This window comes from Microcaecilia unicolor, chromosome 3 (genome assembly GCF_901765095.1).
Source record: "Microcaecilia unicolor chromosome 3, aMicUni1.1, whole genome shotgun sequence".
Classification (NCBI taxonomy): domain Eukaryota; kingdom Metazoa; phylum Chordata; class Amphibia; order Gymnophiona; family Siphonopidae; genus Microcaecilia; species Microcaecilia unicolor.
Genome location: NC_044033.1, coordinates 56,726,960 through 56,781,388, shown reverse-complemented (window position 1 = coordinate 56,781,388; position 54,429 = coordinate 56,726,960). Strand labels below are relative to the sequence as shown.

The window sequence follows — 54,429 nt, the reverse complement described above, 5'->3', positions numbered from 1 at the left end:
TGCCTTGGTTGTATCATTACTTGTCAGAGTTTATACTTGCCACAAATTCACAGCAAATCTATCCATAAAAAAAGTTGATAAGGATATATTTTGGAATACTATAACTCCTTTGCTTGATAACTCGGTGGTAGATCCTATTTCTATAATGGACAATTGGCATATGACAGCTTCCACTTGTCTGAATAAAGAGACTGCACCATAGACTGCCCTGAGGATGGCAAGGACAAATCAAATTCGGGTATACATATAAAGTATCACATACCATGTAAAATGAGTTTATCTTGTTGGGCAGACTGGATGGACCATACAGGTCTTTATCTGCCGTCATTTACTATTTTAGTATACATCTGAATTATTCAAACTTAAAGGAGCCTATTGTTACTTGGAACATCATTGTAGACTAGTAAAAAAGGCCCGTTTCTGACACAAATGAAACGGGCGCTAGCAAGGTTTTCCTTGGAGTGTGTATGTTTGGGAGAGTATGTGAGAGTGACTGTTTGAGAGTCAGAGTGAAAGTGTGAGTGTGTGAGAGAGAGAGTGAGTCTGGGTGTGAGTGTGTTTGTGAGAGAGTGTGTGTGAGAATGAGAGTGTGTGTATGAGAGAGAGTGTGTGTGTCTGGGCAACAGAGAGAGTGTGTGTGTGAGACACAGATTCTCTGTGAGAGTGAGTGTATGACACCAAGCGAGTGTGTGAGTGACTGTGTGGCACATAGAGAGTGAATGTGATACTGTGTGAGACAGTGTGTGAGAGTGAGAGTCAGAAAGACATTGTATATGAGAGAGAGAGTGTGAGCCGTGCCCTTCCAATCCATGGCCATCTGTCCCCTGCCCCCTCCATTCATCCTTTTCCAGCAATTCCCCTCTGTCCCTGAGCCCTGCCCTCCCAATCCATGGCCATCCATGTTTGTCTGTCACCTGCCCCCTCCATTCATCCCTATCCAGCATTTCCCCTCTCTGCCTGAGGCCTGCCCTGCAATCCATATCCATCCATGGCCATCTGTCCCCTCCATTCATCCCTATGCAGCAATTCCCCTCTCCCTGAGTCCTGCCCTTCCAATCCATGGCCAGCCATGCTCCTCTGTCACCTGGCCCCTCCATTTTTCCCTATCCAGCATTTCCCCTCTCTGCCTGAGGCCTGCTCTGCAATCCATATCCATCCATGCCCATCTGTCCCCTCCATTCATCCCTATCCAGCAATTCCCCTCTCCCTGAGTCCTGCCCTTCCAATCCATGCCCATCCATGCTCATCTGTCACCTGGCCCCTCCATTTTTCCCTATCCAGCATTTCCCCTCTCTGCCTGAGGCCTGCTCTGCAATCCATATCCATCCATGCCCATCTGTCCCCTCCATTCATCCCTATCCAGCAATTCCCCTCTCCCTGAGTCCTGCCCTTCCAATCCATGCCCATCCATGCTCCTCTGTCACCTGGCCCATCCATTTTTCCCTATCCAGCATTTGCCTTCTCTGCCTGAGGCCTGCTCTGCAATCCATATCCATCCATGCCCATCTGTCCCCTCCATTCATCCCTATCCAGCAATTCCCCTCTCCCTGAGTCCTGCCCTTCCAATCCATGCCCATCCATGCTCCTCTGTCACCTGGCCCCTCCATTTTTCCCTATCCAGCATTTGCCCTCTCTGCCTGAGGCCTGCTCTGCAATCCATATCCATCCATGCCCATCTGTCCCCTCCATTCATCCCTATCCAGCAATTCCCCTCTCCCTGAGTCCTGCCCTTCCAATCCATGCCCATCCATGCTCATCTGTCACCTGGCCCCTCCATTTTTCCCTATCCAGCAATTTCCCTCTCTCCCTGAGTCCTGCCCTCCCAATCCATGCCCATCCATACTCCTCTGTCCCCTGCCCCCTCCATTCATCCATTTCCAGTAATTCCCCTCTCTCCCTGTGCCCTGCCCTCCTAATCCATACCCATCCATACTCCTCTGTCCCCTGCAGCCTCCATTCATCCTTTTCCAGCAAGTCCCCTCTCGCCCTTCCATGACCCCCCCCCCCCCTCGCATCCATGCTACTCTCTCTGCCATGTCCCAGCCTGGGCCGCCCTCTTCTCCCCCCCCCCCCCCCCCCTTCGCATCCATGCATCCCTTTTTTTTATTCTTTTTAACTTTACCTCCGTGGCGGTTCGTGCAGCGAAGCGTCAGGGAAGGAGGCGGCGCTCCCGACGTCTAGCTTTCCCTTCAGCGCCGCCTCCTTCCCTGACGCTTCGCTTCCGGATTTGTTTGTTTAGACGCGAGGGCGGGGCAGAGACGGCTTGCTGGCTTCACAACACGAACGCCACGAACCCACGAACCCCACGAACCCTTTCAGAACGTTGTCCTCATTAGAACGTTCACGGTGCGTTTTATTATATTAGATGATCAGGTGACTCTGATAAAGACATCAGTGGAAAGATTCAATCAGACAATAAAAATTAGAAATACATAAAACTCAGAAACAATATTATGCTAATCAAATTGGGAATGCTCAAAACAGAAAAGGCTTTTTGGAAATTTTAAGTCTGACATCTGATGCATGCTTCTCTCTTAAGGATTTTAGTTTATATTCCTCTGCAGAAGAGTTTTTTTCCCCATAAGATAAACCAGATTAGAGCTTCTAGTGTACCTAATTTGGATGCAGTATCTGACTTTCTTTCCAAATATTACCAGATCAATTCTATAGCAGCTGATAGATTTTAGGATTATTTTTTAACCTACAGTTTCAAGAAAGCTGAATTTAATATTTAATAAACTGTTGCTTTCTTCTTGTATCTTAGACGGTAGTCCCTCATACTAAATGAAAGATCCCCCGCAACAAATTTTGAATTGGTTTGTTACTCTTATAAATGGTTTGCTGAGAAATGGTTGTTTTCCAATAGAATTGGGTGGAATAATCTTAACACCTATCCATTAAAAAAATCCACCTTAGATTTAACCCTATCCTCTAGTTTTAGACCAGTTGCCAGTACACCTCCATTGGCCAAGACATGCGAGGCTACTGTGGCAGGTTTCTTAATACAATTTCTTGATTAATACAATAGTTTAAGTCCCTTACAAATTGGGTTCAGACCTTTTCATAGCACAGAAAAACTTTGCTTTGGTTTGGGATGATAAAAGATTTCTGTCAAAGGGTAAGAAAATGATTTTGCTACACTTTGACTTAACAGCAGCTTTTGATACAGTTGACTATGGAATTTTATTATTTAAGGTGAGTTTGGGAATTTCAGGATCCGCTTTAAACTGCATTCTACAGGCATTTTGAATTACTGTAGGTCTAAGAAAATCCCTAGGGGATTAAAGATTAGCAAGGCACATACCATGTTTTTAGATCAACAGACTTTTTTAGACAAATGGTGCTCAATTCTTAACAAAAGTTCCTTGGACCTCATGATTTTAATTGCTGACACATGTAAACAAAAAAAAATACATGTACACTATATGAAGACAAATTGCATTTGTTAAAAAAATGAGGGCTCATAATTTGATGTTGTGTTTGCAGATTTTAACAAGAGACTAGACAAGTTTTGATGCGAGATAAAAGAAATAAAGATCAATAAGTTAGGCGAGATGAAGCAGACTATAAGAAAAGGTCCATTTATCATTTCTGCTAAATCTAGGCCTTACACTCCAAGAAAGAGAGATAAGAGCATTGTCTCCAGACCAGAAAAATTTATTTATTTTTATTACATTTGTACCCTGCGCTTTCCCACTCATGGCAGGCTCAATTCAGTTTACATGGGGCAATGGAGGGTTAAGTGACTTGCCCAGAGTCACAAGGAGCTGCCTGTGCCTGAAGTGGGAATTGAACTCAGTTCCACAGGACCAAAGTCCACCACCCTAACCACTAGGCCACTCCTCCACTCCAAAATCTTTAGTGAGAGATCAGGTAATCCAACAACTATAGAATAAAGTAAGAAGAGAAGCAGAAGAGATTCTGATGAGCTATATACGTCTCCCTTCAGTAGCCCAGTGCGAGCAACACCTCCTCCAGGACCATTGCATGTTTTTGTTTTTTAAGATCAGATTTGGAAGAGAAATTCAGGAAACGACCACATAATCAATATCCAACAAGGAGTAGACTTAGATTCCCAGGCAGAGGCTGAGCAAGGGAGAGAGGCAGGGCAACAGATTTTGCCCAGGAGCGAACAGATTAGAGGTCTGCACGGGAACGGGGTTTGCGGGAATCCCCTCCGGGTCAGCGGGAGTGCTGCGAGGATGGAAATAAACATGCGGGATTCCCGTGGGGATGGAGGATGTTCTGACGGGACACTGCTTTTCTGCTGATCTGTGCCCCTATCGCATCAATCATGCTGCTGGTTCGCCAATCACCACTTCTTCTTTTAGTGGGCAGAGACACCAAGCTCTCTTCCAGTGGGAAAAGGACGCCCTCAACTGCCCCGTTGCGCCAGGGATGGCCAAATTTCAAGGGGGGGGGGGTGTCGGAGAGAGCAAAGGCATGGATGTGCTCTGAGAAATGTCCATTTTGGGCGTCCTAACTGCTCTATCACGCCAGGGATGGCCAAATTTCAAGGGGGGTGTTGGGCAGAGCAAAGGCGTGGATGTGCTCAGAGAAACGTCCATTTTGGGCATCCTTAACTGCTCCATCGTGCCAGGGACAGCCAAATGTCAAGGGGGTATTGGAGGCAAAGTGAAGGTGGGACTTGAGTGCCTAACACTTAGATGTCCTTCATCCATAATCTAAAAAGAAAAAAAAAAGGACCTCCCTGACAAGCACTTGCACATTTTCACCCGGGTCCCTCTCTGTCTCAACTCAAGTTCAACACGTGCAGGAGATTTGCTCAAGTTGTATGTAGTGAGTCTTTAAAATTCAGAAATACATACTTCCTTTTTTATGGGGACGGGCGGGGATGGAGATTACTCATGGGGACGGGTAGGGACGGAGATTACTCACGGGGACGGGTTTGAGTTCAGCGGGGATGGGTCACATTTCTGTCCCCGTGCAACTCTCTAGAACAGATTCAATTCAGAGATTCGCAGAACTCATTTCTGGCGAGACAGTTAGAAATAAAAATTCCTATTTTTAATTTGTCTGACACTATTCTCACTGATACACAAACCCAGGTACTTCAGAGGGGCCTTTCTTGCCGAAAATTCAAAAGTTAGTCACCAATCCACCGTGCAAACCGATAATATGGTTCTGTCTTAGAACCCTTGTCAATTTTTGATTTTTTTCTTCGCTCATATATACCTCAAATTCCATCCTATGTTCTAGACTCTACATACGATTAATCTTTTCAAAACTTTAGACAGACTCTTTGTACACAGATAGGCTCTGCTCATTATTGAAATTTTAAAAGGACATGTTCACTATAGACGCATTCCCAATCATCTAGTTGTGACATTTGCTTACATAGCATTTACTAAAAATTACTTTTGTTTTGAGAATGTTTTTTTTAACCAACAAATCAAGGGAACAGCAAAAGGAGCATCCATGCCCCCCCCCCCCCCCCAATTTGGCCAATCAGTACATGGCCAACTTTGAGAAGAATTTATTGGGAGCGCATCTGTACAAAGACATTATTAATTTTTATACAAGATATATATGATATTTTTATGTTATGGAAAGGTGATTCTGTCTCTCTTGAAACATTTTTCATGTGGCTTGATACAAGAGTTTTTAAGATTAAAAATGTAATACAATACACAAGAGATTTGTTTCCTTGATCTTCTCATTAGAAAAGATGATTACCAATTTCACACTACAATCCGGACGAAACCGACTGACAGAAATGTCTTTTTACACTATACTAGTTATCAACACCAGAATCTTTAAAAATTTGCCCTTCGTCAGTTTCTGCGCTTGAGAAGGATATGTTCAGATTTTGATGAATTCAATAAACAAGCTGTCATTATTGCCCATCACTTTCAAAACAGAAGATTAAGGTGGTGGACTTTGGTCCTGGGGAACTGAGTTCAATTCCCACTTCAGGCACAGGCAGCTCCTTGTGACTCTGGGCAAGTCACTTAACCCTCCATTGACCCATGTAAGCCGCATTGAGCCTGCCATGAGTGGGAAAGCGCAGGGTACAAATGTAACAAAAAACAAAAAAAAAGATATCCAGCAAACACATTTGTGCAGGATATAATCAGGCAATATAATGCAACAGGGATGATTTGCTGACAGTACAACAAGAAAGTCTGACACCAAATTATAGTTTGCACTCTGAGATTCTCTCATTTAGCTAGTAACATTCAATGTGCCATTCAGGGGCTTAGCCACCCATTTTGAGCTCAGGCCCACCCAGCAACGGTGCACCTCAGACAACCAAACCGCGACTTCAGCTTTCCCTCCTCCCAGCCACCCGCTGGCACGCCGCAGGTTTTGTTCCCTTCCTGCTCCCTCCCCTGTCATCCCCGTCCTGCAGCGGTGTTAGCTCCTGCGGTTTTTGTTCTCTCCCACCTCCCAGCCACCTGCCGGCGTGCCACAGGCCCTCCCTCCTCTTCCATCCCTGCCGTCCAGCTCTGAATGTCTGCAGCAGCGCCAGGGCCGTCCGCATGCTGCTATGAGTGCTTCCTCTGCACTGGCCCCGCCTCTTCAGAAAGAGTATCGGAGGTGAGGCCGGCTTGCTGGCCGGAAGCAGTTGTGTAGCGGTAGTGTGCGGCTCTGCTGCAGACATGCAGAGCTGTACCGCAGCGGGGATGGAAGGGGAGGGAGGGCGCACCGGCGGGTGGCTGGGAGAGAAAAACCGCAGCGGGTGGCTGGCGGGGGCGGGAAAAGGTGCATGTCGGGGGGGGGGGGGGAGAGGGGAAAAAACCTACAGCATGCTGGCAGGTGGCTTGAGGGGTCAGGGAGAGACAGGAACACTGTTGGGATGAAGGAGTGAGACAGGGTAGTGCTAGGTGGGGTGGAGGAATAATTGTTCGATGTGGGAGGGGGGATGGAGAGATGCTGCAAGGGGAGAGGGAGAATTGTTGGATATGGGTGGGGTGGGGTGGGGAGAGGGAGGAAAAGGCTGCATAGGAGTAGTAAAGGATCAGAGAGAGAAAAAAAAGTGTTGGACGTGGAGGGAGAGATGAGAGGGGAAATGTTGAACATGGAATTGAAGTGAGGGGAAGGAAGGATGGAGAGATGCTGTGTGGCGGGGGGGGGGGGGGGGGAGAGGGAGTGAGATGTTAGACCAGGGGCTCAAGGCAGGGAGAGGGAGAAAAGTTGGACATAAAGGTGGAGGAAAGGAGAGATGCACAAGCAGGGGAGGGGAGAAAGAGGGAAGATGGATCCAGGGAGAGAAGATGGACAATGGATGGTAGGGAAGAGAAAGGGAAAAATGCTGAACAATGGGGAAGGGGAGAGAGATGGGACAGGAAGATGCTGGTGGTGGGAGGTAAAAGGGATAGGGAGATATCAGGGTAGAGGGTGAGGATGGGAGAAAGAGGGAACAGATGCTGGGCTGGAAGGGTGGAGGGAGGGAGACACTGGGAATGGTGGCAAGCATGGGGGTGAGGCCTAGGGAGTGGAGATGGCAAGGGAAAAAAATAAGAGAACAGTGATTACAGGGGTAAAAATATGGTAATGGTGCGTAGATTGAAGATGGAAAGGAATGATAGGCTGGGAAGGAGAGAGATGGGGAATGGGAGAGCTAGTGGGTGAAAGGAAATGGAAATGTGATAGATATCTTAAAAGTAAAAAGAAGGAAAAGATTTAGAAAAAGGATGACATTTGAGTGTACAGAGGCAGAAAAGAAAAAAGAAAGGAAAGAGCTAAAATGGAAAGATCAATATTTCAAGAGGCAGGTGTAGTGAGGAAATGAAATGACAGGAGAAAAAAGACAAATGGACAGCTGCTTGAAGAATTAGCAGAAAACAGACAGGAAAGCAGGAAAGAGAAATTGGAACCAACACGATGGAAAAATAAAATATCCAGACAATAAAGGTAGAAAAATCATTTTATTTTGAATGTTTTAAATGGAATATGTTAGTTTTGGGAAATGTGCATAGTGGATGTCTTTTTATTGTGTTAACTAGGAAAGGAAATGCGCTTTTGGTTTTTTTTTTCTCCAGTGTTGCAGTGCATGCTGAGGTTCCCAGTTCAATTTTGTCTACATATTTTTATTTTTAATTTGTGATCCCTTGTTCTGTAATTTGTGAGGGTCTGTCAGTGTGACTGTAATGGCAGCTGAAGAGAATGGAGAGGAGAGGGAATTGGGGGAGGGGCTTCTTTATTTTCTGCCCTGGTCACCAGCATGGTTAACAGCAGCCCTGAACCTTGCTGTGGCTAGTGGGGATACCTAAGCCCTGCCAGCTGGGGATCTCTTCCGGGGCTGGCTGGAGCTGCCTTCCGCCGAGCTTGGCAGATGGGGGCAGCATCCTGGAGCCACTGACAACTAAGTATGTATGGGGTGCTGGCATCAGTGGCTCGAGGAGTTGCTACTGCCTGCTGGGCTTGGTGGGGAGGAGTTCTGGCCATCTCTGGCGGAGGTCCCCAGCTGACAGAGATTGGGGATCCTCATCAGCTAAAGTATTTATATTTTGAGTTGGGAAGTGCGGGGGGGAGAAAGAAAATGTTGTGCCCACCCACTTTGTGCTCAGGCCCATCCAAAATTGGTTGTCTGGCTACGCCACTGGTGCCATTCCTCACCATTGGCACATTTTGGAAGCAAACAAATGTTTTAGCGATAAGTGTCTAATTGAAGCTTTCACGAGAGAAAGGAAATCTTAAAGAAAGAACAGTGTCATCAACATTACCTGCCATTCCAAATACATCTGTTCAGTCTTTTCTAGGACACAAGAAATGTGGCTCTTACACTGTTTGCAGACATGCTTGGGAGATACATCATTTCACAATTTCTTAGACAAAAGGTTTTCCATCTATACCACACATCCAATTGCAATACATGCCAGGTTATTTACATTCTCCAACGCCCATGCCCCCTCCTCTACATAGTTAAAATTAAGAGAAAGATTAAGACACAAATAACTTAGCACTGAAATTGTATCAATAAGAATATTGATTCTGCTCCTTTAGTCATTCGCTGGAATGAATCTAACCATTCGGTAGATGATTTGAAGTTTTTGTGTTTAAGATTCTTGAAAACAGAGAAGAGGTGACATTGATAATTTGTTATTACATGTAGAGCACAGATTGATTTTCCATTTAGGCACTGTTAGCCCAGGGGGTTTAAATCAAGAGATTTATTACAGACTGTTTCTTTAGTTCCTTTTATCGGTGAGTGTGGTTTACATCTGTTTTGTACATTAAAGATATTTTACATAATGCGTCAGCCCTTCTTCCCCGTTTTCTGCTTTTACAACAGAGGTGTGTTGAATCCTGTTTTCAAAGAGCAATACAGATCAATCAAAATACTATATTGACCACACACAAAGGAAAAAGAACCCCGGATGTAGTATGCACATTGAAATTCTCACATCTCTCAAATAGAATACAGAAGATTATACGTAAACACCGGCATATTTTGGAAAGTCATAACTGAACACTTAGTAGTAGCATACACTAAGGGACGCAACCTTAAAAAGTTTTTGGTTCCATCTACTCTACCAGAACCTACTGCTGTAGATGCAGTGTTTGTCTCCATGCGATCGAAACCACTACTTTTATACATCCTTCCACTAGGCATAGGTTTCGTCTGCATCATACCTCAGAGATTGCACTACCTCCCAAGTAACCTATATCATTCAATGCCCCTGTTCTCGACTATATATAGGCAAGATGACTAGGATGGTGAAGTACAGAATAATTGAACATCGTAGCTGTTTGAACAGGAATGTACTCACAGCACCACTGGTTGAACACTGGAACACTGCAGAACATCTAATTAGTGATCTCAAGTTTTTTGTTATAAAAGTTGTCCATTGCAACTGGAGAGGAGGGGATGTTGACATTACTTCTTAAAGAGGAACAGAGATTTATTGATCAGTTCAATACAATCTCTCCTCATGGACTTAATATTGATGTTGATATTCGCCCCTTCCTCTAATTTTTGTCTTCCATCCCGTTTTCATTTTTATTTCCAGCTTTTTTTATTGTTCATTCTTATTTTTTATTGTTCCTTTTTAAGAGGTTTTTTTAATTCTTTTTTTTTTATTTACATACTATATTGCGGTGGGTCAAGTTCCTTTTTCTCATCTTTTATCAAATTTTTTTTACTCTTTTTACCTCTATTTTTTTGACCTTTGCTTTTAAGTTTATGTTTTTTCTGTCTTCTTTATCTATTTTTCTAAAGCGGTTTATCTTTCACTTATTGTCATTGTCTTCCGTCTCCTTTTTTGAGGCAGTTTGTCTCTTTTTTTTATACGGTTTGTCTTTTACTTACTGTTATCCATTTTTTATTATTCAATGCATCATGCATATGCAATTATGATGAATATTAAAATTTTCTGATCGATATACAATGCGTTGCTTACTTTAACAATTTTGGCAGGCATTTTATAGTGCTCCTTGTGACTAAATTACCATGGTAAGGCATTACCATTTTTTATCCATTATTTTTCCACTTTTTGTATTTTTATAATTTTATTTCACGCATTTTTTTTAATTTTTGTTTTCATGTTTTGTTTTCTGACACATTATGCCCACTTTTTCATTCTTTTCCCCATTTTTAGATGCGGTTTGTCTTTCATTTACTGTCATCTACATTTTATTATTCAGTGCGTCATGCATATGCAATTATGATGAATATTCATTTTTCCCGATTTATATGTGATGTTTAGTATGCTCTCGCTCTTTTTCATTTTTGGCAGAATTTCTGTAGCGTCTGTTGCGATTACACTGCATTACCAGTGGTGGTTGGGAGGCAGGGATAGTGCTGGGCAGACGTATACGGTCTGTGCCGGAGCTGGTGGTTGGGAGGCGGGGAAAATGCTGGGCAGACTTATACGGTCTGTACCCTGAAAAGGACAGGTACAAATCAAGGTAGGGTATACACAAAAAGTAGCACATATGAGTTTATCTTGTTGGGCAGACTGGATGGACTGTGCAGGTCTTTTTCTGCCATCATCTACTATGTTAGGTCTATTTAATTTGTTCTTTTACCATTTCTAGCGATAAAATGGTTGTCTTAAAGCTGTTTTTTTTGATTTTGTAATTCATATGTTTTTTAGTCAATACTTTTACCACTTTGGCTCTTTTATTACTATGTCCATAGAGATGCGTTCCTATTTCTGTTTTTTGCTCCTATTCTTTTACTTTAATAACAGATTATCACTACCTTATTTTTCGGTCATATTTCTTTATACAGGTCTTTTCCTCGTCACATTTTAATTCACTTTTATTACTCTGGTTCCTTTTTTGTACATTTGTCTTTTATTGATTTATTTGATGATAGCGGTGTCTATGGGGTTCGCTGCAATTACAGCGCTCCCATTTTGTTCCCATTTTATTTTCATTTTTAGTTTCCTTTTTAGTTTTCAATTTTATATTTTTTATTAGTTTACACCGCAGTTTTCATTTTATTAGCCTCAAGCCACGGTTTATCTCTTTTTTTTATGCGGTTTGTCTTTTACTTATTGTTATCCACTCTTTTATTATTCAATGCGTCATGCATATGCAATTATGATGAATATTCACTTTTTTTGATTGATATACGATGCTTAGCATACTTTTGCACTTTTACATTTTTTGCGGGCGTTTCATAGCGCCCTTTGCAACATTATATTACCATGGTAAGGCATTACCATTCCCCCACATTTTTTGTCTTGTTTTCTGACACATTATGTCCACTTTTTCATTGTCTTTCCCATTTTTAGATGCAGTTTGTCTTTCATTTACTGTCATCTACTTTTTATCATTCAGCACGTCATGATATTACTTTGCACAGGTCTTTCCTTCATCACATTTAAATTCACAAGTATTACTTTGGTTTTCTTTATGTACATTTCTTAATTTTGGTTTATTTGATGACAGTAGCATCTGTGTGGTTTGCCACTATTACAGTGCCCCGTTTGCTCCCACCTTTATTTTCTTTTTTAGCTTCCTTCTTAGTTTTCATTTTTTTTTTTTGGATGCTTACACCGCAGTTTTTATTTTATCCGCCTCATTTTTTGATTCCACCACTCTTCGACTTCAACCACATACTTTTTCATGCTCCATTTTTCCAGTTCACATGTACTCCCCGTAATTTATATATTCCACACCCCTTTTTTATATATTTCATATCTTTTTTTATATATTCCATATCCTTTGATTTTGTTTTTTGTCTCACCATTGGTTTTCACAAATGACATCAGTTTTTTAAATTCTTTCTCCCTCTCCTCTCCTGTCTTTTGTTTACAACACCGTTTCTTGCACACTGCATGAAACATCAAGTTTAACTTTGATGTTTGTCACATGATTTGGGTTCTTTTTAGTCCACTTATGTTTAGACAGTTTTGTTATATATTATCTACTTTCTCACAAGCCGCTTAAATGATATTTATGTTTTATAACCAAATAGTACTTCTGAGTGTTGATTTTACTTGATTTCTCTTCCATTATATGTGATTTCTGAGCATTTTTTACCTTTATTATTACATTCATGTGTTCCAATGTTCTTCCTTTCTTGTAATTTTACAACTTGTTCCTTTTCTTTAGATATTATTCTGATTTGTTTTATTTTTGCACCCATTCATTGTGATACCTCTTAGAAGGTCGGTTCTGTTATAGTCATTCATGATTACTATTATTCATTTATATTTCTTCTGTCATTACGTTTTCATCCTTATATTGCTCATTAGTTGCTAAGTTTATTTTATATTGTTCACTTTTTCTTTTGGACATTATATTTTTTTTATTTATTTTTACATTATTTTTACTACTGTAAATATTAATTTTCTGTAACCTTTATTATTACTATGCTTATCACATTATAGCTACATGTTTTATTTTTGTTTTTTAAATTGTCTTATTAAGTTTTTATTTTGTATGTAATATTTTGACCCCGGAGGCAGATGGTAAAGCCGTCGAAACACAATCCCGTATCGGGCGGTCATACACATATTTGGTGCAAATAAAGTCACTTCAATCAACCTTTGGCTGGCAAGATTTCTTGGTCCATCCCTACTTCTTGACGTTCATTGCTGTTAGGCATGTGTTGTTGGTTTTTTTTTTTTTTTCACCCTGACCTGTTGGTTGTTGTTTTGATGGATAATCATAATCAATTCATGACACATCCATTACACTTTTTTAACAAGATATTCTCATGTTTTAACTCTTTTTATCTACAGAAGGTTAACCATATCACAATAGTTGTTCCCTCTTTTTAAGGCTTTATTTATACAAATTTTTCAGGATTCTATTTGTTACCTTTTTAGTGACATATATGATTTGTTTCAATTGGTGTGCTCCATTTTGAGGCATGTTCTTTGAACCCTCATTTAGTTGCAGGCTACACCTGTTTCATCTCTCTCTCTCTCTCTCTCTCTCTCTCTCTCTCTCTCTCTCTCTCTCTCTCTCTCTCTCTCTCTCTATATATATATATATATATATATAAAACCTTTTATAGACAGAGTTTTATATATATAATTATTAATTTAATTAATTAATTTATTCATTCAATTTTGCCTTAGCCCTTTTTGTATTTATCTGGTTTATATGCTGATTTGGAGTTTAGCTTTACATATTTATATTTTTACATATGGTTCTTGTATAATTTCATGTTGTTTTTGTGATTTTGTATATTTATATACTGTATTTTTTACAGATCCCTGAGGCAGACTTTTTTCAAATCGAAACACAGTCCCGTGTTGGGTCTTAGCTGTCCCTCAATAAACATTGTTTTTGAGAACCCACCAGTTTCATTAGTTTCTAGTGCTGAGTTTCAGTTAAGCTGTACTCTAAAATTATAGCTTCTTCAAAACAGCGAAGATACATACCTGTAGCAGTTATTCTCCGAGGACAGCAGGCTGATTGTTCTCACATGTGGGTCGACGTCCACGTCGGCCCAGGAATTGGCATTTTGCAAGCAAAATATTTTTAAAAGTTTGCCAGAGTCTTCTGGCACACGGGCCGATTTCCTGCCCATCGCGCGAATGCGTTCCTCAGTTAAATCAAAAGCATAAAAAGAAACAAATCAACTCCGAAGGGGAGCTGGGCGGGTTTGTGAGAACAATCAGCCTGCTGTCCTCAGAGAATACCTGCTACAGGTATGTATCTTCGCTTTCTCTGAGGACAAGCAGGCTGCTTGTTCTCACATGTGGGGTATCCCTAGCAACCAGGCTCACTCAAAACAATTAACATTGGTCAATTGGGCCTCACAATGGCGAGGACAAAACACAGATTGACCTGAAACCATAAACAAGTTTGATAGTGTAACCCCTTCTTTGATTTAAATTGGTTACCAGTGCACGCTCGGGTCTTTTTTTAAATTAGCATGCTTGGTATATAAAATCTTTGAAGGAGCGGGTCCCCGAGTATTTAATGGATTTGTTTTCCTTTCCTAATAAGTTACAGTCAACACGAACTATTGATATATAATTAATACATTTTCCTTCATCATTAGGTGTCATTATAAGAAAATTCTGAATACAGTACAGTCTCAATTATCTGACCTTCACACAGCCAACAGACCCCAGTGACGTCACACAGCTTCTCTTTCTGTTTTCCGAACCCAGGACCTACTATTACTGCAAAACATCACCATTGTGAGCCAGGACCCTGCTTTTACCGAAAGACAGCGCCGCTGTTAATCAGGACCCTGCTTTTACTGCCTTTGATTCTGCATTGTTTGAGAGGTTACCATTGTTTTCCCAACTTTTCACTTATCTGACAATGGGTCAGATAAATCGAGATTACTGTAGTTTAGTTTATCATCAGGCTATGTATGCTTGGTGCTCCTTACGTAAATAATGAGCACAGGTCATGCGATATGGAACAGGGCCAAAGGGCAAAAACTGATAAGCATGTGAACCAGAAACTCATGATCTGATAAGACATTCCTGCGTGCAAGCAGGCATGGGAAAGGAGCAACTAAGAAAAGACAAGAAAATGTGGTTTAGCAACTGAGGGGAAACAGATGGTGAGAAAAGAAAACAAAATGATCTTTGAAGAAGATAACTTGCTGAAGCTATGTTAAGCATTGTTTAAAGAAAAGATATATAAGCAGCTACATCAGAGCGTTACTTTGGAGAGACGGTTACAGATAACACCTATGTCTAGCAGTGCTGTCCTCCCATGAGAAGCTATTGATTGTATCTGTACTTTGGTAAATAATACAAATTTGCTTTTCTCATACATGGCCTTGGTCTTTTATCACTCCAAATTGTCGGTGGCTGGTACATAATAATTTGGGGTGGTGGTAAAAAGACTAGAATATAACACCAAAGGAAATTAGATATATTGGTTCTTATTTTTCTTTTTGACAGCAGTTGAAAGCATATCTGTTTGAAAAAGTATTTACTGTATTTTATTTTTCTTTTCGTTAGGATTTTATCTTATCTGACTAATCCACTTTGAGCCTTATTGGGAGTTGGCAGACTATAAATGACACATTACATCACATCATAGCTGCATAAGCAAGTGGCAAACTGTATATATATTTCATAGTAGACAATGGACCCCTGATACAGGCATTTTCAGCCAAATCCCTCATGAATAAACTGTTGTTACAACTGTAATGGAGAACAGTGATATATATAGCTCTATTTTTCATAGTAAATACTTAAAAGTTAATCTAATCTGAGGTTTTTCTATTAATTCTTAAAAATTAGAAGTAAAAAAATGTTATTACAAAGACACAGAAGTACACTCAACCTGACCAAGACAAGTAAAGCACAAGTGCTGGCCTATTTAGAATGCTCTGTATATAATTATTTAAATATGTCTGGAAGCATCTATGATTTCATGTGCATAGAAAGTCCTGCTTCCACATGAACTCCTCGGTATATTTATTTTCACAGCTGCAGTGTTCAGAGCAGGTATAAGCAACAAGAGTGCCCCAATCAATGCTCTCATCGAGGCTGTCAGCCTTCAGGTAGTTCAGGAGCTGTGGCATAACCTAAAAATGAAAATAAAAATAAAAGAAATGTATCGATCCAGTCCTTCTACCTTTATTTTACAAGCATAAAAGTACTTTGTACCTGAAGGTCACACATTTTTGTGGGTACCTAAGGGGTCCCTTTCAACAAGCTGCAGTAAAAGGACCTCTGTGATGACGGTGCATGGGTTTGCCTTGTGCTGAGGCCCCCTTTTACTGCAGCAGGTAAAAGGCCTTTTTAAAATAAATAAAATGGAATTGGCCATGTGGTAAGGTAACCAATTGCTATGCAGCCCTTTCCTGGAGGAGCCCTTACCGCCACCTAATCCGGCAGTGACCACCCCCCCCCCCCCCCAAAAAAAAAAAAAAAATTCTGGCATGCTGGAAATAGCGTGCAGTGGGGGCTGGCACTATCGCCGGACTTCTGCAGTAGCCCAGTGGTAGTACTGGATTGTTGCATAGCAAGCTCACAGTGGGCTTGCTATGCTTTAGTAAAAGGGCCTCTAAATAAAAGCTGATCTAACACAGTTGCTATAAAACTCAGGATTCAGAGCCAAATCACCTTCTTTCAAATAGCACAACAAAATGCAGCCTATGTAGTGCCATAGTTTCAGTGGGTTTCTTTTCCTAGCCCACCTATTTCCTCCTGTTGCTTAGGTTTCATAAGAACATAAGAGTAGCCATACTGGGTCAGATCAATGGTCCATCTACCCCAGTATCATGTTTCCAACATAAAGCAGTTAGCTGTACCACCATGCCATCAGGTTAGGCAGAATGATTATAGATCTTCCATCTTTTCTGTTACCAGTTCTCTTCTGTGGAATACTTTACCACAGGACTTAGCTGTATGACTTATTTTCTGCATTATCAGAAATGTATGAAGGCATATCTATTCAGTCAAGTGTTTTAGTTAGTGTTTTAAGTATTTTGAACTTTATTTTGACTTTATTTCTTACGCTCATATTAATTTCATTTTATTGTCTGTTGCCCTTCACCTGACTGTGTATGTTATTTTGCAAATTGCTTAGAGCAGGTTATAAACAGTTAAAATGAATAGAAAGCAACATAGTACATGACAGCAGATAAAGACCTGAATGGTCCATCCAGTCTGCCCAACATTGACACTCATTATCAATTCATGATTAAAACAATGAATGTGGTATAAAATATTTAATCATGGTCAATCTGTCATTTCTGGTATATAGACCATAGAGTCTGCCTGGCACTGTCCTTACATTCCAATACTGGAGTTGCCGTTGAAGCCCTCTCCGGCCCATACTAAACTGTTTTGCCATATATGGAACAGAGTCCGTAGAAGTCTGCCTGGCACTGGCCTTGGTTCTTCACAGCTGAAGTAGTCCATCTAGTCACCACTCAACTCACATGCAATTATTGAAGTAGTTCTTGTTTTTTTAACAAAAAAACCCCCGCTACTTAGCTTAAGCGGTGTGGAGAATCATTCATCAGCTTGGCGTGCTTTGACAGATAGATGCGATATCCTGGTCACTGCTATACTTTTTCTATGCAAAGTTTGTGAATTCAGCCATCAAACGAAAATTAAAGTCCAAGGTTCCCAGTTCCCTACATGGGTCATGTTTCGCTGATATGGCAGCGTCTTCAGGGGAACTGAAACAAACAAAAATGCCAAAAAAACTTATCTTCCCTAACTCCTAACTGAGTTCAGTTAGGAGTTAGTGTTGAAGCAGGTAGGATGCTGCTTTGAGAGCAGGCACCAAAAAGACCTAAAAAGTACCTTTAAAAATGTTCTGATAAAGGGTTTAAAAGGGTGGATGAGGACATTTTAAATGTGTGGATTCTGCTAGTATATTCTGGGTTGCATGAGCTCAGGTTAAGGGAAAGCCCTGGTTGTAGGACCTAAGAAATCAGGATAAGTAATTTTATTTTAAACAGATTTAAATGCAGGCTTTGTAATAAAGCCAGGGGTAGAGTTTAGGGACAGCCTCAGAAAGGACACCTTGTAGGTAGGTCTCAGAACCTATTCAAATAAGGAAAGATTCTGGTGCCACTAAATTAACAGCTGAGATGTTGGGGTTTTTAGCTGACAGTAGCCAGGATTGGTAGGGCTAAGCTTTAGGAAGGGAGGCATCTTGAAAGGAAATCTGGGCTGAGCAGTTGTCACTGGGAAAGCCCTGGACAGTAGAATTGTGACAAGCAGGGTTTCATTTCAGCTTTCAACTGATGATGTATTGCTGAATCATCCCTGACGTGTACCTGATCCTGTCGGACAGCCTGCATCCAGAAGTGAGGAGGCCGGCCAACGCAAGGAAGATACGGGAATATAAGTTCTCTGGCAATGAATTAGTTTTAATTACACGTTGAGTGAAGAAAAACTTTCTCCAATTCGTTTTAAATTTACTACATTGTAGCTTCATCGCATGCCCCCTAGTCCTAGTATTTTTTGGAAAGCGTAAAAAGACGCTTCACATCTACCCGTTGCACTCCACTCATTATTTTATAGACCTCTATCATATCTCCTCTCAGCCGCCTTCTCTCCAAGCTGAAGAGCCCTAGCCGCTTTAGCCTTCCTCATAGGGAAGTCGTCCCATCCCCTTTATCATTTTCGTTGCCCTTCTCTGCACCTTTTCTAATTCCACTATATCTTTTTTGAGATGCGGTGACCAGAATTGAACACAATATTCGAAGTGTGGTCGCACCATGGAGCGATACAAAGGCATTATAACATCCTCATTTTTGTTTTCCATTCCTTTCCTAATAATACCTAACATTCTATTTGCTTTCTTAGCCCCTGCAGCACACTGAGCAGAAAGTTTCAACGTATCATCGACGACAACACCTAGATCCCTTTCTTGGTCCTTGACTCCTAATGTGGAACCTCGCATGATGTAGCTATAATTCGGGTTCCTCTTTCCCACATGCATCACTTTGCACTTGCTCACATTAAACGTCATCTGCTATTTAGACGCCCAGTCTCCCAGTCTTGTAAGGTCCTCTCGTAATTTTTCACAATCCTCCCGCGATTTAACAACTTTGAATAACTTTGTGTCATCAGCAAATTTAATTACCTCAGTAGTTACTCCCATCTCTAGGTCATTTATAAATATGTTAAAAAGGAGCGGTCCCCACTAACTACCCTTCTCCATTTAGAATACTAATGCTGGGCAGACTTCTATGGTCTATGCCCTGATCATGACTAAATAGATAGGCTAGAGTGTAAATTTTAAGGGGCTTTGACGTTAGCTTCAGAATTTTTAGTACAAGAACAGTGCTGGGCAGACTTCTACAGACTGTGCCCTGAGAATGGCAAGGACAAATCAAACTCGCGTATACATATAGTAACGCATACCATGTAAAATGAGTTTATCTTGTTGGGCAGACTGGATGGACCATACAGTCTTTATCTGTCTTCATTTACTACAGTACTAGAGGCCAGTCTTGTCAGACAAATCTGATTAATTTCTTTGACTGGGTGACCGGGGAATTGGAGCGAAGGAGAGAGCTGGATGTGGTGTTTTTAGATTTTAGCAAAGTATTTGACACTAACTGGGTTGGGAACTGGTGGAGTGGAAGATGAAAGAGGGCAGTGGTAAAAGGAGCTCATTCTGAGGATAAAGAATGTTACCAGTGGTGTCTAATCTAATCTTCAATTTGTAGATCCCAGCAGGAAGTTCAAGGCGGTTAATAAAAGAGTAGCTCAATCTGAGGAATAATACCAAAATCTACAATAGGGTAGACAACCCTGATGGTGTGGATAACATGAGAAAAGACTAGCGAAGCTATAGGAATGGTCTGGAATTCAGCAGCTTAGATTTAATGCTAAAAAAAAAAAAATGCAGGGTCATGCATTTGGGCTGCAAAAACACAAGGGAATGGTACAAGTTGAAAGAGGGACTTGGTTGTGATTGTACATGATGATCTTAAGGTGGCCAATCAGGTAGCAAAGTAGTTAGAAGGATGCTTGGAAACACAGGAAGAGGAATGGCCAGTAAGTAAAAGGAGAAGATGATGCCCCTGATGAGACCTCATTTAGAATACTATATACAATCTCTGGAGACTGCACCTTCAAAAAGATATAAACAGGATTGAGTCGGTTCAGAGAACGGCTATTAAAATGGTCAGTGGTCTTAGTCATAAAGCATATGGGGACAGACTTAAACAAATTTATAGTAAAGGAAGGCGGTATGAGAATATACAATACAGAAGAGGAAGAGTGAAGAGGCAACTGGAATGTTCTAAGCACATATGATCAAGCCTAAGCTAGCGCTTCACAAATGGTTTTCAACATTTCAGTCCTTGTGACATAGAATCAAACTCTTTTCACAATCCTCAAACCTTCCTACTTCACCAGCAGAAGCACAGCACATCTTCACGTACATTTGTGCTTTAGTCTGGTGTCAAAATGTGGGACACACTAATCTCAGATCCCACATCTTTACACATCCAATTTGAAGCCAGCAAAGGGAAGTAAACATAGATTAGAAGCACTACTAATATGTCAGTGTAATTACTAGATCTGTGATAGATGAATATAGGATACCTGTACCCTGTAATGTTACTAGTAAGCAAGCAGTAAGTTGTGTGGGTTCAATGCCTTTGCTTAAAAAGTTTGAACACAAAACCACTTGTGGTATAGGAACTTACTTGAAGACACTCCTTGTGTATTTGGCAAACCTTCTGGACAAAAGCCCTCCAGCACAAGATTGATCGACACCACTAGGAGGAAACGGGGGTATGTCTTTTCCCTGAACTCAGGCAGGAACATGATGCAGAAGTTGCTCATCAAAGGAGGGGTGATTTTCTGCACTAAGGCCCAGATGCATCAACCAAATGTAAAAAAAGCAAAATCGTTAAAGCCATTACCGAATTTTAAAAAATGAACAATGCTCCAAAAAAACAAGTCGCACAAGTTTGGTGCAGTATTGTAAAGAACGATGCATCAATCCCGGTCGGTAACTGGCTCCTAAAGCATGCGCAGAGCAGCCAAGCGTTATGCTGGCTGCTCTGCGCATGCCAGAAACGTCAAAACAAAAAAAAAAAAACAACAACACAAACACATGGCTCCCCGCTTTCCCCCGAAGCAAACACCCACAGAAGGTGAGCTCTCCACAGGAAAACCAACGGTAGGTAAAACAAACGTTTGAGCGTTGTGATTGGTGGTTGTTGTCAAAAATCGTCCCGTTTTAATACCTCTTTTAGCAGTTTTAGTGCTGGTTTATCACCTGACCCACAAGGCATTTTTTCTTCAGATAATACTAGACCCCTGACGCAGGCCTCACGGCCGAAACACGTCACGTGTCGGGTCAATCGTGCTTTTGTTAATAAAGACCTTGTTCAGGAAGACACTCATTGTGAGAGGACTTTTATTGGATCCACTGTTTGTTTTACCTCCCCGCTTTCCCCTGCATGTCTCCACAAACATAAAGGATCGGGAGGGGGCAAAGGCGCTCATCAGCAGCGTGCTGTATGGACGGCCTTGCCCCCCCCTCCGAGGTCGCCGCTGCTCCCCACTGCTCTGTGTGTGAAATAAAAGCTGTTAAAAATCTTAACTTTTGCAGTGCCGGGCCCCCCACCCATCCTGTCTCTCTCTTCTCCTTCTGTATCCAATGCTCCGCCTCCTGCCATCCTCCGCGCCCCGCCCCCCTGAGTTCGTCGCCGCCGCTCCCCCCCTCCACCGGACTCCCTCCTCCGCCATAATGGCCGGTGCAGCGCCTCTCACCTATGTTTGAAGGCGCTGCACGGGTTGGATCAGCTGTTCATCGATCGCTTTTGTCTCCTCCAACATCTCCTCCTTTTAAGGTCTCCCAGCGGCAGCACTCAAGAATGTCAGACATCACTGATCTTGATGCATAGCTCTCTTGCTAGGTACAGATATATTTATCCCACACTTTGTTGAATTCTGTCACTTTTTTGGTCACAACACTTCCGCCAGAAGGACATTCCAGATATCCACCACCCTTTTGGTGAAGACGTATTTCCTGATGCTGTTTTTAAGCTTACCTCCATGCAGTTTCATTTCATGTCCTTTGGTTCTATAACTTCCCCGTCTTTTGAAAAAGGTTTGCTCATAAACACCTTCCAAGTGTCTGTATCATATCAACTCCTGTCTCTTCTCTCCTCTAGAATATACATATTCATGTTTTCAAGAATTTCTCACATTCCATTTTGGTCTTTAGCAAAATATGGCCTCCAAAAACTAAACAGCACAATTTTTTTTAATGGAACATTAGCAAATTTTCATGTCATCCTTCCACAAGGGGCCATGCTAATCTTCTTTGTATCATTCCAATTTTAGAGTTCATATACAGTCCATCTCCACCACCTGCTAGGAGTCATTCTAAGCATCTACCACTCTTTCTACAAAAAATATTTCCTTAGATAACTCCTCAGTCTATCCCATGATACCTAGTTCCAGAGCCTCCTTTCAATCGAAACAGGCCCACTTCCTGTGCATTTATACCACAGAGGTTATTTAAATGTCTATCACATTTCCCCTTTCTTCTTCAGTCATAGCCCAATGTTTGTATCATCTAACCAACTTTCCATCTAAATTATTGTATTATTTCCCCTTTCTTCCTCAGTCATAGCCCAATGTTTGTATCATCTAACCAACTTTCCATCTAAATTATTATATTATGTTGGGATCTTGTCCAAACAGCAGGTACTATATTAATCTAAAATCATCTCTACTGATAAATCATGCCAAAAAAGATCACTTATTGAATAACTTCTATACAGTAGAACGGGAAAGAGGTTCAGAGCAATGTGCTGCCTATTTTGCAAAGATAACTCATAAAATTATTTTATCCTTCAGAATTTTGGAAAGAGGACAGAATAAATCCCAAAAGATGTACTATATTAATAGACTCATTAGGAAATATTACACCAAATACCAAACATCTTTTCTGCCCAACTTCTATACCTGAAATTCAAATATTCTCTTGGCACCACAAGGACAGTTTAGAATTTCTTTCTCTTGAGGAACTTTTTCACTAGAAATCCAGATGGGGTCACCTCCAGCACAGTATCTGAGAATCTGAAATAAAGAAAAAATGGCCTTCAGTAACCCCTCACCTCACATCAATATACTCATACCATACTGATTTGAGATAAAAACATTTTTTGCTAAAATATTACAATATTTTAAATTATCAATGTACTTTCTATCATGAATCCTATGGTTCTGATGCTTTTCTAAAATCACAGTGACAGTTCAGAGGTATCATTCTATCATGCATGAACAGATTTGATGAAAAATAAAGTTACTCTGAATACAATTCCCAAGAAATTAAAAAAAAAAAAGTAGTGAAAGCATGCAGAAGCAAGGCTTTTGGAATGCTTTCCAACAGATCTGTAAAAGGTGAGAGGTTGTGGTGGGGCATCATGTGTATATAGAAAAGAAGTGCACGGTGAATGTTTGAGGATGCAGAACAGAGCTATGAATAGTATAGCAATGGAATATATAGAAAACTGTTGGTTCCCTTTAAGCACCCTTTTTCACAGGGAGAAGCCTAGCTCCCAAGGGCTCAGTAGGGAGGGTATGGTTCAGTCGGGCCAGACAAACTTGACCCAGGGAAGGCAGAAGCAGTGCTTCCGCATATGCTTTCACAATCTGTGTGTAAAGTAGCAGAAGGCTTGCTAAGGTAGGAAAACATTTACTTTGGAAGTTTGTGGAAGTCTTTATCCTTTTGAGGCCTGGGTTTGTTTAATACTGAATGTGGGACCTGGCAGAAGACAGGCCCATGTGAAGACTGTAACTGATTTCCAAGAGACTATTTTCAATGTTTCATGCCTGTGAAGCGAACAGGATTCAGCATAACTTGTTGAACGTCAATAAAGAGCTTTATTTTCCTTTTAAACTCTTCTGTGGATATGGCTCTGTAGGCTCTGTGCCCAACCTCCACTCATGCTATCACAAGTACATGCAAAAGGAATAAATATATAGGAGGCAGATGTGCATGGAGTGTGTTTCTGAATGGGTAGAGAGTTGCTTGGGTGAGGGGTTTGTGTAGCGATTGTGACTGTACAAGAGATGTAGAGTATTTTGGTGGCTATGGGTATTTGTTGTAAAAGTGTGTAGAAGAGAGTGTGCCTGTGGGTATGTCAGAAGAATGCAAGGAGCAGTGTGTACATGGGGATGCCTATTTGGATGGAGGTGTGGATTTGGGTGAGCTTGTATGATAGGGCTGTGTATTCAGGTGTATTGTTCAGGGTATGGCTGTGTCTGAAAATGGAAGGGTGGCTGTGAGAATGCATGTATATGACTATGACGGGTGTGCTGTTGCAACAGTTGTGCATATGGAGCTGTGTATCCGGGTTATGTGTTCGTTGGAGTGTTGTTCTAGGTACATTCCCTGTCTATGTAGAAGAAACATCTGTGAGCTTATGTGGGAGTGCGGGTGCATGTACAGGCATGGGGGTGTTTTAGGTGGGAAGTGTACATGTGGTGTTACGTGTGTTCATATGAGAGGAGAGGAGGTGAATATGTACTTTGGAACTGTGGAGGAGGTAGTTTTGAAGATGCTTTTTGGCCCCATCCTTCTCCAGTTCCTTCATTTAGTTTTCCATGCTTGTGAAACGGAACAGTGGTCAGCATTCTGTTGCATTATTTTTGGAAGCACAGTTCTCTCAAAATATTGATTTGATGTTAATGGATTTCAGACAAAGATATTCATATTTTCTTCCTTCACACTAAAATTTTTCTGAACTTGTCATTTCATTGGCTTATCACCACTTCTCTCTTCATCCCAAGTAAGCAACGGAATACCTCTTCTGCCTGCTTCTTAATTTATCTTAACTTTTTTTCCCCTATTGGGGGGGGGGGGGGGGGGGGGGCAAGGGCTGGTTAGCACAGGAAGGGGTTTCCTAGGGAGGAAGAGACGTAAATTCTTCCAGGTGATCCCCCCCCCCCCCCCAAATCTCAGAAGTACTCTGGACCCCTTCCCTAGCTGAAGGCTCCACCAGGGCCCAACACTACTAGGTCTAGGCTACTCAAAACAGTCCACTGCATGGGGTACCTGCCACCATCTGCTGGAGGCCAAGACTACTGGATTGGTGAGCTGCACAGTACCTTTTACAGAACACAACTTACACAGCTCATGTATCTCTGCCTCCAGATCTGCTAGTGGATGAGCGTAACCCACAAGTACCTGGGTTTATCTACTGAACAAAAAGGAATATAATTTAAAGAACCATCTTAGCAACTCGCTTAAAAGCAGAAAGGGAGACTAGGCAAAAAAACTATACAGACGACAACAATGTCAATAAAATACAAAGTACCTCACGAAAGACTCCAGAGGAAATTGGGAACTAATGGACTAGGAGCTAGTGTTCTATTGTGGATTAAAAACTGGTTAAAAGATAGAAAACAGAGAGTAGGGTTAAATGGTCAGTATTCTCAAAGGAGATGGGTTGATAGTGGGGTTCCGCAGGGGTCTGTGCTGGGACTGCTGCTTTTTAACATATTTATAAATTATCTAGATATGAAAATAACTAGTGAAGTAATTACATTTGTAGATGACACAAAGTTATTCAAAGTTGTTAAATCGCAAAAGGATTGTGAAAAATTGCAAGATGACCTTATGAGCCTGAGAGACTGGGTATCCAAATGGCAGATGACATTTAATGTGAGCAAGTTCAAAGTGATACATGTGGGGAAAAAGGAACACAAAATAAAGCTACGTGTTGCAAGGTTCTGCATAAGGAGTCACCGACCAGGAAAGGGATCTAGGAGTCATCATTGACAATACTTCGAAATCCTCTGCTCAGTGTGCTGTGGCAGCAAAGAAAGCAAATAGAATGTTAGGTATTATTAGGAAAGGAATGGAAAATAACAATGAGGATGTTATAATGCCTTTCTATCACTCCATGGTGTGACCGCACCTTGAATACAGTGTGCAATTCTGGTCACTGTATCTCAAAAAAGATATAGTGGAATTAGAAAAGGTACAGAGAAGGGCGACAAAAATGATAAAGGGGATGGGACGACTTCCCCATAAGGAAAGGCTAAAGTGGCTAGGGCTCTTCAGCTTGGAGAAAAGACGGCTGAGGGGAGATATGATAGAGGTCTATAAAATAACGAGTGGAGTGGAACGGGTAGGCGTGAATTGCTTGTTTACGCTTTCCAAAAATAATTAGGACTAGGGGGCACCTAATGATGCTACAAAGTACCAAATTTAAAATGAATTGGAGAAAATATTTCTTCACTCAACGTGTAATTAAACTCTGGAATTCATTGCCAGAGAATGTAGTAAAAGCAGTTAGCTTAGCAGGGTTTAAAAAGGTTTGATCTTCCTAAAAGAAAATCCACTGCTTATTTCTAGAATAAGAAGCATAACATGTATTGTACTGTTTTAGGATCTTGCCAAGTACTTGTGACCTGGATTGGCCTCTGTTGGAAACACATATGTACTTATATATCTGGAAAGAAATGACTACAAATGCTCACAGTCTAAGTAACAAAGTTCATGATCTGGAAGCCCTGATGTTAGAGGCAGACTTAGATATTGTTCCTATCAAAGAGGCATGGTTTAATGACTCCTATGACTGGGACACAAACTGGGTTATAATCTTTTTAGGAAGGACAGAGATGGCTGAAAAGATGGTGGAGTAGCACTATATCTGTAAAATAATATTAAAGCAGCTAAAATGCAGGGAGCCCGGGGAAAAGAGAAAGTGATACGGATCATCCTGGAAAGAGAATTTGGAACCTTTATGTTCACAGGTATCGTCTACACACTTCCTACACAAATAGAGAAGCTGATCAAAAATATTCACAAACTGGGAAAGAAAGGGGGAGTGCTCTGTCGGACGATTTAAACTTACCAGATGAAGATTGGAATGGCAAAGAACTACTAATGATGTCACACTATAAGTATCCAGTTCAGCCCAAATTCAGTCAGTAGAAACATTATTAGGAATACCCTCAACTGATTTGAGAACCACAAACAACTAATTTGAAATTTAACCGATGAAAACGACACCCAACATCTTACAGAACAAGTACATGCCAAAGATAAGCCAAAAGGTAGTACTCTCCTCTAATTATTCAGTTCAAGGGCAGTTTGTGGACTGGTGTGGAGGGGCTCGAGTAAAGAAAATTAGCAGGCAATGCCCAATTTCTCCTTCCTTATATCACCAGACCAGCCCAGATGCATGGGAGTACAAAAGCAGTAATTGCCGAGAACAAGGTATGAGACGGTCCTTGCCTTCCAAACTCTTGTGCCACCTAAACATTCAACCTATAAATGAAGCACAAAGAAATGCAGAGTAGAACAAGTGGCCCACATACAAATCTCCAGTGGAGGAACCAATGAATGCACCACCCAGACAAAGCCTTCCTCCTAACAGAATAAGACTTTAGCACCGGTGGCACCAGTTATCCTTTGACAATATATACCAAAGCTTTCTCGATCCAGCAAGCCAATGTTACTTAGATGCTGCTTTGCCTTTATGAATTCTCCTCCCAAATAGTACAAACAACCTGTCCAACTCGTGAAACCTCCTCAGTCTTCTTCAGACAGCAGCATATATCAAGTTGGTGAAGCTGACTATCCTCCTCTGTAGCACTCCTCTGTAGCATTACCTTCCCTAAAGACTGGAAGAGTGATCAGGTGGACAGAAGAAACCCCCTTTGGAAATAAAAGAAGGTACCGGCTAAATAATCACTTTCTCAGGTGAGATCACTAGAAAAGGTTCCAGCACATCTGCTCCTAACTGGTCAAAATGGCTCTAGTGAGACTGCTGCGGGAGGTCGCAGCAGCCATTTGCTGCAGGAAGTTGAAGCCGCCATTTTGACTGCAGAGCCAGCATGGTCACAAATGACTGGGGATCACTCCTGCCCTGACTAGACCACTAGATCAACATGGTCTGTAAGGTAGGCCTGGGGGAGGGAGGAGCCTACAGATGGGAGGCCAATTTTGTTCAGGGGATCAAGGGTGGGGCCTGCTTTTGTTTTGGGGAAGAGGGGTATGCCATGCTGTTTTCAGCCAAATCCGTGTGGCAAATTTTGGCCAGAACTGAAAAAACTGTTTTGGCCGCCCTCTTGTACATGAACAGTATAGATAAGCTAAAAAGGCATGAACTGAAAAAGTGTTTTGTACCTGTTCTGGCTCCAATGCTATTCTTTTCTTAAATTCTTCAAAAACTTTATCTTCTTTAGTCTCGTGCTTTGCCATTGCCTCCAGCTCTTCCTCATTGAGACACTCCAACTGCATACCAGAGACTGGGAAGAGATCACAAATAAGGCCACAGATATTACATCTGTCAGCAAACCAACATGTCACAAGCAAAAACACAGCCACCTTGGGGAGGCGCGGGGGCCTGGAACTCGGGGGGAGATTCTCCCGCGACTGAATCCTCACCTCCAACGTTCTGTGGCTGGCTTGTGCTGGTTTCCCTTCCCTCTCATTGATCCTCCCTCTGACGTCATCACATTCCGACGCGAGGGCGGACCAATGGGAATTGTGTTACGAGCCCAGGCATTGAGACGCAGAATGTTGGAGGTGCAAATTATTATATAGGGTTTGATTTAGTCTGTGTCTCTTCTGCTTTGCCTGGATCTCCTGTCCATTTCATATTTCTTCTCTCTCCATGTCTGCCATCCATCTTCTCTCTGCGTCCCATCTGTCCTATCCAGCATCTCTCCTCTGTGTTCCTGTTCAGCATCTGCCTTCTTAGCGTCCCTATCCACCCGTTTTCCAGCATTGCCCTGTGTCCCTTATTCTTATTCCATGCCCAGCATCTCTTGTGTTTGCCCTGTCCATCCCCTTGCTGTTCCCTTCCTCACATACCCCACAGGTCCAGCATTTCTCTCTATCCCCTGCCCCCCTCATGGTCTGGCATAACTCCTTCTCTCCCTCTGTGGGTCTAGCATCTCTCCTCTTCTGTTCCATTCCCCCCGATCTTGCTGTCTCTTCCCTCCCTCAGTCTAGTCTCTCTCTCCCGTCTTGTGCTCCCCTTTCCGGCAGGTCCATCCACCCTCCCCCCACCTGTCTAGCACACTCCATGTCCCTCCAACTCCCTCCTGACCCAGCACATCTCCACCTCCCTACAACGCCCCCCCCCCCCCCCCCCCCCCCCCCCCCCCCGGCCCACATCTCCATTTTCCTCCAAATCCCTCCTGGCACAGCACATGTCCATCTCCCTCCTGGCACAGCACATCTCCCTCCAATGTACCCCCTCCTCCTGGTCCAGCACAAGTCCATCTTCCTCCAGCCCAGCACATGTCCATCTCCCTCCAGCCCTCTCCCCAGCACATGTCTATTTCTCTCTAGTTCCCCCCAGGTTTAGCACATCTCCTTCTAGCATTCCTTTTAGCACATCTCCCTCTAGCATTCCTTCCCCCCCCCCCCCAACATAGTCCAGCATCTATCCACCTCCCCCCACAAATGGGTCCAACATATTTTCCCTTCTCCTCCCCCTCCCCCACAGGTCCAATAAATTTCTCTCTTGCTTTTCCTCACCTAACATCCAGCGTCTCTTCCTCCCTTCCAGATCCGCTAAAGTTGCTTCATCCCCTTCCCTGACGCTGGCTGTGACTAAGACACACTGCTGTGGCCGATGTCAGGGTCTTCCCTCTGCCGGTTTCGCCTTGGCACCTTCCTGTTGAGGACGGTAACTTCCTGTTTCCACACGGGCAGGACCAGCAGAGGAAATGCCCCGACGCCAGCCACAGCAGTGTGTCTTAAACGTAACCTGCGTAGGGGAAGGGGGGTGAGGAAACTTTAGTAGATCTGGGGGAGGGGGGGAGAGAGACACTGGATTTTAGATGAGGAGAAGCAATCTTGAACAATCCTGCTCTTCCTCCAGCAGACAATAACAAATTCATGATTAAATGGGATGACCTATGCGAAAATGTCTTAAATAACATAGCTCCCCTCAAACCTACATCCAGACCTCCGTTCCTTTGATGATAAAGGTGATGGAAGGAATAGTAGCAGCACAAACTATGTACTACCTTTCACATTTCTCCCTACTACACAAATTGCAATCAAGTTTCAGACCATGCTATAGCACCGAGACTGTCCTTGCTACCCTAGTATCAAATCTCAGAAAAGAAATTAGCATAGGGTCTAATATCTTAATAATGCAGTTTGATATGTCTAGCGAATTCAATGTAGTAGTTCATTATATCCTACTAAACATACATAAGTATTGCAATACTGGGACAGACCAAAGGTCAATCAAGCCCAGCATCCTGGCCAATCCAGGTCACAAATACCTGGCAAGATCCCAAAAAAGTACAAAACATTTTATGCTGCTTATCCCAGAAATAGTGGATTTCCCCAAGTCCAATTTAATAATGGTCTATGGACTTTTCCTTTAGGAAGCCAGCCAAACCTTTTTTAAATTCTGCTAAACTAACCACCTTTACCACATTCTCTGACAACGAATTCCAGAGTTTAATTACACGTCGAGTGAAGAAAACTTTTCTCTGATTCATTTTAAATTTACTACTTTGTAACTTCATCGCATGCCCCCAAATCTTAGTATTTTTGGAAAGCGTAAACAGATGCTTCACGTCTACCTGTTCCACTCCACTCATTATTTTATAGACCTCTATCATATCTCCCCTCAGCCGCCTTTTCTCCAAGCTGAAGAGCCCTAGCCGCTTTAGCCTTTCCTCATAGGGAAGTTGTCTCATCCCCTTTATCATTTTCGTTGCCCTCTGCACCTTTTTAAATTCCACTATATCTTTTTTGAGATGCAGCGATGAGAATTGAATACAATATTTGAGGTGCGGTCGAACCATGGCGCGATACAAAAGCATTATAACATCCTCATTTTGTTTTCCATTCCTTTCCTAATAATAGCTAACATTCTATTTGCTTTCTTAGCCGCTGCAGCACATTGAGCAGAAGGTTTCAACGTATCATCAACGACAACACCTAGATCCCTTTCTTGGTCGGTGACTCCTAACGTTGAACCTTGCATCACGTAGCTATAATTCAGGTTCCTCTTTCCCACATGCATCACTTTGCACTTGCTCACATTAAATGTCATCTGCTATTTAGACACCCAGTCTCCCTCTTGTAATTTTTCACAATCCTCCCGCGATTTAATGACTTTGAATAACTTTGTGTCATCAGCAAATTTAATTACCTCACTAGTTATTTTCATATCTAGATGATTTATAAATATGTTAAAAGCAATGGTCCCAGCACAGACCCCTGGGGGACCCCACTAACTACCCTTCTCCATTGAGAATACTGACCATTTAACCCTACTCTCTGTTTTCTATCTTTTAACCAGTGTTTAATCCACAATAGGACAGTACCTCCTATCCCATGCAAGGTTATGCACTTTGGAAAGAATAATCCGAATCATAGTTACCTGATGCTAGGGTCCACCTTGGAGGTCAGAAAAGAAGAAAAATATCTAGGTGTCGATTGTAGATAATATGCTGAAATCTTCTGCTCAATGTGTGGAGGCAACCCAAAAAGCAAACAGGATGCTAGGAATTATTAGGAAAGGGATGGTGAATAAGACCAAAAATACTATAAAGGTGCGACCTCACCCTGAGTACTGTGTTCAGTTCTGGTCACCATATTTCAAAAAAGATATAGCAGAATTAGGAAAAGTTCAAAGAAAAGTGACCAAAATGATAAAGGGGATGTAACTCCTTTCATATGAGGAAAGGTTAAAGAGGGGCTCTTCAGCTTGGAAAAGAGACGGAGGGGAGATATGATTGAGGTCTACAAAATCCTGAGTGGTGTAGAACGAGTAGAAGTAAATTGATTTTTTCCTCGTTCCAAAAGTACAAAGACTAGGGGACAATCAAGGAAGTTACATGGAAATACTTTTAAAACAAATAGAAGGAGATATTTTTTCACTCAACAAATAGTTAAGTTCTGGAACTTTTTGCAGAGGATGTAGTAACAGCAGTTAGTGTATCTGGGTTTAAAAAAGGATTGGGCAAGTTCCTGGAGGAAAAGTCCCATTGTCTGCTATTGAGATGGACATGGGGAAGTGACTGCTTGCCCTGGGATTGGTAGCATGGAATGTTGCCACAATTTGGGTTTCTGCCAGGTACTTGTGATCTGGCTTGGTACGGTTGGAAACAGGATACTCAGAGCCATGGGAACTGCTGCTCAGGTACTGACCTTGCCACACCTACGGCTGCACGGAAACTGGGGCCTGACCCAAGTGTAAGTGCTAGACCCTGTGCACAAAATAGTCCACGTCTCAAACCTTGCAGAGACAGCTGCATTAGATTTGTCCCCCTCAGTGCTGCCCTAGTGCTGTAAACAGAGCCCCCTCCCTTCCCAGTGGAGGGGGAATTACCCAGACCTTGTCCACCAGGCACTGCTGACCAAGATATCCCTGAAGACCAATCACTGATCTCACTCTTCAGCCCTGCCCCTACTCAGTTTATGTTTCCTCCCCCTCCCCACCTTTTAATCTGCACCACCCCAGGGTCCAAAACAATCCCAAGAATCAGGCAGAAGCCAGGTTTAGCACTCTGAAGAAGGCTGCTGTGCAGAAGAAAGAGAAGGGATGAAAGGAAACCTCAGAAATTAGCAGGGGTACTCACCCACTGCTGGCAAAGACCCCAAGGTACTCCTGTCAGTTAGCCGCAGCTAAAGATCATGGGCTACAGCATGGGGCTACAGAAGGTCAGAACCATCTGTGCTCTATCAGGAAAGATCCATGGACTGATCCATGGGAGTGAACTCCGGCCAAGGCTCTACCTCAAGGGCTGCAGGACATGGACTACAAACTTGGGGAGACAGACCCCTCCCCCCCCCCCCCAAAAAAAAAAACCCTGCTGCCAGTCCAGCCTAACCATCTGTTGGAGACAAGTTCTAAAGCAGCACCACTCTTCATACTGGTGATGTCACTGCAATATCCGTGTTCTCTGCCTCTATCTCCTGGTTGGGGGACAAAGCCCACTTGTCTGAACTGGTCTAGCAGGATGAAAAGTAACATTTTCAGTAACACCTTGCATGGAAACTATTCTCTCCTTACCTGCTGCAGCTGTTGCATCTGTACAAGTCTTCGTATTCACTGAGCTATCAACATCTTCCTGCATTTCCTCTTTGTACTCCACCTCCTCGGGCTCAATCACAATTTCATATTCAGGGAAAAGAAACTTGTGATCCGGAAGGGCAACATCTGAGTGATCTAAAACCAAACTGCTGAAAATTAGCTTTATTTCTTTCTACACAAGATGATGCTGCTGAATGTATGCGTTTTTTTTTTTAAAGACTTATCTAAACTATCTACAATTCTAGGCAGAGTATAAAAATTATTACATCCTAACAGCGAGACTCCCCATGCCTGCATTAACCTGGATATGGTGCCCTCAACTCAAACAGGATGACTCTTCTCATTATAAACACTCTTGTCGGGGACCCATATATTGTTCTTAGCACAGATCTTACTAAACAATAGTTAGCCATACTTTTCTTTTAAAAATTTTATTGAATTATAAGAAACTATAAAGATTTAATCACAAACATCAGTCATAACAGATGCAAAATCAATACCCCCCTCAAGCCCCCCTACTTCCCAAATGCAAGCCACGAGGCTGACAACTAAGGTCAGTAGCCACCTATCCAAACAAATATATGGTGGGAATCCCTATTTAGAATTTTCTTATGGTTGCGTGAGCTGAAATCTTGTAAACGTCACTCTGTAATTCTGAAGAACGTACTTCTATTCTAGATGTAAGTCACATTGAACTCTTTGTGGGAATATTAGTGACTAATAAGAAATAAAGTAAAGAATCTCTGCTGCAAGCTGATGGGGACAATGCTCCTAACCTGGAGATTGACAGAACACACAAAGCCTTGGGTGTCCCGGTTGATAACCGCCAACGGGATATAGTTGTACGCTTTTCTCGCTATCTAGACCAGGAAAAAATCCTTCAGAAGGCCCGGGCCTTACAATATCAGGACACCTAAATTTATGTTTAGCCCTACTTTTATGCTTTCATTTTGGCCAAGCGTCAGGAGATTAAACCAATGTTGGAGGTATTAACAAAATAACAGATTAAAGTGTTGCTGGGCATTTCCTTTAGCTCTCTGCTTCCCTGTGAGGGGTGTGTTCTGCTGGGCAAGAAAACTTGAAGACACTTCAAGGGCCCTGAGGGATGTGGAATTTGTTATCAGAAGCACTGCTCGTGGAGAAGCAAATTCAGAATCACCTGTAAGACCTGCGCACGCATAGGAGACAACCTCCTGCTAAAGGAAAGAGACTGACTCAAAGCTCGGATGATGGCCAAACTTGATAGTTGGACTTGCAAGCCTCATGGACTTCATACAGCAGGTGCTTATCTTGAGTGAGTTGCTACACAAGCTCTCTTTTTTGAATACACAGGGGAGCTCTCTTCTACAAATATCTGGTTCTGCATATTTTAGGAGGGCTTTGCCCCATTCTTTTAATCTATTTTTTATTGTTATTACTCTGTTCTGTCGAGGGTAGTATTAGCTGTATTGGGGGTGAGGGGGCTGACTGATTCATTAGGTGAATGTGAGACTATGATTGTGTTAGTCTGAATGTAACATAGTAGATGACGGCAGAAAAAGACCTGCATGGTCCATCCAGTCTGCCCAACAAGATAAACTCATATGTGCTTCTTTTTGTGTATACCCTACCTTGATTTGTACTTGTCCTCTTCAGGGCAGACCGTATAATCAGCACTATCCCCGCCTCCCAACCACCAGCCCAGCCTCCCATCACCAGCTCTGGCACAGACCGTATAAGTCTGCCCAGCACTATCCCCGCCTCCCACCACCGGCTCTGCCACCCAATCTCTTTTTCTTTCCCCACTGCGACCCGTTTGGGTTATGTGTATCAGGGAGATAGAATGAATCTGGTGGGAGGGGAGTGAGGTAGGGAGGTTTGGGGTGAGATTCTGCTGGAGTTTAACTGGGGTTTAGTTTGTGTTTTTTACTGCTTGATGTTTGTTCCCCAGCAGATTGGGTTCACTGTTAATAGTACTTTAAGGGACATTTTTTGGTGTCATTTGAGAGACCCTTTTGGTGGTTTGGGTGTTGGTCTCTGATATCAGAGTACTTACGTTAATATCAAAGGTCTCAATTAGCCTAGAAAACATTATCTGCTTTTCACGAAATGCCTAGCCACTCACCTAGGGCTAACCCGCAGCCACTTAGAGGGTCTATCCCCAGCTCAGCTCCGCCTGCACCTGCCACTTGTGCTCTACTCTAGCACCCTCCACACAGACTGGGACACAACCAGCCTCCTGCTCTCAAATTATCCTCAGTGATTTAAGAAGCACTCAATGAACTGCTCCAGTACAGGGAGAGGGAGGGCCATAAAAAGAGTAACTTTAGTAGTATCATCAGTTTGAATGCAGATATCCGCCCCAACCACGAAAGATTTAATCCCTCCCAATGATTTAAATCAGCAAATTCTTTCAATTTAGGAGAGAAGTTAGCCGCATAAAGCTGTTCCACTGTCGGAGTGATATTGACACCCAAGTGTCGGATCCTTTTGGAGGTTCATCTAAAGGGCAGCCCTCTCTACAAAAACATTACTGTCTCCCTATTTACCATTATATTAAGGATCTCTAATTTATGCATGTAAATCTTAAAACCAGATACCTGCCCACAGGTTTGCAACATACAGTGGGGGAAATAAGTATTTGATCCCTTGCTGATTTTGTAAGTTTGCCCACTGACAAAGACATGAGCAGCCCATAATTGAAGGGTAGGTTATTGGTAACAGTGAGAGATAGCACATCACAAATTAAATCCGGAAAATCACATTGTGGAAAGTATATGAATTTATTTGCATTCTGCAGAGGGAAATAAGTATTTGATCCCCCACCAACCAGTAAGAGATCTGGCCCCTACAGACCAGGTAGATGCTCCAAATCAACTCGTTACCTGCATGACAGACAGCTGTCGGCAATGGTTACCTGTATGAAAGACACCTGTCCACAGACTCAGTGAATCAGTCAGACTCTAACCTCTACAAAATGGCCAAGAGCAAGGAGCTGTCTAAGGATGTCAGGGACAAGATCATACACCTGCACAAGGCTGGAATGGGCTACAAAACCATCAGTAAGACGCTGGGCGAGAAGGAGACAACTGTTGGTGCCATAGTAAGAAAATGGAAGAAGTACAAAATGACTGTCAATCGACAAAGATCTGGGGCTCCAAGCAAAATCTCACCTCGTGGGGTATCCTTGATCATGAGGAAGGTTAGAAATCAGCCTACAACTACAAGGGGGGAACTTGTCAATGATCTCAAGGCAGCTGGGACCACTGTCACCACGAAAACCATTGGTAACACATTACGACATAACGGATTGCAATCCTGCAGTGCCCGCAAGGTCCCCCTGCTCCGGAAGGCACATGTGACGGCCCGTCTGAAGTTTGCCAGTGAACACCTGGATGATGCCGAGAGTGATTGGGAGAAGGTGCTGTGGTCAGATGAGACAAAAATTGAGCTCTTTGGCATGAACTCAACTCGCCGTGTTTGGAGGAAGAGAAATGCTGCCTATGACCCAAAGAACACCGTCCCCACTGTCAAGCATGGAGGTGGAAATGTTATGTTTTGGGGGTGTTTCTCTGCTAAGGGCACAGGACTACTTCACCGCATCAATGGGAGAATGGATGGGGCCATGTACCGTACAATTCTGAGTGACAACCTCCTTCCCTCCGCCAGGGCCTTAAAAATGGGTCGTGGCTGGGTCTTCCAGCACGACAATGACCCAAAACATACAGCCAAGGCAACAAAGGAGTGGCTCAGGAAGAAGCACATTAGGGTCATGGAGTGGCCTAGCCAGTCACCAGACCTTAATCCCATTGAAAACTTATGGAGGGAGCTGAAGATGCGAGTTGCCAAGCGACAGCCCAGAACTCTTAATGATTTAGAGATGATCTGCAAAGAGGAGTGGACCAAAATTCCTCCTGACATGTGTGCAAACCTCATCATCAACTACAGAAGACGTCTGACCGCTGTGCTTGCCAACAAGGGTTTTGCCACCAAGTATTAGGTCTTGTTTGCCAGAGGGATTAAATACTTATTTCCCTCTGCAGAATGCAAATAAATTCATATACTTTCCACAATGTGATTTTCCGGATTTAATTTGTGATGTGCTATCTCTCACTGTTACCAATAACCTACCCTTCAATTATGGGCTGCTCATGTCTTTGTCAGTGGGCAAACTTACAAAATCAGCAAGGGATCAAATACTTATTTCCCCCACTGTATCTACTAAATTTGTTAGAGATTCCTCATGTCGAGTGACAGTTAAGAGAATATCATATGCGAAAAGCTGCCTTAGGCCTTGTATAACTTCATCAATCCCATGGTGGTCCCGTATCAGGTGGCTAGGGGTTCTATAACCAGGGCAAATAAAAGCGGTGAAAAGGCACAGCCCTGCCTTGTCCCTCTGTAAAGGGCAAAGGCAGGCGTACACACCCCATTAATTTTTAGGTTACCCAGGGGATTGGTGTATAGTAACTGCAACCATTGTAAATATTGATCCCCAAGACCCATGTGGCACAGTAGGTGGAACAGAAAAGGTCAATGCACATGGTCAAAGGCCTTCTCCGCGTCCAGCAAGAGACAAAGCATTGGGTTCTGGTCAGCCCTTATCGTATGAATTAGATGGGAGTGCCATGCGAATATTATCAAAGGTCTGACATCCCCTAATAAATCCAGCCTGGCCTTCTTGTATCAACCGAGAAAGGTAGTGTTAGAGGCAATTAGCCAAGATGTTTGTAAAACGTTTATAATCAGTGTTTAAAAGAAATATAGGATGGTAAGAGGAGCTCAGCAATGGGTCTTTCCTTGGTTTAGCTAGTATTGTCATCAAAGTCAGCTTCCATGAATGGGAAAGCTCAGGGAGGAGTATCAGATCATTGAAAACGCGAAGCAACACTGGGGAGAGAATTTTCATATAGCATTTATAGAATCTGTTAGAGAATCTGTCATAGCCTGAGGCCCTACCTAAGGGGAGATCCTTGAACCACAGATAGAGTGATAGGAGCCAACAAAGACTGCACCTCCACTGGGGAGAACCTGGGTACTGTAACCTTATTTAAGTATTGCTGGCTATCGAATGCAGTGGGGTCAAGATCAGGAGTATAGAACTGTGACTAATAGTGTAGGAACACCCTGTGAATGGATGCACTGTCTGTCTGGAGAGTTCCCATTTCATCCTGAATGCTAGAGATATAAATTTCTAGTTGTTTGTTTCTGCAATTTATGTGCTAATACACGGCTGGCCTTATTGCCAAATTCAAAATGGGATTGACATACTCTCTGAAGAGTATCTGCAATCTCTGCCATATGGAACGTCTGAAGCTCCATCTGAATGGCATGAAGTGATTGCCATAAGGCTGAAGTCAATCCTTGTTGTTTCGCTTGTTGTTCCAGGCCTAGTAGTTGAACCAACAAAGCAGTTTCCTGGCAGTGTCTGGTTTTAATAAGGTAAGATTGCAAAGCAATGAGTTTATCCCAGATCACTGTCTTAAGGCCCTCCCAGAGAACATCTGGAGTGACTTCCCCCGAGTCATTAAATTGAAGGTACTACATGTTTGTTGCACATTTTCAGGCATCCCCATAAGGGCATCACTAAGTTGCTAGTATGAGGTCCCTACTTTTGCAGGTAACATATTTAACCCAAGTATCAATGGGACATGGTCAGACCAAGTATAGAGATATCCGAGAATTTCACCCTGTGCAACATAGAGGGGTATCTAAACTAATAGCCTATCCTAGAGTAAGACCTATGTACTAAAGAATAATAAGTTTAGTCTCGCTGAGATGGATGAAAATGGCGACAGATATCTACCAAATGCCAGCATGCCAAAAAGCTCTGAAAATGTACTCACTTTGAGCATATTGCGCCCCCCCCCCCCCCCCCCCCCCCGCTGAATTATCTATATGTGGGAGTAATGTCAGATTGAAGTCCCTACCCACGAGAAGCTCACCTTCAAGATGAGCAAGTAGCAATGTGGACACATCTTCCCAGAAGACCCGTGGAGAATCATTTGGATCATAAACATTCAAGAGAGTAAAAGTGGTAGACCCCAACTGTAAGATAAGTAAAATATATCTCCCGCCTCTATAATGTTTTTTTATCTCTCACATATGCATGGATGCGAGACGCTTATTAGAGCAACTCCAATCTATATTGATTCGTGTTAATTTTAGCAGCACAAGATCTTAAGAAAGACAACAGGAGAGTTGTTCACACAGACGGTTTAAAAACAGTTCATTCATAACATTGACTACATACCAATACAATAATCATCTGATATAGAAATAAAGAATGAGACTCTATATGGTGAGAAGACTCCTGACGCAGGCCTGTATGGCCGAAACACAGTCTTTTTTTACCTATTTTGGTATCATTTTTAATTGCCAATAAATGATTTGAAGTTTTTAATCAGAAGTGTCGTCTTTATTAAACAATTTTTTCAATTTTGTTGTTTTATTTTTTATTCCCCTCCCACCCCCCCTTTTTGGTCATTTTCGCTGTTTTGCTCATTGTTGTTTTTTTGCGAATACTTTTTTCTTCTGTTTCTTTGCATCATGGGCAGAGGATCACAATATCTGCAGAAACCATCAAGGAATAGTCTGTGAAAAAAAGTACTTGCCCAGAGACAAGAGGCAACCAAGTTGGTGGGTGGGCAGTTATCAGGGTAGAGGCACACAAATATATAGGTGGAGGCTGGGCTATGTGGGGCCCACTGAGATCCTGAATAGGCCAAGGGTTAACCCCTTGGTGAATTACAGGATAGCACAGAAGTGCCAACTGACACCATATTTGAAAACAGTCACTCAGACAGGATGAAGGTCTAAAATGCCTAAGGACCCTGTTTACTAAGCCGCATTATAGGCATGTTAGCATTTTTAATGCACGTTAACCATGTGCGCGCATTAACAGTGTATGCACCTAAAATATCCTTATAGGCACCTACACAGTTAGCACACACGCTAATTGTAGGTGCATTAAAAACGTTAACGTGTCTTAGTAAACAGGGCCCTAAGTTTGTTAGTGTCCCATTATGTTACACTCCATTACTAAACAGTGACTATGGGGCTCATTTTCAGAGCACTTAAGACTTACAAAGTGTCATAGGATACTATGGAACTTTGTGAGTTTAAGTGCTTCGAAAATATGCCTCCATGTAATATAAAAGTCAGGATGTGATTTGTTGGTCACAATGTCAGCCAAATGTTACTAAAAGATGACTTCAAAAGAAATTTTTAAAAACTCTATTGCTAATGACCACATGTAATTATTATGAGTGCATTTAAGGTTTCATAATAATACCTTTCTGGCATCTGTAATATAAGAACCAGGAGGTTGATATAATTACATACCACAGGTAAAAATGTGAAAATAAGGGATGCTCTCAAATGAATCCATGAGGATTTTATAACAAACGTCTCAATTTCTAAATACAGCAAATAGTACACACTTATCTAGATTCAAAAGGAGTTCAGAACAAGGTCGTCGCTTATTTTCACATTTTGGCTTGGAGTATATAATTATATCAACCTCCTCGTTATTATATCACAGATGCCAGAAAAGTATTAATATGATACCCCTTTAATACACTCATAATAATGTTGTCACCAATTATTTGGGTGGCCTTCCTTTAAATTATCTATTTTAAGAAAACAAAACTCACCAGACTGTATGGAGCAATATTGCTTATGCCCTGCTTTCCAGTCCAAGACCTGATGATCTTTGCTGCAGTAGTGGGCTTTGTGGCACCTAGCACAGGTTTTGGGCCCAAGGCAGCCACAGACTCTGCAAAGGGGAACTCCAGACTGTAGCTGCAGATCAACACATGTAGGACCCTCCAGGGGAGGCTCTTCTGGTGGTGGGTCATATGAGTATGTGTCATTTTTCCTTGGTAGCTGGTTCCTAAAAACTTGAAGGATACAAGCATGACAACTTATTCAAAGCCATCTCAAAACAGGACAGGCAAACCTCTTAAACGTTTCAACACTCCATTGCGCTGGTGTCTTTTCAGTATATCATTAAGTGCATGCAGTGCTGCTGCCAACTTTCTCTCTGAAGGGCAATTGTTAGGCCTTGGAAACAGTACAGATTAAACTCCCTTAACATGCATATTAACTACAATGCCTCTTTCGAACAGACACCCCTAGGATGACACAACTCTATGCTTGTTTGCATACACAGTATATTTGTGGCTAATCAAGTTATCGTCCCGCAACCCAAAAGGCCAGATCAGGCAGTGGAGTCCACTAGAATCCTGAAACATTAACAGATTCATATAAATTCTCCTCCAGAACTTCAGCTGCCACCTCAATATGTAAATAAATGTTAACTCACTAATCATCCTGCCAGAGAGATATTGAACAGAAGAGACATGAGACATAGCACAGCAGAGGTCATGCAGAAGAGAGACGAAGCAGGAAGCTGTGGTTATGTGCCATACTAATCCATAAGGGTCAGTAACAACCAAAATTGTTATTACAATGTGCCACTGGACAGCAGCAAAACATTTCTGCAGAATTTACTAAGAAAATGAGGCAGGGAAAAAAAGGCAAGTCACACTGCCAAATAGGTTTCTACATAGTAAGTACAGTCAAACTGTGGCCAAATACTTTTATACTGTACTAATCTGAACACTATATGTTAAGCATTTTCTTCACAGAAGAAAATCTTTAGTACACTTGGCCAATAGACAGAATGGCATTTACCTTAAACTGAGGGCAGATGTCGCTCCAGACTTAAGCCATATTGCTCCAGTCTGGCAGAATGCAATTTGTCAAGAGGCAGCACCAGCCATCTCTGCTGCCCATCTCCTGTAGTACCTGCTCTGCAAAATTAGTAGTGATATTTTATGAAATGTACTAGTTGAAGTGCCTTTCTCCCTAACCTCCCCAGCCTGGGGGGTGGGCTGCGTTTTCAAAAGCCTCTCCCTGCCTGGAGACATGGAAGTAAAGACATTTTCTATCATACTGCCCTCAGTATAAGCTGATTGCTTGAGGTGGGAATGGTGTGGTAGCCGTGTTAGTCCACTTTTAAAGGTAATAAACAGAAATAAATCAAAACATAGAAAAGAAAATAAGATGATACCTTTTTTACTGGACTAACTTAATACATTTTTATGACTAGCTTTCGAAGGTAACCCTTCTTCAGATATAAGCAAATGTTGACAAATATCAGACTATATAAGTGAAACACAAAAGCGTTCCAATGACAGTCTCACAGGAAGAGGGTGGGGTGGGTTAGGTGAGAAACAGGGAGAGATGGACAGCTGATAAGAAAGTGACAAAGCAGTAGAATTTTATGGTTTATAGTGGGAAAGAAAGCCCAGATCTTTGTTAAGCCCTGTCTGCTGGGTTCAAAATATTTCATCATTTTGACTTTAAAGATCTTAAGAACCATAAAATTCTGCTTTGTTACTCTCTTATTGTTACAAGAAATGATTTATTTTGGGGGAAAGAGCTCTAGAGCACTCGCTACTGTTTATAATTTAAGAGCAGGCGCTGTATTTATAAGTTTTAGGATATTAATTTCTCCACCAATCACCAAAGGTGATAATTGCAATAAATTAAATAAATTAGTATATATCTCTGTTGAAATGCAGTATTCTGCGTTTCCCGATTTAAAGTTATGCACCCAGGACACAAAGAGACTATATTTTTAGCTTCAAAAAGGTTTATTACGTTACAATATGATTAATGCAATCATATAAGGCTAGCACAAACGAGAGATAGTTCTTTTAAGAGATCTTTACAGATAATCTGTACTTAAGTAAGGTAGCCAGGTCTAGATCAAAAGTTATGTTACTTACAAGTCCTTGTTACATAGTATGAACAGCATGAGGTAAGCACATGTTTGCAGAAGAGGTCCTCATAGCAGGCAGGTGGGCTACAGGCACCCTGCAAACTACCACACCCTAGAATACCCCTCTGCAACTGCCTCATCACCCTGCAAACTACACCACCTCAAAAACCATCCCTGAAACTTGCCCAAAACCCCAAGAAATGCTCCCTACAACTTTACCACTATCCTGCAAACTGCTCCACCCTATAAACTACCCCACTAATGCCACGTCACAAACTGCCCCACTCCCAATAATTACCCTAAGCAACTGCCCCACCCTCAAGCCATATTGAACCACAAACTGCTCCACCACCTATAAAAACTAGCCTCCTACCCAACTACCTCACCACCCTAACTGCCCCACATCCATAAAATACTTCCCTGCTAACTGGCCTTCACCCTCGTATAAATTTTTCTGCATGCTGCTCGGGGCAACCCTCACTCCTATGTAGTGGCCGAGTATAGGCCTAATTTAAGGGGGGAGGCATGCCCCCAAAGCTGAAGTGCTAATGATGTATTGGTCCCCTTCCCCTCATTGCAATATGAATTCCTTACCCTTTCCCCGCCTCTTCCCCAAGTAAGCAGGCTAACTACACATGAGGCCAGGGCTGCATAAGTAATACAATGTAGAACTCAGGGGCCAATGCAGAAAGCTGTGTGTTAGAGCCAACATTTATATACACAATAACATGCTCACATAAATTTCTTTCCTGCTTGGATCTATGCACAGAACCATTACCTTCCATCTGTCTTAAAAAGTTGTGGGTACTGTTATACTTGCAACAAAAAGAAGACACTGGCATTAAATCCTCACAGACACTACTGCAGAGGAATGAGCTAAACCTTCTACACCTCCTCAGACCTTGCATTCAAGTTCTTGCATTATGCTCTCTTAAAATCTTCTGTGTACTTCTCTTCATTGGGACCAAATAGCTAATAGCCTCATTAGGATTCATTTTAATATACTGTATGCTGGTGTCCAATGTGAGGGTTTGTGAAGGGTTAAGTTCTGTGCAAACCCTATTTCTGCATCATGCACCCAGAAAAATGAGTAGACATCACATAAACCACATGCTTCTATGTGCACCAGCTTTCTGCATCAGCCCCTTTGTGAGGGAACAAAAAGGCTATAAGGTGAAACTGATACCCATTTCCTTCCCTTGAACCCTACTAGACCAGTTCAAACAGGCAGGTTGTGACCCCTTCCTACCAGCAGATGGAGACAGATTTTGAACTGTTACAGTGACATCACCAGCCTAAGGGCTGGTGCCCTTCAGTGTGCTTACTGACCAAGGAGAACAGAAAACTGATTTATAACAACAAAATAATACATATAGAAAAATACAACAAGAAATTACTGAAGAACCAATGAGCATGAATATTTACAGTACAGAGCAGACTGAACCCGCAACCAAATGGAATTCTGTAGTCTTCAGGGTGAGCACTGGACTGGTCTAGTAGAATTCAAGAAAAGGAAATTAACAAGCATGAATAAATTTCACCATCCTTATCATCCCAGTAGACCTGTCCAGAAAAGCAAGATGTACAAAAGCAGTATGTCAAGAGGTAGGGGGAAGGCAAGGCCCCCTGCCAAGATAGCGCTGCCAAAATCTGCAGCACTTATGGCTAGGATATCAATCTTCTTGTGTTCCTTTGTGAAGGGCTACAACGACCAAGTCATCACCCACTCAGGACTATCTTCTGACATAGAATGTATGCCAACTACAAGGCTGCCTTAATCCAACAAGCAGTAAAATACAAGGAGGCAGCTCTTCCCTTCCTAGGGCCCTGACACAACTAAAAGCTAGTCTGGCAAGCAAAAGCTATTTCTAACTTTAAGGTACTGCAACAGCATTCTATTGATATCCAATTTGTGAAGCTTCGGTGTTGTGAGCAGCACCAAATTCTCCAAAACTGCCATAAGGTTGACATGGAAGGGAGACCATCTTAGGCAAGAAGGAGTTAACAGTGAGAAGCACAGCATCATTCAAGAATGATAATGGAATCTCTCCTGCAAAGATCCTTATTTGAAAAACCCATGGCCAAGCAAATGGCCACCAGAAAGATCTCTCAGACAGACTTGCTTTCAAGAGTTCAAGGCATTCAAGTACCATTTAAGCAACACTAAACCTAGTCCTTAGTGGAGCGCATGATCTGGTGCGGGAAGTAATGGTGCTGGGGCCGCTTGATAACAGTGATCATAATATGATCGAATTTGATATTAGCTTTGAAGTATAAATAGGAAATCAAATACATTAGCGTTTAACTTTAAAAAAGGAGACTATGATAAAATGAGAACGGTGAAAACAAAACTTAGAGGAGTGGCTGTGAGGGTCAAAAATTTACATCAGGCGTGGATGCTGTTCAAAAACACCATCCTGGAAGCCCAGGCCAAATACATTCTGCATATTAAAAAAGGAGGACGGAAGACCAAACGACAGGCGGCATGGTTAAAAAGTGAGGTGAAGGAAGCTATTAGAGCTAAAAGAAAATCCTTCAGAAAATGGAAGAAGGAACAGGCTGAAAATAATACGAAACAGCATAAGGAATGTCAAGTCAAATGCAAAGCGCGGATAAGGAAGGCTAAGAGGGACTTCGAATAAAAGATTGCATTGGAGGCAAAAATACATAGTAAAATTTTTTTAGGTATATTAAAAGCAGGAAGCCAGCAAAAGAATCGGTTGGACCGCTAGATGACCGAGAAGTAAAAGGGGCGATCAGGGAAGACAAACCCCTAGCGGAGAGATTAAATGAATTCTTTGCTTCGGTCTTCACCGAGGAAGATTTGGGTGAGATACTGGTGCCAGAAATGGTATTCAAAGCTGACGAGTCGTAGAAACTGAATGAATTCTCTATAAACCTGGAGGATGTAATGGGGCAGTTCTACAAACTGAAGAGTAGCAAATCTCCTGGACTGGATGGTATTCATCCCAAAGTACTGACAGAACTGAAAAATTAACTTGCTGAGCTATTGTTAGTAATATGTAATTTATCCTTAAAATCGAGCATGGAACCGGAAGATTGGAGGGTGTCCAATGTAACGGCAATTTTTAAAAAAGGTTCCAGAGGAGATCCGGGAAATTATAGACCGGTGAGTCTGATGTCGGTGCCGGGCAAAATGGTACAGACTATTATAAAGAACAAAATTACAGAACATATTCAAAAGCATGGATTAATGAGACAAAGTCAACATGGATTTTGCCTCACTAATGTACTATATTGCTTTGAAGGGGTGAACATGTGGATAAAGGTGAGCCGGTTGATATTGTGTATCTGGATTTTCAGAAGGCGTTTGACAAAGTACCTCATGAAAGACTCCAGAGGAAATTGGAGAGTCATTGGATAGGAGGTAGTGTTCTATTGTGGATTAAAAACTGGTTAAAAGATAGAACAGAGAGTAGGGTTTATTACATTGTATCTCACATTTTCCCACCTATTTGCAGGCTCAATGGTTAAATGGTCAGTATTCTCAATGAAGAAGGGTAGTTAGTGGGGTTCCCCATGGGTCTGTGCTGGGACCGCTGCTTTTTAACATATTTATAAATGACCTAGAGATGGGAGTAACTAGTGAGGTAATTAAATTTGTTGATGACACAAAGTTATTCAAAGTCATTAAATCGCGGGAGGATTGTGAAAAACTACAAGAGGACCTTACGAGACTGGGCATCTAAATGGCATATGATATTTAATGTGAGCAAGTGCAAAGTGATGCATGTGGGAAAGAGGAACCTGAATTATAGCTACGTCATGCAAGGTTCCACGTTAGGAGTCACAGACCAAGACAGGGTTCTAGGTGTCGTTGATGATACGTTGAAACCTTCTGCTCAGTGTGCTGATGCGGCTAAGAAAGCAAACAGAATGTTAGGTATTATTAGGAAAGGAATTGAAAACAAAAATGAGGATGTTATAATGCCTTTGTATCGATTCGTGGTGCGACCACACCTCAAATACTGTGTTCAATTCTGGTCGCTGCATCTCAAAAAAGATATAGTGGAATTAGAAAAGGTGCAGAGAAGGGCGACGAGAATGATAAAGGGGATGGGGTGACTTCCCTATGAGGAAAGGATAAAGCGGCTAGGGCTCTTCAGCTTGGAGAAAAGGCGGCTGAGGGGAGATATGATAGAGGTCTATAAAATAATGAGTGGAGTTGAACAGGTAGATGTGAAGTGTCTATATATGCTTTCCAAAAATACTAGGACTAGGGGGCATGCGATGAAGCTACAAAGTAGTAAATTTAAAATGAATTGGAGAAATTTTTTCTTCACTCAACATGTAATTAAACTCTGGAATTTGTTGCCGGAGAATGTGGTAAAGGCAGTTAGCTTAGCAGAGTTTTAAAAATGTTTGGACGGCTTCCTAAAGGAACAGTCCATAGACCATTATTAAATTGGACTTGGGGAAAATCCACTATTTCTGGGATAAGCAGTATAAAATGTTTTGTACTTTTTTGGGGATCTTGCCAGGTATTTATGACCAGGATTGGTCACTACTGGAAACAGGATGCTGGGCTTGATGGACCTTTGGTCTGTCCCAGAATGGCAATACTTATGTGCTTCACTCCCCTGAGATATCTCATGTCTCTCTGAGCTACCAGGGAGTTCCCTGTACCTTCTTTCGGAACAAAGGCAGGGCTGCCACTTGAACCTTAGGAATTCAAAGCCAGCCCCTGATCCAGACTCCTCTGCAGAAAATCTAGAACAGATGCAATTTGGACTCACCACAGAGAGAGGGAGTAATCCAAACATCATCTTTCAAAGACTCTCCAGACCCAGAAATTTAGAAGGATGTGCAACAGCACTGGGACTTTAGAAAGGTTGAGATAACTGGAGCAGGACAGCCTCTGCACTTTAGGCAATGCCTCAAGTATCAAGTCATAAGCTAGAAGGGATCCAGGTCCTCAATGACCACTGGTCCTGAACTGGAAGACCTCTGCCTCTCGGAAGGCAAAGTGGGACTTCTTCAAGGAGCTGTAGCAAGTCCATTTACCAGGGGCACTGAAGCCAGTCTGGGATAATCAAAATCACCCAAAAAGGATGCCTGGCTATCCTCCGGAGAATTCTGCCTATCAGAGGCTCCCTCCACGGCCAAAGATAGACAAGGGCATCAAACCCTTTGGAACCAAACTCCCTTCGGTGACTGAAGAAGAGGAGGAACTTTGAATTCTGCTTAACTGCCATGAGGTCGAAGCATGGGAGTTCTCCAGCAAACCACCAAGAGCTGAAAGGCTGATGTTTCAGTTCCCATTCACTTGGATCTAGGACTGTGTGACTGAGAAATTCTGCCAGCACATTGTCCACGACTGCAATGTGAGCCACTGAGATCACAAAGAGAGTCACCTCTGCCCACTAACAGAACCAACAAACTTCCAATACAACCACTGCACCTAGTGCCCCTTGCCTGTTGATGTATGCAACCACTGTGGCATTGTCAGTCAATATCAGAATCCCCCTTTCCATGAACCAGAGGCAGAAATTGGAGGAGTGCAGATGGATGGTCTTTCCTTTGTATAATTATGGTACAGCCAGAGACCCCCCCCCCCCACTGGAATGGTGGCGGGCCCAGTCATAGAGCTCAGGCTGTTACAGACCTTGGCCGAGTCAGAAAGCTGATGGCTGACATAACTGGGAGCTTACTGGAAAAGTATGGCCTAGTTTGTAGCCCGGATTGAGGCCTAAAAGTTAGGTCAATAGATATGGAAACAAAATGGAGAATTTCAGCACAAAATGGAAGCCGTATCTGTTGCAAAGTGGAATTTTCTCTAATGTAAGTTAGAAAAACAAGTTGAGAAATGAGTGAGTCATGCCAGGTGCATAGAAAATAGGGAACTAGCTGTCCAAGAGAGGAGGGAGACTTTCCTGTGAGCAGGATTGTGGTCAGCTATGGTGTGAGAAAGGAAAAGCGTAGCAAGATAGAAGCTACTCATTAGCATGAGCCAATCAGTGACAACCATGACATTAGCATAGATCCAATCAGGTATATCTACTGTCATATTATCCATATCCTGAGGGCACCTATAAAAATCAGGGTTTTTCCTGGTTTAAGTTAGAGAGAAAAGGGTTGGCACTCTCTCTCCAAGGGAAACCAATGTGTCCAGCAGAATTGACAAATTACCTAATTGCTTTCCCTTGTAAAACCTCTAATTGGTAAGAGAAATTATAAAAGATTAGGAACTAATTAACACCTGTTTGCAGCTTATTATATTCCTATAATTAATTGATTGTACGTGCCTGTTGTCAATCACTGATTTGACTTGTATCTTGGTAAATAAACGCCTCATTCCAAATGATGATTTGTGGGCTTCACTTAATGATGAAAGGCTGTAAGTATAAATGCTTTTGCTGTATCAGGCTATCATTCGCTGCATTGTATAACCTGTAGCCTAAATCCAGTTTGTCATAAGGCTGGTATCTATTCCTTGCCAGTGCTGAGAGGCGGACTAATGCGGGTCCCTTAGACCTAACGTCTCTCTCAGTGGCAATTCCTTTTAGAACTTCATAACTCCTCGATTACCCCAGTACTAGTGTTATTTAGAGATGGAGTCAGATTAAGGTCACTCCAGCCTTCTAGGGGGGCTCTGGACCCCTAAATTCAAAACACCTTCCAGCTGACTGATGGGCCAAGAGGCCTCCACTGCCAATCAGTGACCCTGTGCCAGCTGACCAAGACAATGAGCTCCCCAGCTCGACTTGCATCGGGCGTAAGATACCACCAAATCAGGCAGGTCCAGAACTCCCTTAAGTAAGTGAGGAGTGCTGTCCAAAAAGGTTTCTCTCATCAGGGTCATAGAACCAAACAGTGCCTTGCAAATTTTTTCGTGACCCAGGCCTGTCAATAAGCCCCTGGGAGCTCTACTGGAGGTCCCCCTGCCAACATCACCCCTGATACATGGGATACACTCCTTCGGACTCTGCCCCCAAAGCCTTTCGATGGGCCACAAACCCACTCCCCTTCACCTTGGCGGGATGAGGTCAAAAGGGCTGCCAGCATCAGGTCTTAGAAGCACGTGGTGTCAGGGGCATCCCTGGAGCAAAACTGACACAAGGACTCAACCACCGATAGAGATCATAATCTGCAACCCAGGAATTTGCGCCTACCTTACCTACTGTTACAGCCCAACCTCCCCATCTGCTGGAGAAAGAAAAATAGTTGTCATACCTATAACCTCACTGGAACAGTTCACAGTATCTATCTCCATCTGCAGGTTGAAAGGGGTCAGAACCCACTTCTCTAGACTAGTCTATTGGTATAATAAGCAAAGCATACATTAAACTTTCCATAATCTGGCGCACACCTCTATTCATTTTAACTAAGAAAAAATATCTCCAATCTCTTGGAAGTAAATAAGTTAATATATATTTTCAAGAATCAACACCAAATGGGAAAACATGCACCACTGATGATCGCTCAGATCCCAACAAGGGACAGGGCTAACTAACCTCGAAAGCAGCGATTATCACTAGGGGAGTAGCAGACTGGATTACGGCAGCAGAAAAGGAAGAGAGTGCGATGAAAGCAGTCGGTTCGTCCGCTCACTGGAGCGTACACCTGTAGCAGGAAGGCGCATGGCTGCTGGCAACAACCACAGCGCAGCTCCTCCGGCACCGGCAGCCTAGCTTGACCCAACCACGCTGGCCGGCCACCCACTTTACTAGGGAAGTACCGGCTCAAGAGCCGCCAGGCAGGTGCCTCCTCAACAAAGCCCAGCTCCACACGACCGCCCGCTGCCATGATTAGGATTCACACAACTTCCCAGGCCCAGTGCGTACAGCATTAGCACGTTCAAAACAACTCACGCTCGCTTCGACGTGCCAGCGTGGCTGTTAGAGACAAGGAGGTTTTATAGAAAGGAGTGGAAGTGTCCCATCTAGTCCACTGTAAGCAAGGAAGCCAATTTGGTTAATCTCTGTTTCCACTCCCCACACGCAGCCGTCATTGCCATACACTCAAAACAAAGCGAGCAAACCTATGAGCTGCTGCATCCACATTGTCGTTCTTGATTGTTGGTCCATCTGTAACAAGTCTAAAGCTGTTTCAGTTGGATAGGCAGTGCCTTGAAAGGTGGAGGAGAAAATAAATAGCAATTGAATATTGCTAAAACAGCTTCAAAAATGATTGTAGCTGGTAGAAAGTTTGTGCTCATTTTTCTTCACTGTTTTTCTATACAATACAGATGGCCAAATTTCATTTCAGTGAGAATATCCTGCTTCCTACTACTACTACTACTACTTAACATTTCTAGAGCGCTACTAGGGTTACGCAGCGCTGTACAATTTAACAAAGAGAGACAGTCCCTGCTCAAAGAGCTTACAATCTAATAGACAAGTGAACGGTCGGTCCAATAGGGGCAGTCAAATTGGGGCAGTCTGGATTCACTGAACGGTAAGGGTTAGGTGCCGAACGCAGCATTGAAGAGGTGGGCTTTAAGCAAAGACTTGAAGACGGGCAGGGAGGGGGCTTGGCGTAAGGGCTCAGGAAGGTTGTTCCAAGCATAGGGTGAGGCGAGGCAGAATGAGCGGAGCCTGGAGTTGGCGGTGGTGGAGAAGGGTACTGAGAGGAGGGATTTATCCTGTGAACGGAGGTTACGGGCGGGAACGTAAGGGGAGATGAGGGTAGAGAGGTAGTGAGGGGCAGCAGACTGAGTGCATTTGTAGGTAAGAAGGAGAAGCTTGAATTGATGGGTTCATTCTTAACTGTTGATGTAATCTGCCTTGGGAAGACTGACGGAATAATATATTGAAATTAAATGGAAGTAGAATTAAACTCATTGGGGCTCATGGAATCACATCTTCATCTGTTTTGTAGAAGTTTACCTTTTAGATACACAAATGGATGATTCCTTTTTGAACGTTTCAGGGGCAAGTGGTTTTATAAGTCAAAATAAAAATACATATTTTGTTTCACATGCAGATCTCTTTTGTTTAAAGATAAATGGGGCTATAAGTGCCTAATGCAGCCTGATGGTTTTCTTATATTTTGTTCTTGTGATGACTTATACTGTGCCAAAACTGAAAACTCTTATCTCTATCTGTCGATAATAAAACACTGTCCACCCTAAAGGGTTGTTTTGTAGCTGTACATGAGGAATTGTGATATTGAATAAATAAGTGTGTGTTTGAGGCCCGAGTCATGCATCCTAAATTTATATAATCCTTTCAAGAAAGCCAGTTAATCATTTAACTTATTAGTGGTACATAACCAAAGTGGCATGGTTTGGTCGCATTTTCAATATGGTAATACTAGGGCCCAGCTAAGTAACAGGTTATTTTGAGTTAGTCTTCACAGGACCAAACTTGCTTTCCTTGTGCCATCACTATCCAGCAGGTAGGCAGTGTCTTAAAATGTGGAGGCTAAACAATTAAAAAAAAATTTTTTTTACATTTGTGGTTTGGTTGTGGGTAAGGGTGTCTGCTGATCAGAGAGCAAACATAGTCTAGGCATTACCTATGGTTATCTGCAAGTTTGTACTTCGCAGATCACTAGTGCTAGACAACATACCTATTATTTACACATCTCTGTGCTGTGGGGCTCTATGGTAAGGGGGGAGAGGCTGGATGGCCATTTCTGTTCCTCAACAGAAATGCCCACCCAGCCTCCCCCCCCTTACCATACAGCCATGCAGTTTGGAAGGAACAGATGGCCTTCTGTATGGCCACACTTATGACACATATGTACCAAAGTCCCCCTGTCACAGTTCACCTGTCATGCAACACAGATTGCTGCCTCCTCTCACATCAACCCCAGCATTTGATCATATGTAGTGCACAAATTAGAGACACACACCCTGTTATCAGAAAAATATGAAACGTGTATTGAACCAAACAAATTTAACTATGTACAAAGATATATATATATATATATATATTTTTTTTTTTTTAAATTGTCTTCAATGAGGGCTTCGTCCTACACCCTGCATGGCCCTTTGCAGCAGGCTAATGAGCAGCACCAGGAGCTGCCTCTGTGCCCCAAAGTGCTGCTCATTAGCCTGCAACATCGCTGCTACGTCCTGCAGCAACTGGTTTTGGGTATTAACCAGTTGCTGTAGGAGGTGCAGTACAGCAGCATTGTACTGTGCTGGTGGTGGTGATGGTGCTGGTGATGGTGTGGATAGGACTGGTGGTGGGGCCTCTATCTCACCCTCCTCATCCCCCTCAAGGGGAGGCATATCTTGCCAGGGGTCTTGTACAGGGGGAACCTCCCATTCCCCTTGGTCCACCACCCACTGTGGCCCTTCTGCCGCCGCTGCCACTGCTGCCTCCTCTTCCTCCTTCTCCTCCACCACCACTGCTGCTGCCACTGCCCTGTGTATGTAAAAGGATTGTCCTTGAGATCAGCACATTCAACATGGCTTGCATAGTGCAGGAGCTGGCTGGCTGGCATGAGGCAGGGATGGGGAAAGGTGGGGTCAGTGGTGAGCCCTGGGCTATACACATGGGGTGTGAGATGCATGAGATGACATGACAGGGAACCCTGGAAGCTGGTCTGAAAAAGGAGTACACAAGATGTGTTGGCAGGGAACACTCATTCCTCAGCAACATGTTAGCATTTTGAGTTGTGATTATGGTTGGATAACCAGTTTTTGTTGGGTTTTTTTGGTGGAGAGGAGAGGGGTGGAAGCGCTATTTCTTTACATTTCTTTAAAATCATGCTATGACATCCACTAAGAGCAGGACCTCAGGCAGGAATACCATGAAACAGTATCCACCCCAGAAAGGGGGGTACAGAAGAGAGGCATGTCATCTCATTTATCTCAGAGGAGGTTAGTTTGAAATTGCAGCCACACTCATGGGAGGGTAGCTGCAACCTCAGGCCTTGATCTGTGACAGAGGTGTTATGACTTACTTATTTGCCTTTTAGCCGCATGGAAACTGATATTGTACATGACATTTTCATTATTAAATAAATACATTTACAAATGACTTCAGGTGCCCTGTTTATAATACGTCGAGCCCTGAGGCACAGTCGCACTGTTCTTATTACTTCAGGGCTCTCCCTCCGGATGCGCCTCAGGGATGGTTTTGCTTTCTAGTACATTGCTTCTATTAATGGATGTGCATGTGCACATATCACTGATTACCCTTGAATGCAGACTACAATTAGTGCTTATATTGCTGAGGGAACTCTTATATGTGTTGCTACAGGAGGAGGACCTGATAGCCCAGACCCAGTGCTGAGGAGGGGGGGGGGGGCATTCCCAAACAGTTACCTTTTCAGAGTGTCCCTAATTAGAGTCCATGCTCTAATAGAGAAGGTCCTCGGTGGCAGTTGGTGGTGGTACATGAATAGGCACCTTCTGTGCCTCAGGCAAATGTGCACTAGGCACATGCATTCAGCGTCGCTGAAGTTGGGCTCTCTTTTCAGGGACATATTTTCTTAGAGAATAACCGTTGTAAAACGTGCATCGCCTTATATGGACATCATTGCATGCACAGCTCCATATATGGATGTCCATTCCATATATGGACGGGTTAGAACGTGGATGACCATCACGCATGGACGTCCATCATATGAATAGACCGTCGTCACACGTTCGGGGCCTTAGATGGATGATTACGTGTTCACACGTGCGGAGCCTTCCTTATATGGATCATTATCAAGTGTGCAAACCTCTTCATATATACAATAAAATATGAATGTTCCTTATATTTCTAGTACCTGGATGTTCCGCAAGTACAGTGAATGTAGTTGCGGAACATCCAGGTACGAGAAATATAAGGAGCATTCATAGTGCAAAGTACAGTAAAAAGGA

The 54,429-nt window shown here is 42.6% G+C and overlaps 1 protein-coding gene and 1 non-coding gene across 2 annotated transcripts; both read right to left on the bottom strand.

The window, feature by feature from the left end:
• Positions 1-14,184: 14,184 nt before the first annotated feature.
• On the bottom strand, positions 14,185-50,439 carry PDCD2 (programmed cell death 2). Its single transcript, XM_030195952.1, has 6 exons — positions 50,120-50,439; positions 40,510-40,755; positions 32,855-33,010; positions 27,988-28,109; positions 22,809-22,922; positions 14,185-15,931 (listed from the first exon to the last, which is right to left on the bottom strand). Exons 1-6 carry the CDS (start codon positions 50,409-50,411, stop codon positions 15,776-15,778), a joined length of 1,086 nt encoding a protein of 361 aa, XP_030051812.1. The 5' UTR covers positions 50,412-50,439; the 3' UTR covers positions 14,185-15,775.
• Positions 22,092-22,201, bottom strand: LOC115467429. Its single transcript, XR_003941721.1, has one exon. It is a non-coding gene; the product is annotated as a U6 spliceosomal RNA (small nuclear RNA).
• Positions 50,440-54,429: the final 3,990 nt, after the last annotated feature.

Excerpts from the sequence above, each read along its gene's own strand:
- PDCD2 (XM_030195952.1), bottom strand. The coding sequence starts at position 50,411 with ATGGCAGCGGGCGGTCGTGTGGAGCTGGGCTTTGTTGAGGAGGCACCT. Across the intron at positions 33,011-40,509 it reads ATATTGCTCCATACAGTCTG|ATCACTCAGATGTTGCCCTT; the intron begins GTGAGTTTTGTT and ends GTTTGGTTTTAG. Across the intron at positions 22,923-27,987 it reads TAGCATTGGAGCCAGAACAG|ATTCTCAGATACTGTGCTGG; the intron begins GTACAAAACACT and ends TCTTTATTTCAG.